The 72089-nt window shown below is 33.8% G+C and overlaps 2 protein-coding genes across 3 annotated transcripts; one reads left to right on the forward strand and one right to left on the reverse strand.

The window, feature by feature from the left end:
* Positions 1–1335: 1335 nt before the first annotated feature.
* LOC123560038 (uncharacterized) lies at positions 1336–3720 on the reverse strand. The gene is made up of 2 exons (XM_045352284.2): positions 3569–3720; positions 1336–2553 (listed from the first exon to the last, which is right to left on the reverse strand). The coding sequence occupies exons 1-2, from the start codon at positions 3578–3580 to the stop codon at positions 2188–2190; spliced, it is 378 nt and encodes a 125-aa protein (XP_045208219.2). The 5' UTR covers positions 3581–3720; the 3' UTR covers positions 1336–2187.
* A 5973-nt stretch (positions 3721–9693) lies between these two features.
* On the forward strand, positions 9694–30316 carry LOC123537793 (uncharacterized). Of its 2 annotated transcripts, XM_053524590.1 has the most exons (15): positions 9694–9876; positions 10201–10366; positions 11663–11834; positions 12198–12306; positions 15306–15494; positions 15897–15953; positions 20669–20783; positions 21233–21380; positions 22194–22328; positions 22888–23109; positions 23955–24025; positions 24675–24798; positions 27379–27507; positions 28975–29160; positions 29639–30316. In XM_053524590.1, the coding sequence occupies exons 2-15, from the start codon at positions 10208–10210 to the stop codon at positions 29833–29835; spliced, it is 2013 nt and encodes a 670-aa protein (XP_053380565.1). In that variant the 5' UTR covers positions 9694–9876; positions 10201–10207; the 3' UTR covers positions 29836–30316. The 2 variants fall into 2 exon arrangements, with proteins under 2 accessions (XP_053380565.1, XP_053380566.1); XM_053524591.1 differs by lacking the exon at positions 9694–9876 and having other exon boundaries at positions 9922–10366.
* The last annotated feature ends 41773 nt before the right edge of the window (positions 30317–72089 follow it).

Genomic DNA, 72089 nt, shown 5'->3' on the forward strand with positions numbered 1-72089 from the left:
TTATCTTGAAAAGTACGTAATTCTGTGCATTTTCTTTATTTCAAACTATTTTCAAATAACCATTATTTGCTGAAATATTTTTATGAGTCTTTTGCTCTGAATAATAATCAATATTTTGCTTCTTTTATGTAGTTTATATTGAAATGTTATGCGGAATGTAAGAAAATGGATGATGTAACCAATGTATATTTGGAATATAGTTGGGTGAGAGGTTACTTGTTACGGCCATTTTCAAATAAAAAATCTAGCTGTTTGATTTGTAATACCTATTTTACAGGTTCCGTTGATAATTTGTTACTTATATACTAAACTAAGATCTAAAATTGTTCAAATTTCAGTAGAAAATTGTGGTTTCTTGAATTGAATTGATGTTACCATGGAAACGAAGCCCGTGACCTATGTATCTAAATGTAAAATTCAAAAGCGTTGACACTAGTCTATTTAAGAAACACAGCTTCGGCTTTTTATTTTCATTTCAACAATATCCATGAGAATAATAGTAGCATGCTGAACGATTTTTCCATGAACAATGCCAGACGAGGGGTACTGCTGTAAGTATTCTAAGCTTAGAAATTTGTTTGAATAAATGCAGATAACACGAAAATATAACTTACGTTAGAAATAATATGTTTTAAAGCTACATCAACTAGAAAGATAATCTTATTCAATATTATTTATAAGAAATTACGACAAAAGCAAGATATAAGCCATTTTAAACATCTCTGTTGCCATGGTTACTTTAAACTTTAAGAAAAATAGGGTACCATGTATAGTGCTTGGTATTTTGCTAATAATATTACCCAAATATTCCATTTGGTCATTAACAAATGGCACTGAAGCCGTCGAAAACCCCTATTTTAATACATAGTTGGTTAAAACTGAGAGAAAATGCTTACCATGAAACACGAGCCCCGCGACATATACATTTTAAGCTTATCTTAGAAAGCTAAACGTGCACACTAGTAAAATTATAGATTATGTTGACTTCTACGGATATCAATGAAACTAAAATACACCGAAAAGTGTTAAATATCCGTATTTTCCTTCTTCTTTCAATATGAAATACCTTTGGATGGTCATGTTCTTCAAACCTGGATAAAAATTGAACTTGAAGGGACAGAGACAAACGAAACTGATATATTAGCAGTTAAAACTTCATATTACACGAAATACAAAAAGATGCTGCGGTTCAACTAATTTGAATTTACCCTTGTAACAAGGTAACCTACCTCCTTTAACCGGTTTCATGCATGTATTTCTCATCAGAGCTATTAATACATTTATATCAGCTTATAAGTTGTCCTGCAAAATCATTTTTGCCTCACTCACGCTGTATGCTGTTTTGCGCATGTCTGTCGGATGGTCGGACAGATACGTTAGTTATTTGTGTATAGTACAATTGCCTGTGATCAGGAAATGACTTCGATGATTTAAAAGGTTCTTACATTACCTGTCAAGGTCACATGACCTTCAGTCCGCCCAATGACCGTAGGCTTGGGTATTCGTAGGATTATTGCCTGTGGACTGTGTGATTTTAAGGTGAAATTTCAAGTCACAATGACCGCCACACTAAAAGCGGTATCCGTTAAATAACTTGATAAGTGTGTGTGTTCGGGTTTAACGTCTTTTTCAACAATTTTTCTAAGTCCCGGCCATATAGTGGCCAAACGTACTAGAATGCTTGCCTATGATCAGTAGTTTACCACAATTGTTTTGAGTTCGTATGGTAAAGGTCAAGGTCACTGACCTGAGACTGAAAACAGTTTCTTATGAATAACTGAAGACTGCTTTGGCTCACAGTTCTCAAACGTAATAGGATGATAGCCTGTGGTCAATAGTGACATTGACGCTGACAAAGGTTTCAAGAACGTTTGCGCTTATGGCTGTTTAAATTTCACTCTTAGTACCACTAACAGACTATTATGGGAACATAATGTGTATAACAAACAACTCTTGTGATGTTTAAATCTTTATTGCAGCTTCCGTGAATATCGATAATTGACATGCGTTTGACATTTTGATATTTTTTGTCACGAGTATTTTCTAACTTTGCTATCATAATTTTGGCATAATTAGCATTAAGCAGAGACTAGTTGATATGATTGACGGGGTTCATGGAACAGTTTACATATTTTGACGAAACATGATGTATTCCATCCATCAAACCCAAAACGAGGCAAGTCAAACTCAGAACGAGGCAAGTTTATCCTGAAGTAATAATCGTCTCCTCGATTCGTGCTTAATCAAACCGAGGCTTCGCCTAATTCTCAGTGTTCCTTGTACATCTTTCTCAAGTGTGACATTTTTATTGGATGGTATCGTTTTACTTTCCATCGGTATTTCTTTATACATCGGGTCCTCGGGGTCAAACACGGAAATAGTTACATTGCCATTTTCCGTTAAAATTATTTTAGTCTCTATGTCCTTGATGGTTAATATTTCGCACTTGCTGTTTGAGTGTCTCACTACCAGATCAAGCTGTTTCCCAAATTTGTTGGTCACGTTTGTGATGTCATACCCCATCTGCTGGTGCGGACCTGCTTCATCAGAATGCTTGAAATATAAAAAAAAACAGTTTGGAACTCTAGTAATACAGACTGCACACTCACATCAATACGTATGAAGAGAAGATAATTTCATGGTCATTCAAAATGCAAAACAAAAGAGATCTAACTGGACGTAGCAAAGATAAACAAGTCATATGCTGGACGACTTGTATCAGGTGTTTGAGACCGTACGGAGTTGACATCATGTGTTTGTTTCAGCAAAAAGTAAGTTTAGCAAGAAGTAGTTTATTGCAATGGGAAGAATGCTTTTTGATGTGTAGGTCGAACTATTTTAATACCCCCTTGTCACACCCTGGCCTTGTCCCATTGTCAAAGCCTCCCCTTGTCACTCGCTCCCGTTGCCCCACCTAACATTGCCACACCCATGTCCGTTTCAGATAATCACCTTCATCTTTGAAAAACGTCCCTACAAAACTGTTTTGAACACTATTCTGCTATATTTTCTACACTATACAGTGCGTTTTGTTTAGAAATGGTAGTGAACAGTTTACCCAGTGACGAACTCTGTTTAACAAAAATATACAAACACTTTAACGATTTTCATTATCTTGAAAAAAATTTCGTCTAACTTAAATTACACACAAAACAAGTTAACCAAAGGAACAGTAAGTTATATTTTTGTCAGATTTATGTTACATTTATATTTGAATATAAACTCTCTTAAAAGTGGCAAAATTGATATGAAGGGAATTGTCATTTTCATTTCAGATCAATAATAAAAAGTACTAGGAAACTAACATATTTTACCAAATCTGTTCCAAAGAATAAAGTCTCAAATATTAAAGTTTCAAACTAACATTACATGTTTCAAAAATGATTTCGCCAACGTTATGTGACGAGATATCGGCATCAATATTGCAGCTTTGTCAGAGGTCAATAGTAAACGCAAACACAGCCAAACTACCTACTGCAGTTTTGAGGCCTGTCTTCAAATAAAGTTTACAACCCTAAACTCTGTTAAAAGTTGTTAGGATTTGTGTGAAATAATAAACGTAGCTTACCTCAAGTCTCATCACTGTTTGCTCTAAAATCCATTGACTATACACTGCAGTAACTTAAAACAATTACGTTAGTATATATTAGGTAAGATACATTGATAATTATTTAACAAGTGTTGATTTATGAAAGATCACTATCCGCTCCATGTAATTGAATGACCTAAATGTAATTGTAATTTGAACAATAAGAATGAATCATGTTTTGTTAACATAAGTGGGCTATTTGGTACATAGAAGTAGCTGTATAGGACGATTAGACAGTTTTAAACATGATGGGTTTATTTCGGATTACATTTTTCCTGTTTGTTGTGATTTATATATTTTAAGGTTGAAACTTTCAATAAAACTTCAACCATTGTTAATAATGTATTTGCCGATTTGCCAATAAACTGAAACTGTTAATACATCTGTTAATATCAATTGTTTTGTTTGTTTTCTGTTTAACGCCGTTTTTCAACAGTATGAACGGTGGAAAGTTAACCTAACCAGTGTTCCTTGAATCTGTACCAGTACAAACCTTTTCTCCGCAAGTAACTGTTAACTTCCCCACATGGATCAGAGGTGGAGGACGAATGATTTCAGACACCATGTCTTTTATGAAATCGTCACGGAGAACACACGTCCCGTCTGGGGATTGAACTCACAACCCCGCTATCCGTAGATCTGTAGGGGGTTAATATCAGTTGTTAAGCCTTTACATGCCATTTTTGTTTTATTTTGCTAAACACATTTTATATTGTTCGCTGGTTCTGTATAGCCGCTGTACTTTTAGTCCGAACCATGTTTAAGATGGCTCGCAGGCCTGGCAAAATAAATTGTTTTTATCCGTGTAAACAGTTCTTATTAAACTGTTTAATGACGATAGTGCAAACAAAAATATGTAAGCGGCAAAAACATGAAATATGTTTCCCTATAAATGCAAAAATGCACACATATCAAAGACTAGTAATAGTTAGTATATCGGGAGGGAGGATTTTTTAGGTGTATGTTGCGGTTCCCTGGTAATGTTTCTCTGATGTCGATGATGCAGCGGGAGTGACTACTCACTTGGAAAATAATCATTAAGTGAAAGGGGCCAGTTTCGTATTGTGGCCCGTATACGTTTTTGAAAAAAAAGACGAAGAGTTTATTTTAATGGCATTCATATTCAACTGATTATTTATGATGTTTATAGAACTAAGTATTCCTGAGTAGGAGTAATTGTGTATTATAAATGAGTGCTTGAATCGAATTCAGAGTCCTAGATCCGTGCAGACGGTCGGGTCTAACTTCGTCTGGTCACATGCTTCAAAACTATACATGTGTATTAGGTCAGTTATGTAATACGAGCCAGGTCGCGAAAAGTGTGTATTTGTGTCCATTTTTGCCTCATAATTTAGTGTTAAATGCAACGGAATCGGCAGGCCTAAAATGTCACATGATGAAGTGCTAAGTATAAATGCATTCGCTAGAACATTTTGTATTTTTTGTAATATTTTTTGCACTGAAGAATTTTCAAAATTTACTATCCCCTGCACCCATTAGCCTGAAGCAGACATTTAGAGTCGGACTCAAAATGACATTTCTGATAACGTATTCCTGTTTTATACTCAGATGTCTCCCCTTAGAGTAAAGAGGCTTCTCCAACCACAAGCATTTGATAACTCATTCTTTTTTTTGTTTTACTATTACATTTTAGTTATTGAATTGTTTTGTTTGTCTAATGTAAGTGATTAAATGAATAAGGTCTAAATAAAATCTAATACCTGAATTTATTTTAAAAAGTCATGTGGTGGTATTTGTGTATTGTGTTAGAGGAGATAATCAGTGCTGAAGTTTGACATACTCATACGCAGTGATCTCCCTTGCCGCTACGCTCTTGCGTAGGAGCAAGACAAAAATAATAGGTAAGGGTGGATTTCAACACTAATTGTATACATGTACTTAATAACATAAATTTGTTGCAAAATATTGAGAAGTTAATTGGTTTTGTTTCACAGATTGGCAGCTGTGTTTTTGCTCATCTGTGGCCGTGTGGTTAAGGTCACTGATAAAGAATCCCTTGCCCCTCATCAATATGGGTTCGAGCCTAACTCAGGGCGTTGAATTCTTCATGCGAGGAAGCCATTCAGCCTGCTTACGGAATGTCGGTGGTTCTACCCATGTCACGCGGCCCGCCGTGATGAAATAATGCACGGCGGGGCACCTGGGGTCTCCCCCCACCATCAAACCTGGAAAGTCGCCATGTGACCTATGATTAAAGATGTCTCATTAAACTTTAGTGTTATAATCAATTAAAGAAATAATGCTTAATTTTTTAAAAACGTTGGCGTGTTCTGATTTTTTGTACATTTGTATCAGAATAAATTTGTATCTTCTCCTATAATAAAATCTCTAGTTATTTTATTTGACCAAAATTCTGTACCAGCAATATGTGAATATTTCAGCATTTTACATGACTGAAAACATGGCATAGATCTGTCTATTTTTCTCGCATTCCATAATTTTGCTACGCTGGTTTACTTTCCAAACGAAACGAACTATCTGTACAGGCACGTAAATTTGATGATTAAAGTTAACATTTCGACTGACATGGGAGAAGCCTTTCTAAATAATTCGCGTAATTTGAAATCACTCCATACTTTTATTCTTTCATATAGATCTAGCTACTTTACTGACAAAAGATAAATCAAATTTCTGATGATCGGTTCCAAAATAAAAACTGTTTTAGTCATTGACACCGTAAAAATTATCTAGATCTACAGTCACATTTAAGGACGAACATGTTGTATTTATGAGTTAGTATCGAGAAATATGCATGAGTTCTGCAGAGGAAATATTGCGCGACTTTTGGAGCGCAATTTTATTCCGCGAAAGAGCGAGTTCATATTTCTTGATGCAAATCTAATAATCTTTTATTACATACGCATCTACTCTTAAAATTATAATATGAATCATAAAAATGTGTCACCAAGCCTGAGTAAAATTGAGGTGAAGAAGGTGTAATGAGCGAGATTTTCAAAAACAAGTTGCACCCTTGATAACATACATAAATAACAGCAAAAGTTGATCTTTATCCGATGTACCATTATTGAAAAGGTCAAATGCACACTTTTTACGCAAATGACGTCGAAATTTCACGTTTTAGCCTAGTCGGAAATAGCTGTAACGTTGCCGTTTTCATGGCGATTAATTTTAGTTTCGGGGCATTCATTTTATTAAAAAAAAGTTTAGTTTTTTTTTTCATTTTATATAATATGACAGTCGAAACCTATACGGTGATGTAATTTTCAAATATATGCTCCCACTATTCGCCAAAGGAATGCTTACTTTATGCAAAAATCATGTCAAAATCTTTCTATGAAATTATTGTTTTCGTGCGGAATGACTAAGTAGTGTGCAAAAACTGGACCATAGAATTTTTTTAAAAACTAATATTATCTTATAAATTTATTTTACTATAAAATGATCAAACAAAAATTGGGGGTCACCGACTTCGTTTTCGCAGTATTGTCATAAATTTTCCCCTACCCCCATTGTCTCGTGCATTTTTCTGACATAAAAAATCATAAGAAAATCATTTGAGAAATCAATGAAACTCACATCTACCAAATAATTGTTAGCCAACAGCGACATTGACTGCACACAAGTTTGTTAAGTGATAAGCTTGAGTCTGACCCTTTCCGAATAATTAAGTTATAGCCATAAATCGTAGCATGTGTTGTTCCAAAAATTGATCTCTACGGAAATGACGTTTCTTGTATAAATTGGGAGCATGCATTTACTGGTCCATAGATTTTTTAAAAAAAAAAATGATACAATTACTTTAAAGGTATTTCTCAACAAAATAACAAAAAAAAGTCCTTGACTACCGACTTCGTTTTCGAGCTACGAAGTCGCAAAAAACCCGAAGAAGTCTCAAATATCGATATGGGCGGCGTTTGACGTTGCGCATTTTCCCACTTTTTTCTGACGTTAGCAAACGTCTTATTACTAAAACTGCGTATGCTGTTTGCAAATAAATATTTAGCCATTCCGTTTTAAAAATTCTAATACTTTCTGAAACATACTTTTATTATTGTATATACAAATGAGCCGTGCCATGAGAAAACCAACACAGGGCGTTTGCGACCAGCCTATTGGAAGTAGAGAAGCTGTTAGCGAACAGCATGGATCCTGACCAGACTGCGCGGATGCAAACGCATTATGTCGCGGCTCAAATCATTATATTTCATAGTTTTCTTTATCACGTGAATTTATGTGGTAATTTTCAAAATACCTACTTAGAAGATTGTACAATTGCGAGACACAGTACAAATAATCAAGTGTGTATGTATGTACATATACAAATATTCAGTCGGAATTGATCTGAATTTTCATTGAATCCCGCGGTAAAAAAGAAAGCCGTATTTTTTCGCATGAAATGTTAGGACATATTTCAAGAAGATGTGTTTTTAAATATAATTTAAGGTTCAACTGGTGGTAAATGATTTCTTTTGCATAGAGAATGTTACAATATGAAATAATTTCTTTTTATATGCTCCCCCCCCCCACCCCCCACGCCTTCATCGTTATGTTTGGGTGGGGCAATTAGTGTACTTTTAAACGCGACGACATATTAAATGAAACTGACGTCACAAATTGCGGCACACATCCTATATGAAGTTTGAACGTCAATATGGAAAAATGTATTGACGTTTCAGGTTCCATGGAAACTTAACGGAGTTATTAAATGAGTATGTAATAAAATGGTTAATTGTCAGGCATTTCAATACAGTTTTGATAAATAACCAAGTCGAGTGCATGCCATTTGTGTCCCAGGAGTTTACAGGCGGGAATTTTATTTCATTTAATTTCATTGTATTTCATTTATTATTTATAAACATTAAACGCTTACTCGATCATGATATTTTTTTTTCAATATTTCTGATCACCGATAGAGACATTCGATATCATGGCAATATCTGTTTTCAAACGACATGGCTTATTTAATTACCAATAATCATGTGGGTACTAAATTATTAACTAGAAACATAATCTGTTAGCGAGCGAGACTGCTAAACAATAATGTTTGATGTGAAATATGCGTGCCGTATCTAGAATTAATAGAATATATACATTTTTATTCCACAAGGGACTGTAAAAGACAGGGCCATATGTCTACCGTACTTATTCTTTTCTAATGTGACATGTGAGACAATGCAACATAGGAGACAAAGTGACATGTGAGACAATGCAAAATGGGAGACATGATACAAAGTAGAATTACCATGTATACATTACAGAGTTATATAGTTAAGAATAGTATAAAATCACATAGGTCCACTGTTCAAGTAAATAAAGTCTGACTATTTTTCTGCACTTTATTTTTTATCACTTCTGGAATGCTATTGACATAAGAGAAGTGTAACGTACGTACCTTGACATATTAAAACAAAATGTAAAGTAAAAAGTTGTTTAATCAGATTTTGCTCATTGAGTTTGAAAATGTTAAACATCGTTTATATCTATTTCTGTTTCGTGTGATGTTTCGAGTACATTTTTAAAATTTGATATTCCTCTTCCGGATACTCTATCAAGACAGTGTTATTCAGCATTGGTGGAAATTTTGATAAGTTCTCACTTTTCCTTAGAAATGTTATGAATATAGGACATAGTAATAGTTTTTTTACTCCGTTTTTCAACAGTATTTCAGGTATGAAACGGCGGACAGTTAACCTAACCAGTGTTTCTGGATTCTGTACCAGTACAAACCTGTTCTCCGCCAGTAACTGTCAATTTTCCCCACTTGTATGAATCAGAGGTGAAGGACGAATGATTTCAGACACAATGTCTCTTATAAAATTGTAACGGAGAACATACGCTGCGTCCGGGGATCAAGATCACGACCCCACGGGCGGGCTACATAGTAATTTCAAAGTTACATATATAGCATGATTTCATAAGACACGAAAGATCGTAAAGTTATTATTATCTCCCTTTGCGATTCTTGATTTATTCAACAGATGGATATTTCATTTATGTTAGATTGTTGGTGTATTAGGCTACTGGAGTTAAGGTTCCTCGCCTATCATTATCCTTTTATGTGTAACATACAATCCTTATAGTAAATACGGTACAACCATTTATTTTCCATTCATTGATGCATATCGGAGAATAATATTTTAATTTATGGTTTTGTTTTAGTTCTTAGTTACATTATATTTATGATTAGCTGGAACTCTGTCATACAAAAGTGACTTCAAAAGTGAAACTTTTGGCTTTTAGTACCTGAGGATTATCATTGTTTTAGTTAGAATTGTTACAGTTTCGTGTACTTGTTTAGATTCGTGGTATGTAATTTTGTTACTTGTATCTAATGTCTCGAACGTGAACGGTCTTACCATTTTTAGATTTACAAGTTTAACATAATTATTACGTGAAGTGATATATGATGTTTTCAACTGTTAATGGTAATGCTTCTTATTGATGTTTGTAATCGCTAAAAATATAAAATATAAATTATTTAATCTGAATAATAAATAGTTATAATATTAAGTCAGTGTATGCCCTATGTTACAAATAAAACTCAAAGAACTAAAAAGAACAAATTGAAATCATGATTATTAATCGAAGTCGTATAAAATAATTAACGAATAGTTACTTTGAAATATAAGGACAGTCATGACATCTAAAGGAAATCCATTGAGCGAGTCCACTATACTACGGAACCATGTGTTCTACCAGAAAAGTTACGTACAAGCGGACACCTTACCAGTGCCAACACGAAGTAACTCCCCAGTCCGCTACAAACCAATTCGAAAAACTAAACCTCAAGCAAAGGTAAGAAGTGTTTTCACTTTATATCAACAGCTTATATTACACTGCTTAAAAGATGTTACACACAGTTTCTACTTACAAGTGAAATTTTATTTCATAACTTTAACATTTTGTAACATTTGTCTTTTTATGTCCATGACCACTATTTGACAAGACTGTATTGCCTTTGCTAATAGTTTTTATCAGTTATTTTCTGTGATAAATATCAAATTTACAATTTTAATTGCTCTACTATATATGTTGTAGGGTAGAGTATATTACGAGTTTGCTATTCAGCTATTCAGCTAGCTTTTAGAGCGACGTGGTAGTGTCCCCCTTAGGTGTAAGGGTTCCCGGGTTCGATTCCCGGCCAGGGCTGAAGTATTTTCAGCCTGTTACGTTTGGCGCCCAACGTTAATAACTCACGAGTAGATATGAATGGACACCTTGGATGTAAGAGGCCCCCTGTTCGATTCCCGGTCAGGCCTGAAGTATTTTCAGTCTATTACACACCCAGAAGGTCTAACAGTAATTCAACGTGTAAGATTGTTCGAAAAGAAAGGGCATTGAGACTAGAAATACCATGTAGCAATTGACCTATGTATTGAAGAATACACTAACATTGTTGTGTGTAAAAAAGCAACGACACAGGTCTTCAAATAATTTGTAATATGCGGAGCTTTGACCATTCCATTGGGTACTTGATCCCGCTACGCTAATTTCAAGTCTGTACCTCCATAAATCTGTTGATAAATCATCTTTCCGACAAGGCCTTGGAAGGATGCTGTTAGTTAAATATGCTGAGCTACAGGTAGTAGATAGTTTTGAAACGCAAACAGAAATTCTATTAACTTAGAAATAATTAATTTGAAAAAAAGAACAAAACTAAATATCCATGAGAGCAGTCATGTTTCATCACAAACCCTATAGCTGTGCATGCATTGATGTTTACCTGTAGAATGAAAACAAACAAAGGAACACTGTGGAATCGTCTTAAAACGGTCATTGGCAATACTGTTCTGGAATTGTTGGATTTTTGAAGCAACCCGTCTTTAACATTTTTCTGTTACAGCTTCTTATTGTTGTGGGCCTACTTCGCAAATGCGTGGCTCTTTGGATGTGTTTGTAATGCTCTGTACTTCCGAGAAATCTACCCTTACTTTTTATTCTCTGGATAGTTACTGGGTCGTTTTAACCGGTTTAGTTAGCACAAACAAAAATTTTGTAAAGATACTCTTACAATGTGAAAATATGTATCTTAACTATTTCATTAACATTGTAATTTTCTATCGAAATAATATTTTCGTTTTACGTCTGAAGTCCAAACCAAAGTTAACAGCTGCAAAGAAACGGTCCTCTTCGGTCTCCCCTGTAAGGAACAAAGCGAGGAACAGCATGGAACAGCTTGAGTACAGGCGACTACAAAGGGTAGATCGTGAAAAACCGTGGCAAGAGAAGCCACCGAAACTTAAAAACAGCACTGGAACATTGAGTAAGTTAGGATTTTAAATGTAAATCTTTGAAAAAAATTAATATCGTATATGGTCATATGTATCATTAAACTCATTTGAAATTACACTACAGTATTGGAAACAATAGAATAAGATTTGTCTTGATATACAGAATAATGTTTTAAATCGACATTTCCTGCAGAAAATTCAGTGGCACCACGCCGCAACAACAGATATGTGGACTACCAAACCATTAGATGCTTGAGTCATTATTATGCAAGGTACTATTAGACAGACATTACCCTTGTAGGTAATCTATGTTAATAAGTTAAAACTAAGTCGTTTTCAGTTCTAGTTATACATCATATCCATGTTCTATATTTTACGCATCACGTGATTTTCAGAATTGTTCTATGACCGCGCACTTCCGGCTTCAATTGATAAATCCAAGGGCATTATGCGAGCCAGGAAATTCGTGTCAAACACAAAATATGGCAATATTTATGAGATAAGGTATATAAGATTTTCTGTCTTATAATTATGTTTTTGGGGGCCTCTGTGGCTGAGTGGTTAAGATCGCTGACTTTTAATCACTCGCCTATCTCAGATGTGGGTCGGAGCCTCATCTTGGGCGTTTTATTCTTCATGGAGGTCGCTATCCAGTCGGATTACGGAATGTCGTTGGCTCTACCCTGGTGAAATGCATGGAGGGGCACTTAGGGTCCTCCTCGACCATCAAAGCTGTAAAGTCGCCATGTGACTAATAACTGCGTAAGTGAGACGTTAAATCCACCTAAATATGATTTTGGGTATTTTTTTTCTGAAACTCCTCATACATAGATATATTTAAGTTTCAGTGTTTTTGTCCGAAGGTTGCCACTAACTTTTCTTGATCGCTTTTTTTCCCCCAGCAATTCTAAAAGTTTATAGGCAGTTTCTACATTTCGTTTGTGTAAACGTAGAAGTAGAATGTTTATGTTTATCAAAAGTGTTATGCATTAGGGTTAAAAGTATACACTTAGAGCATGTGATAAATGTGCACTACCATTTAACTAACATTCAAAGTTCTTTTAATAATCTACTGTAACAGTTACTGAATGACATTTTATTATGAATGAAGCTTTACGTACACAATTAATTCATTTATTACAAGCAAATTTGATGAGGATTTTCTACAATTATAGTAAATATGAAGTTAAAATAGTTAAGCGAAAGAATGGCCTGGGCTTTATCTAATTGTTCTTATCTTTCGACACTTAATATTTTTGTACTTTTGGTGGCTGCTAGCTGCCACCAGTGTCAAAAAGAATACTCCGTTTGAAAAATCTTGTCAGTTCTTAAGACCATCCTAACAACACAACCAAAAATAGTTACAAGCTTTCTAGGTAAACAATTATCTACACAACGTGCATAATTTGAAAAGCTACAATATATGCCTTAATACCATTTTTAATGTAAATTCGGCGACTAAAATCAATACAAACTGAGGTCAACGTTTTAATTAAAACAACAACGTGTATGAATACAAATATGCAAATTTATGGTCACGTGAATAAACGATGACCTCATGTCACCTGAACTGGAGCGATGATATTGATTAGCTATTGCATAGTACTGTCCCAGAGGTCACGTAGCTTATAACGTTGAAAAAGGTAGCTTATGTATATAGAAACCTAGCCTGGGAATCCAGACAGGCAATTCAAAAGTGTTTCCTAACCGCAGTGTCACACGTATAACTTCCGAAATTTAAGGCTTTATTTGATAAAGAACAATGACTTCTGATAGCAATAATCCGCGGCTAAAAATAGAAACGGAATTTCAACGGAAAAGTTTCCAAACATTTCCGGTCCATAGACAATCCCAGTTTGTACTGCAGATAGCTTTTCCAGCAAGTTGTAATACTTGTCAGAACAAACTTAAATTTCGTCATAGCTATCAAATTGTAAGATATTATATTAATGCAACCCTAGTGATCTAAGAATGTTACTGAATATTCGACTGCATTGTCTCGTGTTCGTTTCAAGCACGCAATAATATGACCGCATGTTGATTAGGCTATTTATAGAAAATCGATAATCAGCAGTGATATGGATTTCCTCAGGCGTTGATACTGCCAATTAACACTAATTAGCGCAAATTTAGTGAGATGATTTATGAACAGAACAGTACTTTATTGATATAACTTGAACATGTACAGTTCATCGTTATATCAAGAACAAAATATACTAAAATATGCTTACAATACGAGAGTGAACAAAAATAAAAGAACATTCAGTTAAAATTCATTCGATATTGTTTGCAATGTGACCTGCCGTGAGAATCAAAGACATGTATGTTTTCTAAATAATATTCCCTCACGGATAATCTTCCTTCAGCAAATGTACAATATAAGGTACTATATGTATGCATAGATACACATGTATTCGGTATAATTTCGTCTGACAAAACACGAATTATCAACGTGAAAACCCACAGGTCGCCCAAGCTGAGAAGTGTTTCAAGTTCGCTTGGACTAAGTGGTGCTACTGTATCACGATTTCATCAACTTGTAAGCCCGTGAAATTGGGCGCAGCGATGATACTAATACTCGCCTTTTTGAAAAGGCAATCTGTCAGACTGCAAGTCGTCGGATAACAGATTTGACCAACTTAAAAACTGAATTGTTTCAAGACAGATTCTGCTCACTTCAGCTAAATTCATTTGAGTCGCACCATGAGAAAAACAACATAGTGCATTTGTGACCAGCATCGGCCCAAATCAAACTGCGGATCCATACACCACTCTGGTCAGGATCCTTGCTGTTCGCTAACGCACTATGCTGGTTTTCTCATGGTGCGTCTCAATATATCTGGATGAAATATATGTATAAAATGTAAAACGGTTTCGTATCGCCAGTTACATATTTTCGACATTTTTCTCGGTCTGACTAAGTTGTAGGTTTGTCTGACTTAATGTCCAGCATTTTTGCCAAGGAGTGATAATTAATGCACCTCTAAAATACACTAGCTGCAGAACTGACATTCTGAGGTGCATCTGTGGTGCATGTTTGTGTTGTTTTCTTTCACAAAAGTCTCATGAAAAACCACAGCTATCTGATACGGACTAAATCAGTGTGTATAATAATTCATGACAGACACTGCCCAAAAGCTTTAAAAAGAAATCTTAAAAGCTGAATGATTTGGAGAAAAAGCTTATATTATCTATTCATAGTAAAACATTTTCGATGTAATTTATGTTGTCGTTTTCCTCACAGATAATCAAAACTATTCGTTAAAGACTGAATCAGTGTGTATGTAAACAATGACTGGCAGTGAAAAAGGATTAATTTTGAAACCAAAGCCGAATATTAAAAAAAAATGCAAAAAAAGTTCTTATAGTTTATATTAACAATTCCTCAGTTGTCACTTTCTTTGTAATATTTTAAACATTGATTAGCAGCCACCATCAGCGCTTTGAGCACTTTGATTATGGTTATTGGAATTATCTTTTCATATGTCTTTTTATTCGTTCAGGGAGGAAGCGCCTAAAAACAAGAGGACAAAGTCACCAGAGCCACGAAAATGGATATGGGAAGACGACTTTCTGCTGTGGATGCATGGCACAAGAGACAAATATATGGAAGATATTGGTTCGACAAGAAATAAACAAATATCAGCCGTTCAGAATCAATCAAATGGATCAACAAACACAAACACACCAAGGTGAGTTTACTTTTGTAGTAACTGCGGTTCAATATCATGGTATATTATCTATTGCATAATTGTATGCCACAGTGTAAACCCTGGGGCTTGCTTTCTGTTTTAAAATGTTCGTTTTTTTGATATTTTCGAGTTTAAATCAGAAATACATTGTAATCATAATGCAAGACACAAATCAAGACGTATGACAGGATGTTTTTTTTTAGGGCAACCAACTTTGTCCTTCTAACTATGACTTTATAAAGGATTTAAATAACAAAACTGTAATATAAAAAATAAACATTTATGAAAACGGGTTGGTGTAGATGATTCTTGTTATCAGCTAAAAACCAAGACTGTTTCTGGTGATTTCAGTATACAGCGGCAACCAAAAGTAGATAACATGACAATTTTTTTACATTACAGACCCGGGAGCCTTCCTTCTATTAAAGAACACGGTCGACCAAATGCAGCAATTTATGCGTAAGTCCTTTCAAATGACGCACGTGCCTAATCTACAGACACCGACACAGAAATACACATTTATATGCTCCTAATATTCATACGTTTAAGCATGCTGTATGTCACACAACATTGCAAACTACAATGAAGAGCAAACTACAGAGAGCATGTGCATATTGCATGAACGCTTGTTTTGCACATGTAGTGTTTCGCGTTATTTATTGATCACAAATATTAAATATACATTATAGTTTATGTCAGCATTAGAAACCGTCAACGATTATTGATTAATATTGTGCTCGTTTACATAAAATAAACAAAGTATTAATTTTTGGACGCTCGAGAAGAAGCACCCTTTTCAGTAATTTAGTCTTTCATTTACAGTTTGTATTTCTTGTGGACCTGCTTTGCTATGCATGGCTCTGGCTGCGTTTGCTTACTATAAGCTGTCGGGAAACATACCGTTACTTCTTTTTATTCCACAGTTTCTTGAAAAATGGACTTGAAATAGAAGCATTTTAAAAACATCGAAAAAGCCAGAAGCTATCGAATCCCATGGAGGCTTTTCTATCTTGCTTTCTGTGCGAGCCATAGCAAATGCATTGGCATGCACAGAACCAGCTATTGCTATATATAAACCCAAATAGATTCTCTCTAAATGACAGTTGTGCCCTTCTTGCGTAAGTGCTGGATGGTATGCCAGTATATTTACTTCTCACATCTTTCATTCTCAGTTATGTTAAACATGAGCATAAAAAAACGGACCACTGACAAGATTTTACAAAAGGCTTTACCTTAAGGTAGTTCTGCACGTTTGATAAATCAGAAGTCAAGGTGTAACGTGAATTATCTATATAACATAAGATAAAGCCTGAACCCGGCATACGGAAGTAAAATGATCCTACGTATAAATGTAATCTCGTACTTACATTCATATGACCGATAATATTACGTTCTTTCTTAAAATGAAAAAAAAAACTGTAACAAAAATGTTGGCACGTGAAATAATTCCAAAGATGCCTCCAATTCCGATTGAAACTATTCGCAAAAATGACATATTAAAATCGTAGTTGTCCTATAAACTCCAATTATGACAACTTGCGCAAAGGCCCAATTTTTCAAATAAAAAAAATTCAAACGACTTGCTAAAATTTCTATCTTTAGTAATCAGGACCAGGGTTTAATGAAATTCTACATTGTACAAAATATGGTCCAAACGTGCAGAACTACCTTAATGTTGCTGGTAGGAGAGAGCAAATAATTGTTTATATGATATTCAATTTCATTTGCAGAATGTACGTTTTTATATTCCCAATGCTATTGATTGTTTTTATAATAAATTTTACCGAAGCTCTCACAATGTCAGTTTCATATTTCATGCATAAACTAGTAAATGCATGTATGCTTCGTTCAGCACGGTATCACAAACTGCACAAAGCAAGTGACAGTTTTTTCGTTGAATTATTGAAATGAACATATAATAGTTAGATGTTGAAAATGGTACACCTGCTTTTCTGTTATTAACTTACATTTTAAATGCATTCATTTCAATAAATTATTTATGCAATCCGTTACCTTACAAAAGTTACTTAATTGTCATATTTGAGTTTCAATGGATTGGTTTCTTTATTATGCATATTGTATTGGATACGTGCTCTAGCCAGAAGTCTATCCAAGTTTGAATAACTTGCTGACGTGTCTGATCCGCAGTCATCAATACAGAAATACATTTATAATCTAATACATACATTTTCCCTATCCTTTTCCATTTGAAATTATTACGTCCATTTTCTATGAACAGCAAAACGATTGGTGCCAAAGTTACGATAACGCTGCTTAGTGATATCGGGCCAGGGTTTTGATGATGTCCGCGTACACTCAAGAGAACGTTCCATAGATGACTTAATGCTAAATTAAGCAAAATATGTGCAATTTATAATATAACCTTGTTAACAAATGGAAAAGAAATATAATGTAAATATAAGAAAATATTTACAATCGCCCTATTCTTTTCCATAGGAAATTTTGACATTTTTTGCGTAGGAACTGCAAAATGAAAGGCGCGAAATTTACCTCAACGCTGCTTAGTGCTAACGGACCACTGCTTTGACGAAGTCAGGGAGAACGTTCCTTATATGGCGCCGCAGTTATTCCGTCTGGTGAACAGAATTGCCGGGATGCTGATTTTAATGTTAAATGCAACAAAATGCGTGCAATTTAAAATAAAATCTTGATTACAAGTGGAAAGGAAAATTAATGTAAATATAAGAAATGATTTTTTTTCTGTGTTTATGCGAAATGAACGACAGAAAATGACCGGCAAATTTAACATGAACCGCATTATTTCATTTCCTAAATGAATTAATATTTTCTAAATGAATTAATATTTTTCGGAGTTTATGCGAAATGAACGACAGAACATTATCGGCAAATTAAATATGAATCGCTAACATGGATTTACTGATCTTATTCGGTAGTTCATTTCGCATGAAAATTCTTAAATATATGCAATACGATAAATGCATGCTTGTTATAATTAATACAACTTCACACTGTATAAAACATTAGTTTATAATGCATGAATGTTGTTTCATATTTGTATCGCATGCTTTTTTTTTTCTGAATATTTTTGTAATATATATAATAGTTAAATTCATCGGTAATTTCATGGTGAAACGCAAACTGTGATGAAAAGAATCATTCATGAAGTATCCTTTCAGGTATTCACTTGATTAGACATAATGAAATTTATATTAAAATATAATGAATATCCTTAATTACATATTAGCAGTAGATTCTTTTGTAAACTGTTATTAAATGTTAAAGTTGTCTTTTTCGTAAAGTGTAAAGCATAAGCTGTAAAATTTTATTGACTAGACTTTCATTTGGTCTAGATTTCATATAAACGTCTACTGAACATGGAATGTTCAATGCCACTGTTGGCAATAGACGATTGTTGAGATAATTTACAACTTCTTTTGCAGAGTTCAGTATTCATCTGATTTCTGCTTCATATAAAGCTCTATTGATTGTTTAAATAATTTAAGTTATAAATCCTGACGAAGTGTCTGTTCAATATTATGATAAATGCATACAATACATGTCTTGTCACGGCTGCACATGTATATGTGTTTTATAATTCATTTGTATTTCTCTGCGAAGTATGCAATCCCTTTTATTTCCGATAACAAAACAATTTTATTAATTGCGCAATATCCAAGTCTCCAGACATCGATATCTGTATATGTGCCCGTATTAGACAACAGAAATTTAGCATAGCTTTGTTCTAGAAGTATGTAAGAAAGATTATAAATAAATGATTCAAGCATATTATATGCAAGATATCTGCAGTTCAACTTGAAATGTGCGTTCTTTATCCCAAAGTGTTAGTTAAAGTATGATCAAGCATTCTCAGTTTTTCTCATTACTGCTTGGAAGAAACACGTTTTTAACGTGCCATTTCAAATAATAAATTTATATCCACGAAGAGTTATTATAAGTAGAATTTTATAACTTTTAACCAAGATAACAGAAACATGTTGCTTACTTTGGATAATGTATGATTTTTTTTGTCATAACATCTGCAGAATCCCGAAGAATTGGACCATGATCAACAATTAGGTAAATTTTGCTGTCTTATCGGTAAAATTATCCCCTAGAAAACACCTGGCTGGATAATGTATGTTTTTTTTTGTCATAACATCTGCAGAATCCCGAAAAATTTAATACCGGGTTCTGTAACCAACATATCAGGAGAGATTCTGCAGATGTTATAACATGGAATGGACATGCGCAAACACTTTTTAGCATAACACCTGTAAAAAAGCTAGAAAAAGGGGTCTTTTGTCCATTAACGGAATGCGCAGGAATGTCTGCGCTGTTTGATCACGTTAATTTCCGAATAAATTATCCGTTGTGAGGCCTTAATACATTTACGTTTTGCCACGGAAAGCGCATATGCAATTTCTACATTTGAATTGTGAAAAAAATAACATGTTAATGTGTATCAGCGGTTTTAAACGTATATTATCAAAACATAACATTCAAGTACTATCATTAAAAAATAGAAGTGTGTTTTAACAATCAGCTGAAACTGAATGGCATTTAATTATGAATATAGCTCTGTACACACAATTAATTTATATATTTAGTAAAAGCAACACATAATTGATAAGGATGTAAATTTATAAGGATAAAATTGTTTAGTTATTAATGTTTATTATATAATAAGCACATTAAATATAGTCACTTCCTGAGACTGTTGCTAAAAAGTATTCATTAACAATTATCTCGATATAAGAAACACGGCTTAACCCTTAGCCTGCTGCAGGCGAATTTAACAGCCTTTGCAAACAGCTTGGAACCAGATCAGACGCCGATTAAATCGGCGTCTGATCAGGTTCCAAGCTGTTTGCTACTCTGACAATATTTCTTCCAATTTTGGAGCAAATTGAATGAACTTTACAATTTTAGCAGACGACATTTCCAGCAGACGACAATTTATCTAGCATGCTAAGGGTTAAATAAAACTTCTACTATACTCCGAGGAGACTTAGTGTCAGCTCGTGTAGTTATCATATCCTCGGGCGCACAAGGTACCCACAAGTTTCCATGATATTATTTTTTTAATTCCTTTGGTTATTACAAATGTATTGCACGTATACATATTTGCCGTTCTAAATACTGACTGTTGAGTTGATTTCTTTCACCTTCTCCGATGACATTTGTGGCTTCAGCTCGTACAATTATCATCGTCTAGAGCGTACAAGGCGCCGACATGCTTCTATAGTTCTCCAGAGAATGTTCCGTGGTTGGTACGTACGCAGTTTTATTAAGAGATTGAAACGAAAGGTAAGTTTGTATTACATTTTATTACATTCACAAATTAAAACAAGATAAATAAGTTTATACATATTTTAGGAATACCTCAAAGTTGCAATTATTATTTATGAATACTTAGCAGGTAGTAATGATTATTACACAAATCAATTAGGTTCGGTTTGAGACTTTTAAGGTGAATTCATTTTGAACAAAACGGAGCAGATATTCACTGACATGCCAACAGTAGTCTGCAGAATTAAAATTCAATTAGCAGTCATCATAGTTATTCTCAAGGAATGGATTCAAATTAATAAATGCCTTTTCTATCTCGATGGGCTACTGGCATCATATATTTTTTTTCAGAATGAAAATACTTCAAAACTATTTATGTCTAAGATTCCAAAATCTTAAACATGTTTACATGCGACGGGACAGTTTTTATGTGGTTAATCACAATAAATTAAATAACCTTTTCAAAGGCACTCCTGGAACATGGGCGGCCATGGATGAAATTCATCGAAGAATATAGAGAACTGGTTTCACGTATAAGATCCAGGTATGGGATGATGAAACAATCTTGCCGCATAGATCTGAAACAACTGGACGAATTTCTTAACAGGAAACATGGTAAATATTTGAGCCGCTCCATGAGAAAACCAACATAATGCATTTGCGACCAGCATGGATTCTGACCAGACTGCGCGGATGCTGTTCGCTAACGGTTTCTCTAATTGCAATAGGCTTTGAAAGCGAACAGCATGGATCCTGACCAGAGTCTGGACCAATGCTGGTCGCAAACGCACTATGTTGGATTTCTCATGGTGCGGCTCATTTGTCTGCAGATGAAATTTGATATCACATAGATTTGGATTGATCTAAGGTTAACCTAGGGTTTGGAAAATGAACGTACTAGTATTTGGTGTAGTGCTAGAGGGGTTACCAAAACCAACGAGTAGTTTTGAAGTAGAATTGAACATATAACTACAGCTAAACTTTTGACCCAGCCTGAGGTTTTACGTATCATGTAAAGTCTGCATCTTGATACCTATGAGCCTTGATTTAATATCCACAAAGATCACATATAATATTATTCCAAGTCTCATTATTTTTTATTCCAAGTCTCTTTTTAATTCTAGCTCGTCTTGCAAGAAGTTAGCGATCTCCAATTCTTCCTATATGTAGATATTGCATTTAACTCGACCTCTTCTATCTGCTCTTCTTCATGTGAAAGGCATTCTTCGGCTGTTGTTTAAACAAATAATAAAGCACCACACGTTATAACTGTTAAAGTTACATATAATAATCTCTAAATACAGAAATAAATTACTCAACAGTAGTACTCAACCATTTCCTTGATAACTTTATACATTTGGTCTTATTTGATGGTAGTTCAGTGATTAATGATCATGGTCCTTTGTACCGTTTGCACATCTTTTGCAGTGTATGAGAAAACATTTCGACAATTTGCGCCGAGTGGAAAACTTCATAAAGACGATTTAATGGAATACTTCAACAGATGCGACTTATGGCCGACACAACGAGAAATTAATCGTAGTTTTGACACCATTTTCAGAGGTATAATTAAGCTCCAAGCAGCGATGTTACCTCTCATAGCGTTATATCGCAGATTTCACACAAATGTGACCATGAAAACCACATGACCCTTAAAGAAATTTGTAGTTTCAATTTGACTCCGTTATTTTATTATACCCATTAGCCTTACATATCAAAAGCACTCAAAACAGCTCTAATTAAAAAAAAAAAATGAATAACGACAACTGTTAAAAGTCTTGGAGGGCAAAGCTAGGTCTCTGTACTGTAATGGGAGACAACTGTGTATGAGACTGAGGTATAACATGATTTAATTGGTGAAGTGCCAATGTGTCTTTCTAATACAAAATCTGTTGTTAGTTATTCTGAACATTATATTCCATCATTTATTGGACGCTTGTCGAAATCTTTAAAATTCTGCGGCCAAATTTGTCCGAAGAAAGAAATGTATTTGCATGTATCTTTCATATTTTCATGCATATATGATAAAATGTTCATCTAAGTTATCCATTTAAACTCGATGTTCAATGTTGATTTCATTTCAATTTCCATGCGTTTACACAATTTGTATCGACAAAAACAGGTTCAAGAAACACTGCTGAAGTGGTTTTCCTGTTGGATTGTTCAACCAGCACCGGGATTGTTGGGTTTCATAACCTGATTAAATTTGTCAAAGATCTCGTGCATATAATGGATATTGCACCAGACAGAACTAGAGTGGGCGTTGTTCCATTTAATGAAGATGTCTTCAGCTCCTTTAGTATAACAGCATACAGTAACAAACGGGATGTGTTAGAAGCCATCTGTACGTATTATATGATTATTGAAAAAAAACACATGCATAATCGAGAGCTGTACGCAATATATATATGTATATATACATATATATATATATATATATATATATATATATATATATATATATATATATATATATATATATATATATGTATATATACATATAGTTCATATCTAATGAAAAAGGACTAACGAAAGTATTGCGATTAACCCTCTTAATGTTAAGCACTGCCATAACAATAAGTTTAATAGAAACATGTACGTCAAAATTATTAATATTAAAGTTATATATAATTTTGTTATGTTCTTGTTGATACGGCAAACAATATTTAAGAAATAATAAGTTCACAAACGTGGTTTATCGTAGAATAATCCGAGTTTTGAGTTCTTACGCGTAAGAATATATCACGAAGGCCGTAGGCCAGAGTGATATATTGTTTCGCATGAGAACGAAACACCCGGATTATTTTACGATGAATCACACCTAGTAACTTATTATTTCGATTCTAACACGACATACTAGTATCAAAAGTGTTAGAAAAAATGGTAACTACTTTTTACGACCGTGCTACGCACCTGGATCGGATGTCGTCATTGCACGCGAGTGGTTTATTGCTGAATAACCCGAGAAAACATCAGTTTTTACACCCAGAGTAGATTACCAACAATGTAGCATAGTCAATAAAAAGGCAATTAAAAGGAAACTTGCACATTAGTGGCGACTATCCCAATACAGAAATAGCATATATTTTTTGTTTATACAGTAACTTCATTTAATTTTTTCCCTAATTGTGCCGTGTTGTATACTTTAAAAAGAATGCAATATAATTAATGTCGTGTTTTCAATTTTAGCTCGTATTAATCTGTGGCACGGACTAACACGCACTGATCTTGCATTGCGGCTGATGAAAGAAATGTTTAAGGTATATTTTATTCTTGATATTCATAAATGTTTTGAAAAGGGTTTAATGTTTAAATTCAAGGTAGGATACTAGTATGACAATTTATCATGATACAAACAAACGCAGCTGAAATCTTGTTTTCAGCTAAGTTTTATCTGAGTCTTGCAAAGACTATTCGGTTGTGGGGATCCTGCATATTTAGGTCATTCAGCTACCCGATGAATTCTACTCTTCAGTGTAGAATCATGTATTCGAGCATGGAAATGTTAAAAATATGGGGCGGGGTGGTGTTGATATTGAGGTCACGTGTTGTTTAAACACTGATATATGCATAATCCTTTACAGCCATTTAACAGATGGTAGAAGGAAATTAATGCGTACAGTCTTATCATTCATTTGATTTAATTTTCTACATACTTGACTGTTTACAAATGTTTGTTTCTTGTTATAGAAACTGCCGAAATTCCCAGCTCCTTATGATATATAAAGGACCTGGTCCTGACTAGCTTGTGATCAGCCAATCCTGAGGAATCCTGTAGTTGATAACACGTGAAACAAAATTTTGAGTTACATAAACAACGAAGAAAAAATGTTGGACGTTTAATATTTGATGTCATTCAAAAATATGAAACATTTTAAATGTAGTACAGATTCCTATATTCATTTCTAGGATTCTAGGCCGGGTGTTCAGAAAATTGGCATTGTGTTAACTGATGGTCAGTCAACGTATCATGAGAAGACGGTAAAGGAAGCACAACAGTCACATGAAATGGGAATAGAGATGTTTGCTATAGGTCAGTTCATATACACTAATTGATCGCGGCCGATGAGGCCGCGATCATATTGAATAGGACAAGTATTTGCACGCTGGGGAAAATATTTCATGATGGGCCTGTCAGTTCTTTACTTGTGGGTGAAACAGGTCTCATAAGCGTAAATACGACTAGCTTCTGATTATAAAACATACCGTACGATTTGTTGTGAATTAACTGTTGTTGTACTTTTAGTAGTTTAACCGCCACCCTTGTTTAAGAGCAACATTTAAAAACAAGTTTTTTTCATCCTCAAGTAATAAGTAAGTAGACTCGCCCAGTTTAATCAATCTAGACGCATAATCTAGCTGTTATAGAGCGCTTACTTCACCCGATTTACATTCGGAACATTTTCACGCGTTTCGGGCTTTATCGTATGTTGAACATGGGATTTTTGAACCGTCCAAAGATGCTGGAAATGTTTGTCTCATTGTTTATTTTTTTTTAAATAAAAATGTTACTGCTTTCATTGTCTACCACTTTTTTCCACCCTTGCCTGAAAAAAAAGTAAAGAGTTTGTACACTGTTCAGACAATTTAACCAAACACAAGTTTACCTGCATAAACAGAAAGCATGATATGTCACCATGTGCGGATCAAGTGGTGGGGAGGGGGGGGGGGGGTCCGGACCCCCTCTGGTAAATCTTTAAAAAAAGGAAAGAAGACAAGAAGGAAAGAAAATGTTTTTCGAAAAAGGCAACATTAGGACTGCATGTAAAGTATATGCGGCTGCTGCTACATACGACCCCGACATAATTCATATTATTTATCTTAAAGAAACTAAGAATTTAACCTTCAAGAAAGCTTGATTTTATCATTTTTTCCAAATTTAACAGGTTAGTCCATAAAACTGTTCCAGAATGCAAAAAATGAAGTGCTAAATTTCAAAATTTCCAGGGTGTGGGGGGGGGGAGGAGCAGGGGATCGGACCCCCTCTGAGAAAATTGGCTGTGTCCGTGCATGGTCACTATACCTGTCCAGTACTGGACATTATGGTAAACGCTTCTTTCCTGCACAAATGACAATTTCGCAACTTCTGTCCGGTTTGTACAAATTTCTGGCCGCGATAAACAATTTGACTTGTACAATACTTGTGTAAAACGCAAATTAGGCTAGTCAATATACAAAGCCCGTGTGAAATTGGAATACAAATATAGGATAGAGATTTTAGTATAGGCTAGTTAATATACAGTATTCTTATGAAATGGGAATAGATATGTTGGTATAGGTTAGTTAATATGCAGTATTCTTATGAAATGGGAATAGATGTTTTGGTATAGGTTAGTTAATATGCAGTACTCGAGTGAAATGGGAATAGATATGTTGGTATAGGTTAGTTAATATACATTATTCCTATGAAATGGGAATAGATATGTTGGTATAGGTTAGTTAATATACAGTACTCGAGTGAAATGGGAATAGATATGTTGGTATAGGTTAGTAAATATACAGTACTCGAGTGAAATGGGAATAGATATGTTGGTATAGGTTAGTTAATATACAGTATTCCTATGAAATGGGAATAGATATGTTGGTATAGGTTAGTTAATATACAGTACTCGAGTGAAATGGGAATAGATATGTTGGTATAGGTTAGTTCATATACAGTATTCCTATGAAACGGGAATAGATATGTTAGTAAAGCATAGTTAATATAGAATACTCGTGTGAAATTGGAATAGAGTTATTGGTATAGGCTAGTTTATATACAATATGCGTATGAAATGGGAACAGTGATGTTGGTTTAGTTTAATTAATATATAATAATCGTGTGGAATTGGAACAGAGATGTCGGTTCAGGTTAATTAATGTATAATAATTGTGTGGAATTGGAACAGAGATGTCGGTTCTGGTTAATTAATGTACAATAATCGTGTGAAATGGGAACAGAAATGTTCGTTAAGGTTAGTTAATATTCAATACTAGTGAAATGGGAACGGAGATGTTGGTATAGGTTAGTTAATATACAATACACGTGTGGAGTTATAATACAATATTCCTATTAAATTGGAATAGAGATGTTTACTATAGGTTAGTTAAATTACAGTATTCGTTTGAGAAGGGAATAGAGATCATGCTAGAGGTTAGGTATAAAACAATGCTCGTGTGAAATGGATTAGAAAAGTTTACTGTAGGTTAGTTAAAATACAGTATTAGCATGTAATGGGGATAGAGATATTTGACATAGATCACTTCGAACAATATATAAAATGTTTTATGTAATGAATGTCTAACCGTATTTTTCAGGTATTTGAATATAAATCTTATTACTAGCTCATTAATTGGTTACACAGTTCTTTTTGTTTTCCACCAAAATGTCATATACAGATATCCAAAAAGTTCCCGATTCTGTTGGATTCGCTGTTTAAAACATACTGATCGATGCTATATCTTTTATTATTTGGGACATGTTCTCAAGAAAGGGCGTAAAACGAATTCTTGTCAAATTCACTTAAAGGTTTTGAAGAGTTTCCTTTTAATAGTGTACATCTTTTAGTTGATAAACTTTACTTGATTTTTTGTTTTTGTTTTGTTTTCATGTGATGCTCATATTAATTTTCAGGTATTGGAAGTAAAGCAGATATGTCGGAGTTACAACACATAGCTACAAATCCTGACAACTTATTTCACGTTCTTGACGTAAAATCGCTGGGCACGATACGGCGACAAATTGAAAAACGTTTCTGTCTTGGTAAATATATTTCATTATCTTGGAAGTCTCTCCACCAGGGATTTAGTGTATAACAATCCAATCGTTTAAAGTTTTACAGCTTGTATGGCTGTTATGTATTACTTTCATAGTTACTGCTGGTTAAGATATAATTATTCAGATGTTTACTTTTACAGTAACATATTTATTCTTTCAGTTGTAATTTCAGTTTCATTTCTTCAAGTCTCTAAGTTTGCACGCCAAAGGCTTTTGTATTGTTGTTATTTGACAGATAAACAATAAAATTATTTACGCACAGTATTACGGCGAGTTTGTCTTAAGCAGTAAGTACAGTAAGTAAATAAACGATCAGTAGCATTCTATAGTTTAAAACAAACATCTTTCAAAGTTAAATCAGTAGTTGGCTAATTGGTGCAGAATTTGAAGAACATTTCATTATTTGGCAGTGAATTTTTGTAACGATTAAATCTTGCATAAAAGCTAAACGTTTCTTTCTATTTTTGCACAATATATATATAGTAACCTGGCCTTTGTCTGGTTGTATTAAGTGTAATGTTGTGACAATCGCTATTTTCTTGTAAAATGATGTAGTAAAAAAGGAATGATACTGCAAGTACAAACTGTCATGCAGAGCCTCGAAATTATAAACTGTATTTACTCCCAAGTAACTTGAAAACGTCCACTGATATTACGAGAAAGGTATAATTGGATAACATACAATTTAAATATGCTAAACAGATATTTTAATACAAGAAACACAAATGCATGTGATAAAATATACGATCCTTTAAAAGCAGAGCATACACCCACGCAAATAATAGCAGACTCGGTCTGATCGAGTCTACTCAAGAAAGGTATTTGAAAGTGTGTAACACCCCTCTTGCCCCCTAGCACCGGTTTAAGTGGAAATCTACCACAGAGATAATGAATGAACTCTATGATCCAAAAAGGACTAGAAAACATAACAACCCTTAATCCAAGTACGGGTAAGATTTTTATGGTCGTCAAACGGCACTGAACGATTGCTGTTGTGCTAGTTAATAAAATCTACAGGAGGATTCTTTGGTGGAAGCATAGAATGCAATCAAGCAAAATAATGATGTGATAAAAGATATCTGTTAATTATTTTGCATTATTGTATGTGGTTTCTGTCTGGCACAGCATCATGTGGTTTCTGTCAGCATCTGATACCTAGGATTCATGGACATGGAATTCTTCAGAATGAGGCAATTGATATAATTTGGACAACATTCCCGCCTGCCGCCGCTAACATTGATACGACACGTTCATTGCAACGCTTTCGACTGGGTACAAATAACAAGCACTGATATTACGTATCCAAAATATCTCCTAATAGATAACTTCTGTACTCCATTTAACACGTATTCAATCCGTATATCCAGTCAGATGTCATTATTATTGTACCTTTCACTGTTCCTGTCACTAAATGCACAAATCAAAAAGGTATAACTATTTATATATTCACAGATACACCAACATTTGCACAAATCAGAGCATCCAGTACAAGTCATATTTGCCGGCCTATTGACCAGTCAGAAGCATTGGAAGTACTTTGGACTTGCTATCCGCCAGACGGATGTAGTCTTTCTCATGTTCGTCCTTCTCGGTGGATCAGACCCATTGTGGAGGGGAAAGAAGCCTGGTCGATGCTAGGTTAGAAACCGCTCCATCAGCGTTTCAGTAGTTTGGTACAGTCTATATAGTGTGTAAACTTTCGTTTTAAAATCTCATCGATTTGCATCAAAAATCAATTATAAAACAATTCTAAGCTTGTGTTCTGCTTCAAATTGTACTTTTAATGCAGCATTATAAAACTGTTAAAATAGTCTTTAAATGCTATAACATGTTCTTATAAACATTGTTTCATGGTCATTTTGCATTTTGTACATTTTGTACATTTGTAAATATTACTCTTGTTTGTCAACAAAATAAACTGAATTTCTCTTGTGCTGTAATGTACTCTTTTCTTTCCTGTACGTTTCCTTTTGACATTTTCCTCTTTAAACAATTTACACTGAAAACATTTCCTAAGTTCAGTTGGACTAATAGTTTTGATTTCTCATTTCTAGACACAGCTGAAAAGAAATGATGTAGATTTAATCATTATATAGAGTTTTATGTATGGTTACAGATGATGAAATCATTAGAGCAACAGGAATGAAGGCATGTTTACGACTGGTTATACAATCACGACTCCAGCGTCATGGTTACATCACTGTACCATCTGACGTCAAAGATGACGTAGAACACGTGACGAGTGAAACACAAGCGTTGCAGATCATTGAAAAGTTCATAGAGGATCGACAGAAAGTGAAAAATGGAAACTAGTTACGCCGAATTAGAAAAACCGAATTACGGAAGTGTTACACTTCTAGTAACATACAGTTACATCCAACTTGCAAGATGAGCTTCGAATGTCTAACTCTGTACTGGTGTTCTTCCTAGCTTTATATCGACAAAGTGTAGATCTAGATCTATTCTTGTTTAATGCAGAAATATGCACAGACATAGACAGAAATAAACAGCACTTTGTTTTCAAAACATGGAAAATCAAATGTATATATACTTTAATGCCAATAAGGTTCTTGACTAAAATTGTTGCTGTGTTAAGTTTTCGCAAAAACAATTTGCAATTGGTAGATCTAGATCTGTCTATGAAAAAGAAGACGAAAAAAATGCGAATGCTAATGGCCAATACGAGACGAAACGCAAGTGACAGGAAATAAAGAGTCAATTTGCCTTTTCTCAGAAGAGGTCGTGTATTCATTCTGCATAAGGATCAGTTGCATGTTGTGTTCCTGACTGTGAAAAAGAAGATAGCACCTCTAGGAAAACACTTTAAACAAATGTCCACTTATCTGTTACCATTAAGTTGCGTGGAACGCTACATACTGCTGCACTTTGTGTCAATTCCATTAATCACCAGTCATGCTGATATGAAACTCGGATCAGTTTTCCAAAACTACTACTATTCAGTGAATACACACAATAATATATAACCGTACAATAAAATGACAACACCGCAGAAATGTAAAATGGCATTTGTTTGCTTAAATGGGCATATCCTAGATGGATACAAGAACTTGAGAAATAATAACATAGTGTGAGAAAAAAATCTTCAAACAGTGTTAAGTCAAAAGGTTTTTTAAAAAAAAAACCCGAACGCTTTGGGCATTTAAAAAAAACTTTTTCAAGATAGCATTAAATCAAAACAATTACAGCGTATATTTTGTTAGTAAAGTTCGATATATATATATATATATATATATATATATATATATATATATATATATATATATATATATATATATATATATATATATATATGTTGTAGTCCAAACTGTAATCTAGGCAGATCCCGAATCTGCCTAGACCAAACTAGAATTCTAGTTTGGTCTAGGCGTAACAAGAATTCCAGTTTAGTCTAGACCGATTCCCGATCTGCCTAGACCAAACTTGTAAAATTTCTGTGAGATGTGATATTTCCCAAAATAATTGCAGCTATAGATATAGATTGTATACTGTTTGAAAGTCATATTACAAAATTTCGTGTATTTTATGTTTATGCAACAAAGGTTCTAAGTCCATGGAGTTATGCAACAAAGGTTCTAAGTCCATGGAGGTAGGACACTTGTTGCATTTAAACCATGATTTGCGAATCATTTTTGCATAAATATATTGATTTCACATACCTGATAACTTTAAAAATTATTAATATAATGTATTTGCATTATACTTGTTTTCTTTTTATTATCCGAAACAACCATCAAAGCCCTGAACTCGTTAATGTCAACTCATTGTGGAGTTAGACCCAATGGTGCATACGTGAAGTACCATTTTTTTTCAGTCTTAAACAGAAGAATACGCTGCTCTGGGAGTTAACCATTTGTGGAATGTTTTCTTTTAGCCAAAAATGCCATTTTGGCCACCTTTTTGCACGGACCCCTTCAATTATAATACGAAATTTATTTTGAAACTATTTCTGAAATGCCTAGTTCCAAGTATGGAAATATCTTATATCCGATGCATATACGGACACTTTCAGACAACATCAAAAAGGAGCTTTGGAACGATTGACAAAGTTCTAAAATTCTCCATATACATTTGCTCCGTTACGGACCCCTGATGGATCTGTGATGATTCATAGTTCAAATATTTTTTGATAGATGAAAAGCTGATATGTTGTGCTAAAGCCCAGGTATTTTCAAAGCACCAAACAGTGATGAAAACTGACGCCACATTAGCACCCCCGCTTCCCCCCCCCCCCTCACCCCTCCCCACTTAGCGTGACCCCTGACTATCGCCAGTGCAAATGCGACATTCGTTTTCATGTTTAACCTGTCTTCTTTCATTTTCTTTACTTTCGGATATAACTGAAGATCGAGTGACGTGTCATTTTCTTTGCTGTCGAAAACATACCTATTCCTGGCAAGATTGTATGACAATGTGCCTAGTGTCCTAAGGATATTAGGGAAATCTTATTATTTTATTGTTAAAAATGAGTGGATTCTTTGGATATATTTTAACACTTCTGTACGAAAACAGACGTTTGACAAAAAATAGGAAATCATTTTATTGTCCTTTCCGCACCTGTAACGTAATAAAACGTATAAGCGTTTGATGACCATTTCACTCTTCCGTAGAATCAACATTTTATTACACGAATCTATTTTGAAATTATTTCTGAACTTTCTATGTCTGCAGCTCTCAAATACGGAAATATCTTAAATCCCAAACTTATACATACACTTACAGACAGCATCAAAAAGAACCTTTTGAACGAATTAACGAAGTTCCAAAAATCTCCATATACGCTTGCTCTGTTATGGACCTCTGTGGGATTTGTGATTTTTTTCAACAAGGACCTTTTGAACGAATTAACGAAGTTCTAAAAATCTCCCTATACGCTTGCTCCGTTACGAACCCCTGTGGGATTTGTGATTATTTCGAGTTCAAATCTTTTCTCATAGACGAAAAGCTGACATATCGTGCTTAAGCCCAGGTGTTTTCAAAGCATTCGAAAATGCTGACAATTGACTCTCTATAAGCAAAAAATTAAAGAAGTCCACGCGCATACATTTTGAAGTGGTGACGCCTGGTTGTGGCGCCTTACTATCGACCAATGCAAACGCGACATTCGTTTTCAAGTTTAGCCTGTCTACCATTTCAAGCTTCCGTAGAATCAACATAGGATATATGACACCAAATTCATTTTGAAATTATTTCTTATATGTCTAGGTCTGCAGCTCTAAAATACTGAAATTTCTAACATCCGAGACATATACAGACAACATCAAGGACCTTTTGAACGATTTGACGAAGTTCCGGAAATCGACATATACAATTACTCCGTTACGGACCCCTGTGGGATTTATGATTATTTGGAGTTCAAATATTTTTTTCATAGATGAAAAGCTGACATGTCGTGCTAAAGCCCAGGTATTTTCAAAGCATCAGAAAGTGCTGAAAATTGACTTTGCAGTGGTGACACCTGAGCGTTATCCCTGACTATCGACCAATGCGTATGCGACATTAGTTTTCAAGTTTAGCCTGTCTACCTTCATTGTTTTTACTTCCGGAAATAGCTGAAGGTTAAGTGACGTTATTTTCTGTGATATCAGAAGCATACCTATGCCTTGCGAGATTGTATGAAAATGTACCTGGTGTCCTAAGGATATTAAGAAAATTATATGTTTTACTCAAAATGAGTGTTTTTATCACATTTTTAATAAGTTTGTTCGTAGAACAGACTTTTAAGATAAAAACGGCTATGGAAATGCATGTCAGGAAATCAGTTTATTGTCCTTTCGGCACGTGTAAAGTAATAAAACATATTAGCGTCTGATAGCTTTTTCACGCTTCCGAAGAATCGAAATTTATACCACAAAATTCATTTTGAAATTATTTTTTAATGTCTACATCTGCAAGTCTTAAATACGGAAATATCTTATATCCGAGGTATATACTGACGCATTTAGACAACACCAGAAATATCTTTTGAAATATCTCCATATACCCTTGCTCCGTTATGGACCCCTGTGGAATTTGTGATTATTCCGACTTCAAATATTTTATCACAGATGAAAAGCTGACATACCGGGCTAAGGTGCAGGTATTTTCAAAGTGCGGAAATTAACAGTCCATTAGCAATAAATAAATGAAGTCCATGTGCATACATTTTGAAGGGGTGAACCCTGCGCGTGACTCCTGACTTTTGACCATTGCAAATACAACATTCGTTTTCTAGTTTAGCCTATGTCCTAAGGATATAAGGAAAATCGTATTTTTTTTTAAATGAGTACTTTTTCGACATTTTTGACACGTTTCTTCGAAAACAGACGTTTAAGATCAGATTAGCTATCAAAATGAATTTCAGGAAATATGTTTATTGTCCTTTCAGCACCTGTAACGTAATAAAACGTATTAGCGTCTAATGGCCCTCTTACGCTTCCGAAGAATCAACATTCGTGACACAAAATTCATTTTGAAATTATTTCTGAAATGTCAAGGTCTAACTTTTAAATACGGAAATATCTTACTTCCGAGGCATATACCGACACTGTCAGACAACATAAAAGGACCTTCTGAACGCCTTGACGAAGTTCCAAAAATCTCCAGATCCTTAGGACATCGGGCACATATTCATGCAATCTGGCCCGGCACATGTATGTATTTGACAACACAGAAAAAGATCTCAATCGACCCTCAGTTATTCCCGGAAGTAAAGAGAATGAAAGTAGAAGGGCTAATTGAAAACCAAGGTCGAATTTGCATTGGTCAATAGTCAGGGGTCACGCGCAGGGGTCATCCCTTCACAATGTATGCGTGTAGACTTCTGTTTTGTTTTGTTTTTTGTTAAAAGTGAGCTTCTCTTCACCCATTTCTGACAATTTGAAATACCTGGGCTAAGCCAAACATGTCAGCTTTTTATATACGAACAAATATTTGACCTCGCACTAAACACAAATTCCACAGGAATCCGTAATGGAGCAAGTGTATTTGGAGATTTTTGGAACTTCGTTAAATCGTTCGAAATGACGTTTTGATGTTGTCTGAAATTTCAGTGAATGTCTCTGATGTAAGATATTTCAACATTTGAGAGCTGCAGTCTCAGATATTTCAGAAATTATTTCAAAATGAATTTCCTATGATAAATGTTGATTCTACGGAAAGGGCAATCTACGGAAGCTTGAATGGGTCCTCAGACGCTAATAATTTTTACTACGTTTATGTAGGTGTTCGACAACATAGAAATGATCTCAATCGATCCAAAATGTTTTGTTACGTTACAGGGGCGTAAATGATATACACATTTCCTAAAATGCATTTTCTATAGCTTTATTTACCTGAAACGTCTGTTTTAGTAGAAACGAGTCAACAAATGTCGAAATGTATGATTATGATTATGTATGTTTTTCACAACATAGAAATGATCTCAATCGATCCAGAGTGATTAAAAAAGGAAAGAAAATGAAAATAGAAAGGCTACATTTGACAATGAAGGCCGAATTTGCGTTGGTCGATACTCAGGCTTCACGCACAGGGCTCACCCCTTCAAAATGTATGCGCGTGGACTTCTTTTCTTTTTCTTTCTCTCTTTTTTTGTGCTGAATAAGGAGTAAATTTTCACCCATTTCTGACCATTTGAAATACATGTGCTTTAGCTTGATATGTCAACTTTTCACCTAAAAACAAATATTTGACCTCAGAATAAATAGAAATCCCACAGGTGTTCGTAACGGATCAAGTGCTTTTGGAGATTTTTGGAACTTGGTCAAATCGCTCAAAGCGGGAAATTTGATGGTGTCCGAAATTTTCAGTATATGTCTCTGAGGTAAGATCTTTCCATATTGGAGAGCTGCTGACTTAGACATTTAATGAATAATTTCAAAATAAATTTCGTGTCATAAATGTTGATTCTACGGAACCCTAAAAGGGCCCTCATACGCTAATATGTTTTATTACGTTACAGGTGCGGAAATGATATACACATTTTTTAAAAATGCATTTTCTGTAGCTATTTTCAACTGAAACGTCTGTTTAAGTACAAACGTGTCAACAAATGTTGAAAAAAACCCATCATTTTTAATACAAAAATGATATTCCTAATATCCTTAGCACACCGGGTTCATTTTCATGCAATCTCGCCCGGCTTATGTATGTTTTTGACAACATAGAAATAATCCCAATCGATCCAACGTTATTAAAAGAGGTAAAGAAGATGAAAGTAGAAAAGCTAAACTTGACAATCCAGTTTGAATTTGCATTGGTCGATACTCAAATGTTTTTTCTACGGAAGTGAGGAAGGGCCCGCAGACGCTAATACGTTTTATTACGTTACAGGTGCGGAAATGATACAGATATTTCCATAAATGCATTTTCTATAGCTATTTTTATCTCAAACGTCTGTTTAAGTAAAACGAGTCAAAAAAATGTCGAAAAAAATATTTTTAGTTCAAAAATGATATTCCTAATATGGCTAGGACACCGGGCATATTTTCATGAAATATCGCCCGGCTTATGTATGTTTTTGACAGCATAGAAATGATCTCAATAGACCCCAAAGTTATTCAAAAAAATAAAGAATATGAAAGAAGAAAGGCTAATTTGACAATCAAGGTCGAATTAGCTTTGGTCGATACTTAAATGTTGATTATAAGGAAGCGTGAATGGGCCTTCAGACGCTAATACGATTTATTACGTTTATGTATGTGTTTGACAACAAAGAAATGATCTCAATCGATTCCAACGTATTCAAAGAAGTAACGAAAATAAAAGAAGACAGATTGAATTTGAAAATCAAGGTCGAATTTGCGTTGGTAGAAACTCAAATGTTGATTCTAAGAAAGCGTGAAAGGGCCCTCAGACGCTAATACGTTCTATTACGTTACAGGTGCGGAAATGATATATACAAAACAAAAATGCATTTTCTATACCTATTTTTATCTGAAACTTCTGTTTTAGTAGGAACGAGTAAACAAGTGTCGAAAAAACAATATATTTTAATACAAAAATGATATTCCTAATATATATCCTTAGGACACCGGCGCATTTTTATGCAATCTCGCCCGGCTTATGTATGTTTTTGACAACATATAAATTAATGATCTTAATCGATCCAAAGTTATTCATACAAGTAAAGAAAATTAAAGTAGAAAGGCGAAACTTGACAATACAGTTCGACTTCGCGTTGGTCGATACTCAAATGTTGATTCCACGGAAGCGTGAATGGGCCGTCAGACGCTAATTCGATTTATTACGTTTATGTATGTGTTTGACAACACAGAAATTATCTCAATCGATTCAAACTTATTCGAAGAGGTAACAAAAATGAAAGCAGATAATCTAAACTTGACAAGATTTCTAAAATCTAAAAGTTAGTCATCTAAAGACTCCAGTTTGTATGAAAAGCTTATAATTTGACAGTCACTTATGTAAATTTGGTAAGAATTACCTACAGTAATGCTACTGGATCATATTACTATTTTGACTGAAAGATATGACAGAGAAATTAATACTTGGTTTTTAAACTGTGTACAATTATAAAATGGTTATTTAAAACATGTAGATCTATGTATATGTTTGAACAATTATATGTATGTTTACACAATAATAGGTACATGTTTTATGCAATATAAATGTTTATAATTTTGATATGTTTTTGGTATGCATAGTTCAATTAGTCAGCTTTAGTAACCATACACCCCTAATAATTAAACGACTAATTATGCTTTTTTTTCTTTTCTCATATTCATGAACAATTTGTGAATATGGTATATATGTACTCCATAGAATTTATCTCAAAAAGGTACCTTACCAAAATGAAAAATTTATTTGTCTATTTAAAAATACTTGTTACAATAATAACATGTTAATTTAACGTTACACATTTATTTTTAAGTTAACATGAATAGTTTGTTAACACAACAGTGTCTACTCCTATGTCATATATGTATACTGTACTTGTTTTAAACAGAACAACAGTTATTTAGAAATCTGAAGGAAGTACAGTAGATTCCAACTCTAAATTTTACTATTTAGATAAAAGTTATTTCCCAAAAAGACCTCTTCCCCTACTTATCTATTGACTATTGCTACTGATTGTTAGTTTACAACTATAAATATTTATTTGAATTCTTCTTAGAACAGAAGAATTTTCATAACATCTGGTAATTCTACCGACAAATCAAGTCAGATTTGCCCTTGTGGTTTCGTTTTCGGTCAAGGGTAGATCATCTGTACTTGACATCAGAATAGATAGATTTTCTATATTTTTTTACTAGCATGCAACTGCCAACTTAGGTAAAGTACGTCACTTACCCCTTCTTGATAGTTAAATCGCAAGCTGACGGCAAAATTCCAACTGCGAAATTGAGATTGCTGTCCTTTTCAAGATTTTAAATTTAAACTCCACAAAATGACACAATTGCTGAGAATTCTATTTATTAATATCTCTATCCACATTAACACCATTTTGTGACACTGAATTTGGCCCCTCTTAATCATGGAACACTGTTTTACTGGTAGACCACGTGTGTGGGACATTAAAAGTGAATTAAGCATGCTTTTTCTCAAAAATCACACGGTCAATGATTATGACACATTAACTTATATGTCTGACCTAGCAACATATTTACGGTCATTATAATTCTACACAGAAGCGCGTGCAAATATCCTAACCAATCAGAAACTTAGATACTGAGTGAGGTAATAAAAATTTCTTATTATAGACTAGGTTACGATGAATAGATTCTGAACAAGATGAAACTTAAACGCCGATTCCTTCACCTTTTTAAATAAAAGTTGTCCTCTACTGATCACGTGTTTTTATTATTATTGAAATGTGAATCTCATGTTTATGTTACATTATGTACATACTGAGAATTTAATAATAAACTTGCATTACTATCAATACCAATACAATCAAGGTCGAATTTATGTTGGTCGATACTCAAATGTTGATTCTACGGAAGCGTGAAAGGACCCTCAGACGCTAATACGTTTTATCACGTTATAGGTGCGGAAATGACATTTATAGACATTTCCAAAAATGCATTTCCTATATCTATTTTTATCTGAAACGTCTCTTTTAGTACAAACGTGTCAAATTATTTCGAAAAAAATACCATTAAAATACAATGATATTCCTAATATCTATAGGACACCGGGCACATTTCCATGCATTTCGCCCGGCTTATGTATGTTCTTGACAACATAGAAATGATCTCAGTCTATCCAAAGTTATTCATACAAGTAAAGAAAATCAAAGTAGACAGGCGAAACCTTACAATACGGTTAAAATTTGCTTTGGTCGATACTCAAATGTTGATTATACGGAAGCGTGAAGGGGCCTTCAGGCGCTGATATGATTTATCACGTTTATGTATGTGTTTGACAACATAGGAATGATCTCAATCAATCCAAAGTTATTTAAAGAAGTAAACAAAATGAAAGTAGAAAGGCTAAACTGGACAATCCAGTTCGAATTTGCGTTGGTCGATACTCAAATGTTGATTCCAAGGAAGCGTGATTGGGCCGTCAGACGCTGATACGATTTATTACGTTTATGTATGTGTTTGACAAAACAGAATTAATATCATTCGATTCAAACTTATTCAAAGAAGTAACGGAAATGAAAGGAGTCAAGCTGAACTTGACAATCAAGGTAGAATTTTCGTTGGTCGATACACAAATGTTGATTCTACGGAAGCGTGAAAGGACCCTCAGACGCTAATCCGTTTTATTACTTTACAGGTGCGGAAATGATATAGACATTTCCAAAAATGCATTTCCTATATCAAATTTTATCTGAAACGTCTCCCTTTAGTACACACGTTTCAACAAACCTCCAAATAACAATAATTTTCAATACAAAAATGATACTAATAATATCTATAGGACACCGGACACATTTTCATGCAATCTCGCCCGGCGAATATATGTTTTTGACAACATAGAAATGATCTCAATCGATCCGAAGTTATTCAAAGAAGTAAAGAAAATGAAAGTACAAAGGCTAAAGTTGACAATTCAGTTCGTATTTGCGTTGACCGATACTCAAATGTTGATTCTAAGCAAGCGTGAATGGACCCTCAGACGGTAATACGTTTTATTACCTTACAGGTGAGGAACTGATATAGACAAAAAGCATTTTCTATATCTATTTTTATCTGAAACGTCTGTTCTAGTACAAACGAGTCAACAAATGTCGAAAAAACAATCATTTTAGTACAAAAATAATATCCCTAACACATGTATATATCCTTACGACACGGGGCACATTTTCATGAAATCTCTCCCGGCTTATGTATGTTTTATAACAACATAGAAATGGTCTCAATCGATCCAAAGTTATTCAGAGAAGTAAAGAGTATGAAAATAGAAAGGCTAGATTTGTCAATCAAGTTCTAATTTGCGTAGGTCGATACTCAAATGTTGATTCTACGGAAGCTTGAATGAGCCCTCACACGCTAATACGTATTATTACGTTTATGTGTGTTTGACAACAACATAGGAATGATCTTAATCGATCCAAAGTTATTCAAAGAAGTAAAGAGTATGACAGTAAAAAAGGTTACATTTGACAATCAATGTCGAATTTGCGTTGGTCGATACACAAATGTTGATTCTACGGAAGCTTGAATAGGCCCTCTGACGCTTATACGTTTTATTACGTTTATGTATGTGTTTGACATCGTAGAAATGATCTCAACCGATCCAAAGTTATTCAAAGAAGTTAAGAAAATGAAAGTTGACAGGCTAAACTTGGAAATCAAGGTCTAATTTGCGTTGGTCGAAACTCATGGTTCACGCGCAGGAGTCACCCCTTCAAAATGAATGCGCGTGGACTTTTCTTTTTCTTTGCTAAATAAGGAGTAAATTTTCACCCATTTTTGACAATTTGAAATACCGATACTTAAGCATGATATGTCAACTTTTCATCTACGAACCCATATTTGACCTCGGAATAAATAGAAATCCCATATGTGTCCATAACGCAGCAAGTGTTTATGGAGATTTTTTGAACTTCGTCAAATCACTCAAAACGGCGAATTTGATGGTGTGTGAAATTGTCAGTGTATGCCTTTGACGTAAGATCTTTCCATATTTGAGAGCTGCCGACTTAGATATTTCAGAAATGATTTCAAAATGAATTTCGCATCATAAATGTTGATTCTACAGAAGCGTGAAAGGGCCCTCAGAACGTAATACGTTTTATTACGTTACAGGTGCAGAAAATGATGTACGCAATTCTAAAAATGCATTTTCTATAGCTATTTTTATCAAAACCGTCTGTTTTAGTATAAACGTGTCAACAAATGTCGAAAAAACAATCACTCTTAATACAAAAATGATATTCCTAATATCTTTAGGACACCGGGCACATTTTCATGCAACCTCTCCAGGCTTATGTATGTTTGTGGAAACATAGAAATGATCTCAATTGATCGAACGTTATTCAAAGAAGTAAAGAAAATGAAAGTAGAAGGGCTAAAGTTGACAATCCAGTCCGATTTTGCGTTGGTCGATACTCAAATGTTGATTCTACGAAAGCGTGAATGGGCCCTCAGACGCTAATACGATTTATTACGTTTATGTATATGTTTGACAACGTAGAAATGATCTCAGTCGATTCAAACTTCTTCAAATAAGTAACGAAAATGAAAGTAGACAAGCGGAACTTGAAAATCAAGGTCGATTTTGCGTTGATGAATGGGCCTTCAGACGCTAAAACGATTTATTACGTTTATGTATGTGAATGACAACATAGGAATGATCTCAATCGATTAAAACTTATTCAAAGAAGAAACGAAGATGAAAGTAGAAAGGCTAAATTTGACAAACAAGGTCGAATTTGCTTTGGTCGATACACAAATGTTGATTCTAAGGAAGCTGGAATGGGCCCTCAGACGCTAATACGTTTTATTACGTTACAGGTGCGGAATTGATATATATATATAGAGAGAGAGAGAGACAAAATGCATTTTTAATAGCTATTTTTATCTGAAACGTCTGTTTTAGTACAAACGAGTCAACAAATGTCGGAAAAAAAAATTTTTTTTTGTAGAAAAATGATATTCCTAATATCCTTAGGACACCGGCCACATTTTCATGCGATCTCGCCCGGCTTATGTATGTTTCTTGACAACAAAGAAATGGTCTCAATCGATCAAAATTTATTCAAAGAACTAAGGAATATGAAAGTAGAAAGGCTAAATTTGAAAATCAAGTTCGAATTTGCTTTGGTCGACACTCAAATATTCATTCTATGGAAGCTTGAATGGGCCCTAAGATGTTAATACGTTTTATTACGTTTATGTATGTGTTTGACAACATAGAAATGATCTCAATCGATCCAAAGTTATTCAAAGAAGTAAAGAATATGAAAATAGAAAGGCTCAATTTGACAATCTAGATCAAATTTGCGTTGGTCGATACTCAGGGTTCACGCGCAGGGCTCACCCCTTCAAAATGCATACGCTTAGACTTCTTTTTTATTCTTTTCTAAATAAGGAGTAAACTTTAACCCATTTCTGACAATTTTAAATACCTGTGCTTTAGCATGATTTGTCAACTTTTCATCTACGTAGAAATATTTGACCTCGGAATAAATAGAAATCCCACAGGTATACGTAACGGAACAAGTGTTTATGAAGATTTTTGGAACTTCGTCTAATCGCTCAAAACTGCGAATTTGATGGAGTCTGAAATTGTCAGTGTATGTCTCTGAGGTAACATCTTTCCATATTTAGAGCTTCCGACTTAAACATTTCAGATATAAATGTTGATTCTACAGAAGCGAGAAAGGGCCCTCAGACCCTAATACGTTTTATTACGTTACAGGTGCGGAAATGATATATATACACAATTCCAAAAATGCATTTTCTATAACTATTTATATCTGAAACGTCTGTTTTAGTACAAACGTGTCAACAAATGTCGAAAAAACAATCGTTTTTAATACAAGAATGATATTCCTAATATCCTTATGACACCGTGTACATTTTCATGCAATCTCGTCCAGCTTATGTATGTTTTTGACAACATAGAAATGATCTCATCGATCCAAAGTTATTTAAAGAAGTAAAGAAAATAAAAGTAAAAAGGCTAAGCTTGACAATCTAGTTCGAATTTGCGTTGGTCGATAATCAAATGTTGATTATAAGGAAGCGTGAATGGGCCCTCAGACGCTAATACGATTTATAACGTTTATTTATGAGTTTGACAACAAAGACATGATCTCAATCGATTCCAACTTATTCAAAGAAGTAACGAAAATGAAAGTAGGCAAGCTGAACTTGAAAATCAATGTCGAATTTGCGTTGGTCGATACTCAAATGTTGATTCTACGGAAGCGTGATAGGGCTTCAGACTCAAATTCCTTTTATTACGTTACAGGTGCGGAAATGATATAAACAATTCCAAAAATGCATTTTCTATAGCTATTTTTATCTGAAACGTCTGTTTTAGTACAAACGTGTCAACAAATGTCGAAAAACAATCGTTTTTAATACAAGAATTATATTCCTAATATCATTAGTACACCGGGCACATATTCATGCAATCTCGCCTGACGTATGTATGATTTTGACAACATAGAAATGATCTCAATCGATCCAAAGTTATTCAAAGAAGTAAGGAAAATGAAAGCAGAATGGCTAAACTTGACAATCCTGTTCGAATTTGCGTTGGTCGGCACTCAAATGTTGATTTTACGTAAGCTTGAATGGGCCCTCAGACGCTAATACGATTTCTAACGTTTATGTATGTGTTTGACAACATAGAAATGATCTCAATCGATTCTGACTTATTCAAAGAAGAAACGAAGCTGAAAGTAGAAAGGCTAAATTTGACAATTAATGTCGAATTTGTGTTGGTCGATACTCAAATGTTGATTCTACGGAAGGTGGAATGGGCCCTCAGACTCTAATACGTTCTATTATGTTACAGGAGCAGAAATGATATACACAATTCCAAAAAAAAAAACATTTTCTATAACTATTTTTATCTTAAACGTTTGTTTTAGTACAAACGAGTCAACAAATATCGAGAAAAAAAAAACAATCATTTTAGTACAAGAATGATATAACTCATATCCTTAGGACACCGAGCACATTTTCATTAAATCTCTCCCGGTTTATGTATGTTTTTTGACAACATAGAAATGGTCTCAATCGATCCAAAGTTAATCAAAGAAGTAAAGAATATGAAAGTAGACAGGCTAAATTTGACAATCTAGGTCGAATACGATTGATGACATTTATGTATGTGTTTGACTCAATCTTATTCAAAGAAGATACGAAAATGAAAGTAGACAGGCTAAACTTGTAAATCTAAATCAAATTTGCTTTGATCGATACTCAGGGCTCACGCACAGGGCTCACCCCTTCAAAATGTATGCGCTTGGACTTCTTTTTTTCTTTGCTAAATAAGGAGTAAATTTTAACCCATTTCTGACAATTTTAAATACATGTGCTTTCGCCTTTTATGTCAACTTTTCATCTACGAAAAATATTTAACCTCGGAATAAATAGAAATCCCACAGGTGTCCGTAAAGGAGCAAGTGTTTATGGAGACATTTAGAACTTCGTCAAATCGCTCAAAAGTGCGAATTTGATGGTGTCTGAAATTGTCAGAGTATGTCCCTGAGATAAGATCTGTCCATACTTGAGAGCTGCCGACTTAGACATTTCAGAAATAATTTTAAAATGAACTTCCTTCAATAAATGTTGATTCTACGGAAGCGTGAAAGGGCCTTCAGATGTTAATACGTTCTGTTACGTTACAGGTACAGAAATGATATATACACATTTCCAAAATGCATTTTCTATAACTATTTTATCTGAAACGTCATTTTTAGTATAAACGTTTCAACAAATGTCGAGAAAAAAAACGATCATTTTAAATACAAAAATGATAATCCTAATATCCTTAGGACACCGGGCACATTTTTTTTTTTGCAATATCGCCCGGCTTATGAAAGTTTTTGACAACTTAGAAATGATCTCAATCGATCCAAAGTTATTCAAAGAAGTATTGAAAATGAAAGTAGAAAGGCTTAATTTGGCAGTCAAGGTCGAATTTGCGTTGGTCGATATTCAAATGTTGATTCTACGGAAGCGTGAATGGGCTCTCAGACGGTAATACGTTTTATTACGTTTATTTATGTGTTTGACAACATAGATATGATCTAAATCGATCCAAAGTTGCTCAAAGAAGTACAGAAAATGAAAGAAAACGGCTAAACTTGAAAATCAAGGTCAAACTTGCGTTGGTCGATACTCAAATATTGATTCTACGGAAGCGTGAAAGGGCCCTCAGACGCTAATACGTTTTATTACGTTACAGGTGCGGAAATGATATATATATACACATTCCCAATAATGCATTATTTTTATCTGAAACGTCTGTTTTAGTATGAACGTGTCAACAAATGTCGAAAAAAAACACATCTTTAGTACAAAAATTATATTCTTAGTATCCTTAGGACACCGGGCACATTTTCATGCAATCTCGCCCGGCTTATGTATGTTTTTGACAACATAGAAATGATCTCAATCGATCCAAAGTTATTCAAAGAAGTAAAGAAAATGAAAGTAGACAGGCTAAACTTGAAAATCAAGGTCGAATTTGCATTGGTCGATACTCAAATATTGATTCTACAGTGAAGTACAGTGAAGAAATAGAATATAAAAAAGCAATGGCATATGAACAAGACTATGCAGTTCAGTATTAAATTGTTGGCACACAGTTATTCAGCCTAACATTTTAATTATATTTTATTTCCTCTCATGTTCTGTTTCGAAAAAGGGCTAGTCAATAAGAAGATCCTTTGGAACCATAGAATGTAACAAAGCGAACTATTAGTGAATGATTCAGAATTTATCGTTAAAATAAATCATTAAAAGTGGATCTTATTAGATTTAAAAATACTTTTAAAAGATAAATACTGAAGTCTCTAATATCATGTATGTTATTTTTCATTTTATTTGTATTTTGCTTTTCTAGAAACAAAATCTCAGCGGCAAATACATGATTATTTCAATTTTAGGGTAACTTCATAACTGAAATACTGTTGCAAAACGGTACTTAATCCAAAACAAACAAACTAATCCTTTTTATACGACCGCAGGAACGTATTATGTTATGACGCTGGTATCCGCCTGTCCGTCCGTCAGTCCGTCCATCCGTTAGCAATTTCGTGCCCGCCGTTTCAATGAAACTTGACACAAATGTATTGGATGGCTCGTTTCAAGGTCAAGGTCACACTTAGGGTTCAAAGGTCATATGACTTTGTTTTGTGTCCGCTTTGTAACTCTTGATCTGCCAGAAGGATTTTAGAGAAACTTGGCACAAATGTTTATCACACAGAGATGGCGTGCAGAGCGCATGTTTTGCATGGCTCGCTTCAAGGTAAGGGTCACACTTAGGGGTCAAAAGTCATACCTTGGGGCGTATATCGCTCTGCCTTTCAGTGTTCTTTTTTATATTGCTCATTACAGAATGATCTTGAACTGTATAGAATTGATTGCAATGGACAATTCAGCATTGACTGAATATCAGTAGATGTTCCAGACAGGGCAGTACTTCTCGAAATGATCACTCAACAGCTAGTGACTATTTTACACTGGTGGACTTGATGTGTTTGAAAAAGCTCTCAGATATGTTGAGAAACACAACACAGCTAACATTATATTGATCTTATGCCTTGTACATTATAGAAACATTGCATGAGAGGGCGATATGAAAAATGTTTATCCCAAGAACATTAATATCAACCAGAGCGTTAGCTGATTATGATTATTATTTGCATCATCATTTCTAAAGGCGTTTACAGTACCTGATAAAATACAGTTATTATTCTTTTCAGCATATAATTTCAAGAAATATTTAAAAAAAATCAACCTGCTTTTCTATATATAGTGGGTATCTTTCCTATTCCCCATATAAAAACGCAGAATTTTGTATATTTAGGATCCATTTCATAAATTTTCTATGTATTCATTCAATGTTTTCAGCTCTAAAATTCCAAACCGTACAGAATAATTATATAGATGCTACGTATGAATCAAATTCAACATAATGTTTACAGGACTTATTTTTGTACGAAATAATGATCCATACTTTTAGAGCTTATCTGACGTTTTAGTGCGTCATAAGATCCACACTGTATACATACTAGTATTGAACTGAACAATCAATTCTGCCATCATATTATTAGCATTACTTAATTCATTATTCAATAATCGTTCAAATGTTCAGAAATTAGACCTGACAGTCTCTGAGAAAATAACTGCGTATCACAAAGGACAATAATCGAAAGGAATCGTTTGTAAAAAGCACCTAATCATTACATGAAAAGACCTCGAAACTCCCCTTGCAAACACACATTGAAAAAAATCTGAATCTATGGTAAAACAAGAAATGTTTTGAATATGACGGGGGAGGTATTGGAATTGTAAGTAACTTTAATTATATGAATGCCATTAAAACATTGTCCGGGAAAGCATTAAAAAGCGATGAGCCCACTATTTTCAGTCACAAAATCATTAGAAATACCTACCAAAATCATGTACCTTTCTAACATCCATTCTTATGTTTTCGCATAAGGTATGGGGTTTACCAAATCTGACCAGTTAGAAAGGGTAAACAGAATGTTTTGAATGGTTACAAAATGTGAACATGCAACGCCGCAATGTATCGTGAAACCGGTAGATTTCCAGTGTTTGTGATTAGACAAATAAGTATCAAGTTCACTTAAATGTGAAACTGATAGAGATACGGATGTAGTCAAATGGGCCTCTAAAGTAAAACATTTATTACAAGAATCTGGTTTTAATGATGTTGGTTATTATCCTGATTCAGCTGATATCAAAATGTTAATTCCAATATTACAAAGACGATTATTTGAGTCTTACATCAGCAACTGTAGACAGTACATGCGTAACAAGTCTTCTCTTTGTTTGCTTAGAGACCTCAAGTTGACATTTGAAATCTGAATATCTAGATAAAATAAAGTGCGTTAAACTGCGAAAAAGTATTGCAAAATTAATAATATCGTCTCATCATTTAAACATTGAAACTGGTAAACATAAAAATATATTGAGATCTGAAAAAAATTGTACTTATGTGAACACAACGATTTGGAAGATGCATATCACTTTGGTATATACCACGTTACGATTACAACCATTCAATAATGTTTAAATTTATAGAACTTTTTTTTAATTTGAAAATTTTATATAGGTTGGCTATATTTTGTAATAAATCATTTAAGATAAGAAATGATAATTTAAATTATTTGTATGGTTGATAATAGTTTGTTTTAAACATACTAAACTGTACTGTTTGTCTATGATATATTCAGTATCTTTGCAGGAATTCGATCGCATAGTCCTTGTATGTTTTTGAATACTTTTATCATTGATGTATGTTCATATACTCAATGACTTTTCTAACTACACGCCTGGTTTTCTGTTTTTATCTGTGCCAACGTTTTACAGATTTGAATGAAAACTGGACACATTGTTTAATGATCAGTTAAGTTAAATAAAACATAATAGTGATATCACTTGTACGTATATTCGTTGAGGTATGACAGTCGTAATAATGCAACTCAAACATAAAAAGTCACAAAATGAATGCATCTTGGTGGTGGTCTCTATTCGGCAATTTAGTGCAATCTGTGGGATTAAATATTTTTTCGGCCAATATTTCAATCCTCAAGGGATAGAATATGATCTTATCCTGAAAGGATACTATTTTGCAATTGTGCAGTAATAGATAATCAGATTTGTATTGAAAAATATGCACGAGTTCTGCAGTTGAGAATTTGCGCTACATTAGCGATGCAAATTTAATCCCAGGGCGGGTGATCACGTGACTTTTGTTTATGATCACATTTTGTCCACCGTAATTGCTGCCCCCATGTACTTAAAAGTTTTTTGTATTTTTCTTCAATTTTATATCATATTTGATTTTATTTTACCCATCATGTTCCAGTCAACAACTTTCCGGTTCCAACGATGTCTTATTTTGCTAAGTGAGTGTTGCCGTTTTTCCATTTACCCTGCAGAGATTTTCGAAGCGGTGATAGTGTGGTCACATTGAGTCCCAAATACCATAAAACACATTTTATGCATCTTAACAGGTTCTTTTTGGTGGAAATCGACTGAAAATGAACCTCTGTCATGTATTTTGCTTCCCATGCGACTTCTGAATGTTTATGCGTGTTTTCTACAAACATACGTTCCAGGGATTCATGTCTGAATGGTTACATTACGTAATGGTCACATTGTGTCCAATAAATTTAGTAAATTGTGTATATAGCAATTAATTCCAATCTTCTATATGATAATGAGTCTTTTTAAGTGCTTTAGTGTTGCAATTCAATAAAGGTATTATAAAAGTACTAAATAGGTAGTCCATCAGGCAGTATATATACTTTTGGGCTTGTCACATGATGGCTAAAAAAAAAAATAATCAGTTTTTCCGAGATAAAGTGTCATCTTCATTTTATCTGTAAGCTAGTTCCTGCTTTCACATCATTTTGGACCTTTAATTGACATTTTGTACCATTTTTGAGAATACTTTTTGTATTTATAGAAAAGTAAATGAACCTTTTTGCACTTCTCGTAAGAGTTAAAATTGCCTAATTTTGTGTCGCTCAACAATCTTGACTAAACTTATTCTGCATTGTATTTAGAATCTTTTGGCATCATTTTCAAACTGTTTTCATGCAAGTCTGCCAAAATTCATCATAATTGGCACACAATTTTAATTGTCTGTGCATTCAAATATATATTGTCGCCAAAGCATTAATCAGATACGTTACCTTCATCTGATCCATTACTATGAAGTGAGACAAATTTGAAAATCTTATTTTTATTAATAATGTGTGCCCATTACATACAAAATTTATAATACTATTTTAATTTTTGATAAACAGTATGTTACATAACAAAATCTACATACATTGTTGAATGATTTATGCATGATTTCACAATCAGCAATCGACTTTTTTATTTTTCCTTACAGAACAGAAGAATTGCTGATGAGCATTTCGCTAACATGAAATATTTTATCTTTATTTATATGGAATTGAAAAGGAAGAACAATTTAAGTGGTGAAACCAGATACTAACTAGTACGTGATGAACAGATACGTTATTCAGAATGTCACATAATTCTGCGTTTTAGAAATACATAAGTGATGGAATTAATATTATATAATCACTGAAGGGATGTAATGAATGTTTAAGAAACAATTGTACAACTCAAACAAATTGTCACTATCTGAGTCTGACCTTTGTGAGACCTCTGTAAAACATAGTGTAATCATAGTTACCGATCGGCCTATACCAACTGAGAGATCTTTGACATCATGTATGGCTGTAAATACACAAACTGACACCGTTTATAATGTTCTTAAAAAAATCAGATACGTTAACTTTGGATTTTATATTGAAATCTGTAACAAAAAATTTGTATAAAATCACTGAGGCAATTAATTTTTATATCAAGCAGTCATGGATGGTTTCATTTTTAATTATTAACATTTTTATGCTGTAAGTATATCTGTTTTAAATAGTGTCAGCTACGTTACTAAATACCTTTTGTATCAATGCGTGCATGCATTCGTAGTGCATAAATATCCCATCTTGAACTGTGATATTGATAATACTATATAACGATGTTTAAGCTGCTACTTGTGATTAAGATCTAGAATTTTCGTTACTTTATGCCAGGCTGTCAAACTTATTTGCCTACTTACTGTAGGCTTCAATTTTATTTCTTCTTTTAACCTGAGAGCTTAGTTAACATAAGCTTAGCTTGTAGAAATGAAAATGTAAGACATGCATACACGGATTTGTCAAAGAGATCTGAATATGTCAAATAAAATGTTGTATTCCATTTATAGATGATACTCAAAACAATGTCCTATATTAAAAAGAGCTTGATAGTAACGTATCCGGTTTTGGAATTCTTAGTATCATTAAATAAATACTCTTTAAAATGTATTTTCAACTAGCATAGTGCGCCCATGTAGATTTTTACCTCATACAGGCTTTCTTTTTTCAATACTACACGTATAAAATTTGATTTTTCACCAAAGCGAAGGATTATAACAGTGATGTGTGTTGTGAGATTTTGACCAATAATACATTTATATGCATCAAATTCTAAAATTGCATGTACAACTAAGAGTTGTCGTTTTCATGTACACTCTGCATTTCTGGCATTTATTGCGTCTATTCAGTGAGTATCTGATATTAATTCCATCATTTTTGCATCCCTAAAGCACAGAACACATTCCGAATTTAAAATATCGTTAAAGTATCAGGTGGACGGATAGCTCAGTGGTTTGCACACTGGCCTTCCAATCCTGAGGTCGGGGATTCGATCCCCGGTAGCTACTCGGGAGTTTCAGAAACGCTTTTCAGTGTTTCCCATCCAACTAGAGGTGTACTGGTCAGGAACCCAGGCAATCCTTGCGTGTATCAGTGCTATACACTGGGCACGTTAAAGAACCAGGCTGTCTATTCGCAACTAGCTAGGCTAAGTTAGCCGGACAAGCCTGTATCTGATTTCTGATCTCTCTGTCGTGGGGTGTTTGTCTCTTTCTGTCCCTCTGGTCAGATCGCTCTGTGTCTGTACTAGTAGAGGATGAATTATGCGCCCTGTGTGGCTGCATTTGAACTATGTAAAGCGCTTTTGAACGTGAAATTGATCATGAAAAGGGCGCTATATAAATCAGGTATAATAATAATAATAATAATAGTTCCTCACGTATCTCGTTTCAACATTTAAATTCTACTTCCTTTTATATTTCTTCATGTAGGTGAAATGTTTATCAGCCATTCTTATGTTCTGTAAGGGAAAATAACAAAGTCGATTGCTGATTGTGAAATCATGCATCAGTCATTCAATAATGTATGTGGATTTTGTTACTGATTTCTAGTAACATACTATTTATCAAAATTTCATATTATAAATGTTGTATGTAATGGGCGCACATTATTAATAAAGATAAGGTTTTTTCACATTTTTTTCACTTCATAGTAATTTAACAGACGAAGGTAACGTATCTGATCAATGCTTTGGCGACAATATATATTTGAAAGCACAGACAATTAAAAATCTGTGCCAATGATGATGAAATTTGGTAGACTTGCATGAAAACAGTTTGAAATTGATGCAAAAAGATTCTAAATACAATGCGGAATAAATTTAGTCAAGACTTGAGCGACACAAAATTGGGCAATGTTAACTCTTAGAGGAATAAGTGTAAAAAAGGTTCATTTACTTTTCCATAAATACAAAAAGTCTTCTCTTGTACTAAATATTAATTAATGGTCCAAAATGATGTAAAAAAAGGAACTAGCTTACAGAAAGAAAACAAATTGACACTTTATCTAAAAAAAATGATTATTTTTTCTTTGAGCCAATATGTGACACCTGTTTAGTACTTTTATGTAAACCTTTATTGAATTGCAACACTAAAGCACTTAAAAAAACTCATTATCATATAGAAGATTGGAATTAATTGCTATGTACACCATTTACTAAATTTACTGGACGCAATGTGATCATGACGTAATGTAACCATTCAGACATAAATCCCTGGAACATTGTAGAAAACACTCATAAACAGTAAAAGGTCGCATGTGAAGCAAAATGCATGATTGAGGTGCATTTTCAGTTGATTTCTACAAACAACGAACCTGTAAAGATGCATAAAATGTGTTTTATGGAATTTGGGACTCAATGTGACCACAGTTTTTCAAGAGAAAAATCACCACTTCGAAAATCTCTGCAGGGTAAATGGAAAAGCTGCAACACTCACATAGCAAAATAATACATCGTTGGAACTGGAAAGTTGTTGGCTGGAACATGATCGGTAAAATATGTTCAAATATGATGACAAATTGCAGAAAAATACAAAAAAAAACACTTCTCGTACATGGGGGCAGCCATTAAAGTGGACACAATGTGACAATAAACAAAAGTCAGAGTTGACCATTCAGTGTATCATCACTATCATATGTTAAAAGTTGGAATTTACTAATCATGTGAATTTTTATTTAGGGTAACCTTTGAGTTTACTTCAGACTATTATCGTTATTATCATTGTTATGTTTTATTGAAATAAAATAATCATTAAATATTGTGTACAAATTTCATTCAAATCTGTCAAAATTTGGCAGAGATAAAAACAAGGCTATGATGACGAGGAACTTGCATTCTAGTCATATTATTATGGATAGAGTTCTGTTCTGTTCTGTTCTATAAATATTGATGTCACCAATTTATATATGTCTAAAATTGTGATATGTGTACACATACTTATGTCTTTGAACTTTTACGATATAAGTTAGTGCCGGAGGCCTTGATCAGTTAGTAAATAAATAGAGAATATTAGGTTACTGTCTGATAAATTTGAATTTATTAGGCGAGTTGAAGAAAATATATTAGGCGAGGCTGTACCGAGCCTTATATTTTTTCGTAGACGAGCCTAATAAATTTAAATTTTTCAGACAGTAATCTAATATTCTATTTATCCTACCTGTTCAGAAAATAGGGAAAAAAGTCGTTGGAAAGAGGGTATAGCGGATAGCTAACTAATTTTTCCTGCATTCCAATTCAAAGAAATGTAAATAGTAGGGGTTTTTTTTTTCAGTATATCAGGCAGAAAACATCTGTTCCTCTTAAAACATTCAGCATTTCATAGGAATTCAAGTGTTTATTCTCTCCAAGCCATTTATTACATATGAGCTGATTTAGGGTGTACAGGATAGTTTTGGACATTTTTTCTATTATTAGTTTAAAAGATCCACATCTTAACAAACTTTCCAAGATTTCTTTAGTATAAATCAGAATAATAATGTATTCTCCTTTCAAAAACATTCAGCTTTTAAATTTCTATCAAATACTTTTCATTCACTGACGTTTTTTACATATACACTGATTTAGTATATAGGGGATAGCTTTATTTTACATTTGATGACATATGAAAAATAGCACAACAAGCAATTATCTAAAATGTATGTCAGAATGTCTGTTTGCATGCCAGTAAAAGAATGGTATGAAAATGTATACAATAATTGAAGTCTAAATAGAAAATTTATCAGTCTATCCTCTATACCCTAAAATCCGCTATACCCTAAAGCACTGTACTTGACGTCATATATGACGTTTGCAAGTGCAATTCTATTTGTGGATAAAATTGAAAAATTGCAATAACTTCTTTGTTTCTGGATAAAAACTTTTGATATTACCATTTATTTTCTTAGTTAGAACATTTCCAATACAATGATAATGGTTTCTGTGAAAAATTCGGAAAAAAGGTGTTTTCAAAATTTCAGGCTGAAGTGCTGTAAAAGTGAAAAATAGTAATAACATTTTTGTTTCCGGATAAAAACCTTTAACTTGACCACTCATTTTCTAAGTTCAAGCATTTCCAATAGAATGGGGATGGTTTCAGTGCAAAATTTTGATAAAATATGTGATTTCAAAAGTTCCCGCAAAAGTGATGACAATGACTAGATCTAGATAAAGCAAAGTTTATTAGGCAGGTCGATTTTGTGCTCTATCTTGTATGAGGGTAGGATAAAGAAAAGTAAACAGTAGTTAAGATTACTGTATAAAGCAAATTTCGATTTATTTTATTACATGATCAGAATTTGAACAGGTCTTAGTTCAGGTGATTTCTTTAATAATATGCTTTAACTTCGTAAATGAATCCGAACAATATTATACATACTAAAACCAAAAATACGTAATGGAATTCCGTTGGGAAATGAAAGGTTTGAACGAACCACAATTTCATATTTTTAAAACATTTTAATTTTGCGTCCTGCCCGATGATCCAGTTATTGTGTACAACCACAGCTAAATTACGTTCTTCCTCTGTAAATTTTTCAAAATATTGAGCTCCACTAGGAAATTTACTGCTGTCTAAAACTGACAATCGTATAGTTGCTTTTTTCACAACTTTATTGAATGCTATCTGGTCGACCTCTAAAGTCTCTTGCAAAGAATTTTCCCAATCTTCCATTAATTTTACACAATTTTTGTTGCTTCTGATGGCCATTAATCCTGTGCAATAATTATCTACGCTATCAAGTTCGATCCACATATCGAAATCCCCTGTGAAAAATGGAAAAGGATTTTGTATCCAAACCATGTCAATATCCGAATAAAGAACATTTATTCCCATTTTAAGATAGTTCAGTATATGTGACGGTCTAGCAGAAACTAACGTACTAAACGCTGCACTTCCGTAACTCGCAGATTCTTGAACTGACTGGTGCCCACTTCTTGTAAGTATCACCGTTTTTGACGTAAATTCTCGCAACTTTCTATAAACGATTTTATCTTCTGCAACGATAACTATCGAATACGTAATGTTAAGGTACCGATAAGCCCAGTACCAATTTTTAAAGAAGTCAAAATATGCGTTGTTTACTGTGAGAAGGATGGTCCAGTTTCCACGGTTGATACTGTTTGTATACGAACTTTGTAGTAACTTATCGGTGTTGTCACTACTCGGCACATAACTTGATCTCAAAGTAAGAAAACAATAAATTAGACTTACAAAAAGCACTGACCAAAAAACACAATAATTGTTTTCCTCAAACCATTTCTTTCCATATTGACAAAATGGCAATTTCAACTGGAATTATAAATCAATTTAAGTTACGGTGAAACCTAACGACGATCAAGAGTGTATTTAACTAAATCCATGTAGTTGCAAACGATCAATCATTCTATGGTGGTTTGTTTGCGCTCTTCTTACACTGCAATCTCATCTATCAGAACATCAAGCGAGAATGATTATTTTGATGCGGCTCTGTCGACTTGTTGCAATTTCAACCCGGAATTAATAATTCTGTCAAGCATAATAACGATTTTTATTTAGTACAGATAACACACAGAAACGTTTTGATTGATTTTTCTTTAGAATGAGGTATTGCTTTAGGAAAATGAATAACAAATCTGCAAAATTGTCCACATAAATTTCATTTCCATGAGAGTGCAGAAATGTACGACTATATTTACACATGTCATTAGCACCATTTACAATATGTTTATATATCACTCGTTAATGTTATAGCAAATATCAAACGCAACACTTACATAATTCAAAATAATTCCTATTTTAGGCTTAGGTTTTGATTCAAATTGTCTCTGTACGTTTTATTTTACGTAACTCATACTTTACTTAAAGTTCATTGTAAAGAATGTCTATTCTCATAAATAACTCACGGTTCAAACAAAATGAGGATCACAAAATGACACTGAAATCGTTATTAAAGTAGGGGCTTCCGTTTGATAAACTTTTCTTATCAGCGAATATTTTGCATTTAAACGGCTTAAGTGTATTCTTCTTAAATACAAAACTGCTTATGCTCATGCTAAACACTGTGTTTCGGATGTAAACGAAAGAGCTCTCCTTAAGGCCGTTTCGTGCACAAAAATTCCGAATACTTTAAAATATTTACCCAGAAAAGTTAAATGTATTTAAATCAACCCTTTAGAACGCGGTTATTTGGAATTTCCGTGTATATGTCTAATAAAGAGAAAAAAATTAGGATCGATAGTTAAAACATGGGAATTCCATCATATTGAAATGAGTGCTAGCAGAAAATCGTTATTTAAACCCAAAATTATTTACTCGGTTTCACATATGAGTGATTTCAAAATCAAACATCAGAAATCATACGTAACAGGTTAATGTTATTTTTTTTAAACAATGCTTCAAATATTCATAATAACCTTTTGTTGAACGTCAGGAAGTCTCATGTTTCAAAGCGGTTCAGTGTATAACGGTGTTTTCTATCCTTTGAGATATTAGAGTCCATACGAAAGTGGTATGAAGAGTGTGTATGAGCGTCGAGTCTGCTTTTATTTTGCGTGGCTGCGTTCTTAGCTTCCAAAGGATATTCTTACAGATTGTGTTACTGAGTCATGCAATAACATGAATAACATAAAACAGAAGCGCCGTTTTGAAAACGTGTTGGCGAAAAGAATTCTTTGAATTTATGACTTTGGAATGTATCTACTTTACACGGTGCAAAGATATTTTCTGAAGCTCTTCCTGTACGTCCTTTTGTAAAAGAGGTTGAAAAATTGCATAATTTCGAGGGAATAGCGGCAAGTACAGGCCACCCGGTGAAATAGTAAATTAGTCCCACATTGTCATCCATTACTTTAATTATTCTACACACGGATAACTTGTATTCTAACAACTTTGTTCCCGCTGACAGAAGTCATTATGAACTTCGAAGCAGCTAGAGAATGATCTTAAATTGCCCTGTTATCGTCCAAACCTACATTCAGTATACTTCCATTTCTGCCAAGAAAATGCATCACTCTGAGACTGACTCTCCGGATCTGCTGATATCGGTATAGTTTTCTACAAAGACATTATAGTATAACAAGGGATCTGTTTGTCTGATACAGTGATTCAGGATGCAAGGCGTTTTTCGGCGAATGCCGATCTAAGAACAAATTCGTGACCTTGACCGACCCATGCCACGTGACTTCAGTTTGCAAATCAGACTACTTGATAACGCATTATAGATAATTTATCAAAATGAAGATTTATGCAACACTCTGCCTGATTGGACGAGAGTGTCTATTTGTTTCACTCTGCTGACTGTGCTACGCTGAATGAAATGTAGACAAAGCGTTTATCCTAAACAACGCTGTTTACAGTTTTAAAGCTAAGTCTCGCTCAGTATATATAGTAAGAATATTGATATATCTAAAAATGATAAGTAAGTTTAAAAAATATGATAAAAATCTGTTCAAATACCAACATATATCAAATTACAGAAAGAGCTGAATACAGTCTGCGTATCACAATGAATAAGGGTGCGATTAGAGTCTTCTATGTAGAGAAGTGCCTTCCAGACCACTGCTGTGATTATTCATCGTAGAATAACGAAACAAAATTGCACACCTATGAAACCTTTGTGGACAATTAAAAGAGAACCATCTAAATTGTTAAGTGTGGTGTTTAATTTTGCTATTTGCAAAATGTTAGATAGATGATAGAATAACACGATATGTAAACCTCATAAACTTCTTGTCTTACTACAATTCGCCGACAATCTTTTTTTAAGATTTTTCTTGTTACGGCAGTACGCAATCGAAATGCACTGAAAAGAATGTAGACTCTTCCCACGTATGCAGTGAGCAGCAAGTAAATCTTGTTATCATTATGATTAAACTTAATCCCATTTCAAACGACATTAGAACTGTTAAAACACAAAGAAGAATTTACCAACTAGAATTGGCACTTAAAAAGCGTTTTACAGAAAAATCTCTGTCGGCAAGAAGATAAAGTAGTGAATATGAAAGTAAAACGTGTTCAAAGTGTTAAGACGAATGTGTATCTATAACTACATGAACTGTGAGTTAGATACTATACAGTGTAAGATAAATTCCATCACAATTATTGCACAAGCATTTAAATTTCAGAGTAACACTTCTTATAATATTGTATAACGAAATTTACCATGATCTACAAACGAACATGTGTTGAAGAATATGCAAACTCTGATTCATGATAATTTGAAATAACCTGATGTCCAAGTTGTGTTTGTAAAAAGCCTGACATATGGCATTCGATCAATCCAGGGTAAGTTATTGCTTCTTTGCAGAGCACTGATGTTTTTTTGTGTATCAGAGACACATTTAACCCATGATAATGTACTAAATATTACATTATGTTTGGTAACAATAGAACATGGGGTTCGCCCTTTCGCTTTAGCATGCATTTCAATGATTTAGAACAACTAAATCAAAACATTTACTGATAACGGTACAGAAGTATGATAAAAATGTGTTTGTTGTAACACATGATATTAATGAATTACAGGATTCGTCAAATATCTTAGCAGAATATTGTCAAACATGGAAATCAATAGTTAACACAATGATGATTATGACAACGAAAGTTATGTTGTTTAGAAAATCAGACAGATTACGAAACAAATAGTTTTATGTATAATGATAAAAAATTAGAGATCGTATCAAGCTTTAAATATCAGGGTGTGCAATTTACCCAAGGTGGCTCATGCTATGAATATTACAAATCGTTGGCTTGACAACCTTTAAAGGCGACATTCAAAATGAATAAATATTTATACAGGTTTTGTCACCTAACCTAGTGTTTAATAAATAAATTATGTCAATTTAAACGTTCTCTTCAGAACTGCTGGGTTTCTGTAAGCTCCAGAGGTAGAACAAACTTATTAAATGTAAAAGACTCTTAAGTGTTAAAACAACAACACAAAATGACTTTGTATCTGTCGAACTTGATAGACAAAGCATAAGTCCATATAGAATTTTCAACATTATAAAATACTCGTAAAAACATGCACATGTACAGAATCTATATATATTATGCAATTTCTTTTCATTCTAAGACTTATGCCTGTTTGTTTTTAATAACAGATTGAAAGAATCGAAAAGAGCTGTATTCTTTAGAACAGTAGTTAGCTTCTGTTTTAGTAAATACCTTGTTCTTGTATCACAAAGAATTCAAAGAAGATTCTAGAAAAATACCCATTATAATCCAGATCCAAAATAATGTTAATACCCGATTTATCAGTATTTGTGATAGAACCGTCTGGAAAACCATAGAATATGAATAACTGACTGACATACATGATGCCTCAAAAGTAGGTCAGGCAGTAAACAATGAGTCATCAATATAGAAAAAACCTTAGAAGGAGTAGCTTTTTAAAAGTAAGGGCATAAAGCCCAGCGAGTCAAAATCTTATTTAATGTACCATCAACAAGAGCGTGTGTGTCCTACCGAAACGAAAATTTAGAACCAAACTTGGTGATAAGTACTTAATCAATAATATTAAACAAACAGGTAAAAATAAAATACTAACTAACATGTAAGTTACAAAACAAAATATCACCCGTTCGGACATTTAAAATTTGAGTAAGATTTTAACAGAGCATTCCAATAAATAAAGCGCTCGTATTGGATAACTTTACATGAAGACCTGGCTTTAAACGTTTTACTCGCATTCTCTTTTTAGAATACTGATTTTTTTTCGAATGTCCGTGCACAATAGATCATCAATATGCTTTAAAGTACCGTAAAATATCCTATTTACTTTGAGATAAGATATTGTTATTGCCATCTGTGTTGTTTTGTATTGATATTATACTAACTGATACAAAGTGTGTCGTATACAGCGATGTCGCGGCAATCCTAGCGGTATAGGATGCATAATGGAAATCAATGATAAATATCAGCGAAACAGTTTATCCTTGATCTATTATGTCAAATTCACATGTGATATATGCAATTCCTTTTGAAATATCATAATGAAAAAAGAATCCTCTTTGGTTTTGATTTTTTACTCTAAGCTCACCAGAGGACGATGACCTCAAGGTAAGCTATTGTCATCAATCACCATCTGTCGTCCGTCCGTCCGCAGGTGTCCACATTTTCTATATCTCCTCTAAATCTAAAACTATTAGATGGAAATTGTTGAAACTTGGCATGGATTTTTTGTCTTGGATAAATCTTTTCAAAAACCATTACAATGATTCATTCGAATTGAATGCAGAACTCTGATTGAAATGGCAACCGAAAGGAAAAACTTATAACATTTTCTTGTCAGAAACAATTGGCCAGTTTTCAAATCATTTTCATAGAAATGATCCATCCAAAGAAGAGTGTTAGTGTTTTGCAATTTTCAAGGCGTGCTCACGTTTTCCGATGTGTTTATAGTATACGGAGATGCTTAAAAATCTTCACGCAAATCAGCCAGTCTAACTCTGGAATAATTTGAGAGAAATGTTTTATGACTTCTCCGCGAAAAGAGTAAAAATTATTCTGTATGTATGTATTTGGTGGAACTTTCGATATCTTTTCTTCGAATCTATTTCCCACGGAAACCTTTGAAGATAGTCTCGTCCGAATCTGTCGGCCAGGTTTTAAAGTTATTTGGAAGAACTATTTTTCTATGACGCCTTTCCGAATTTTAGACTACTTGAAGTGTCAAGTTGTACAGAGCGACCTTGTGTCATAATGACCCTTTGTTTTTCCACGTATATAGTGATTAGGCTGGACACACACCACTGTATATCATAATTTGACCTGTACAGACTATAGAGCTATTTTTGGGTTAATGTTCCTCCCAGAAAATCGGTGATTTCAGTGTCTAACTTGATCCTCGTTTCATCCGTGCCTAACGCGATCTTCGTTTCCACGACGTTATGCCGATGTTTAATTAGGTTTTCGTTTACTCGATGTCTAACTAGGTCATCGTTTCGTCAGTGTCTAAGTAGATCTTCGCTTTCTCGGAGTCAAACTAGATCTTGTTTCCTCGTTGTTTAAATTGTTTCTCCTTTCCTTGTTGTCTGACTAGATATTCGTTTTATTGGTGTCCATGAAGGTTCTTGCTAACTAGATCATCGGTGTCTTATCAGATTTTGGTTTCCTATGTGTCTAACTAGGTTCTCAATTGATTGGTGACTATTATAACTGAACAACAGTATATAATGTTTGCAAGAAAAGAAAACCCAAATGCACTCTTGTTCAAACTTTACAATGAAATACAAGCATATAAATTGTACGTAACTATTACAAAAATAAAACCGTTTCAAAAACAACACTACAGAGATCGAAGAAGTAACTTATTGTATAACTCAAATTTTCAAATTCACATCTCTGGTCTCAAGTTCATATCTCTGGCCTCAAGTTCATATCTCGGGTCTCTAGTTCATATCTATGATCTCAGGTTCACATCTCGGGTCTCAAGCTTATCTTACACGGCTACTAAACCCTAGCGCCACCACAAAAAGTGGTGATGAGGAAAAGAGCTCTCGACATTTCCGTTATGCAGCTATCACCAGTTTCAAACAGTAAATGTTTACATTCTGTCCTATATTTTAATTGATGAAATTTACTTTTAAAATCGGAGAATGTGGTTCTATGTAAGAACACTTTTACTACAGGATGACTGTAATTTCACTAAATTATTATAAAAATTGTGGTGTCAAGAAATTTTCTTCTGATTCGCGAAATTACTTTTTATATCTGTTTATTCGAGCTGTTATTTGATGCACTATAAGAACATTATCGTGCATGCAGTTGGTCTAAATATGTACGATACTTACACTGGTAACATTAGCAGTAATGACATCTCTCTTAAAAGAAATATACCAGTACTTTTTAAAAAAGGTGGCGCTATACAGTAGTGGTGGCGCTGTGACTATGGTACGCGTTTATAGTTCAATTGCGGCTACCAACGTACACATCTACATTGTTTAAGATCTGAACAAATTGAACAATTTTATTTCTCATATAACCAAACATCTCCAATCGATAAACTAAAACATACATCAGCATGTGGAAATTTTCTGGCCGCGACTCCGAAATGTCAGAAACACAATTTTTACATTTTTTCAAATATTTCCGGAACATCTATTAATACTTCTGAAATGGGTTCCTCTTTGTTAAAAGGAAAGGAATCAATCGACTTATCTGCCTAATTAATGACAGTCTTTACATGCGCTAAATTAATACAATTAAGTGTCGCATTCCTCCATTTCGCTAATGTATTCAAGTACTTGTCCACATTCATTGTCATGGTTGGAACCGTCTCATTTCTTGAGGGGTTTCTTGATTTGAAAGTGACTGACTTATCAAAAGTTTTATCTTATTTGGAATGTGGTTTCAGTTTATGACCTATTTTTTGATCGGTGAACAAATTAAGCCCTTTTGAGTGACTTTTTTTGAAGGAGAATGTGTTCTTATAGTAGAACTTGCCTTCATTGTTCATTTGAATTAATCCCTTCAGAGAAAAAGGTTTGGCAAAATATTATTCTTCTTTTAACTTGTTAGGAGAGGTCTACTTTTCCGCTTGAGACATTCCATCTGCAAAGGATAAACAGTGTCTGCATGATACTTGAATATATAAAAGTTTTATAATGTGATTAAAAAATTAGTAGTTCAATCGTTATTCACACACATGCTTCTCTTAATTCTAAAATAACAAAATTTAAGACATTAGATCCAAAAAGGTAAATGACAATCCCTGTAATCATACCTTATTTCTCATGAATAAAACTACTTATTTGTAGTCAGACGTTCAAACGCTAACTGTCCGCAATAGTGCCACCACAACCGTTTAGCGCCATCATTAGTGCAAAAGCGCCACCACTTTTAAAAATGCTGATGTATTTCTTTTACGGGAGATTTTATTAATACTAATGTATATCTGTCCGAGTATCATACACATTTAGACAATTTGCATGCGCGATGATCTTCATTTAGTGTGTCTATGCATCGAAATTTAGTTGGAATGCAAACTGATGTCAAAATTTAAAAACGTCGGAATCAGGAAAAAAGCTCTTGACACCACAATTTACATAATGTCTTAACGAAATTACAGTCAACCTATAGTAAAAATGTTCTTACATGGCACTGCATTCTCCGACTTTTTTAAAATAAGTTATATCAACGAAAATGTTACGTAAAATATAAACTGTTCTCACCTGTTTATATTTTGAAACCGGTGATAGCAGCACCACGGAAATATCGATAGCTCTATTCCTTATCACCACTTTTTGGTGGTGGCGCTTGGGTTTAACAGCCGTTCCTTATCTACAGTTTCTTTTCAAACTAGAATGGAGGTGCTAAAGGATATTAATAATATATTTTTCTGTTTAATACCATTCTCGTCCATCAGAGCTAGTAGACCTCTTGTATGCGAGAATGTTTAATAGATTAGTTGTGAATAGAATAAGTGCATTTCATGGAAAGCAAAGCAACAACCACCCGTAATCAAGACAAGTGTTACGTAAAATTTCTGTGGGGAATATTTTAGCTCAAATTCTGTTTTTCGAATATTTATTATTTATTTGTTTCGAGTCCGCTTAATTGAGGAATAAGCAAAATACAGATTCTGTTTCTTCTTTTATTCAGTTTTCAACAACAATATATGGATGTCCACATAATAACAATAATTTCTATGCACACAATTAAATTAATCAAAACTTTGTAATTATCTAGTCGGATATCTCGAAATGAAACACAGAAGTATATGTCCTTCTTATTTCGTAGGTAAAAATCTTCTAATTTCTATTATCACTGACTTTTTATGAGGTTAATGACAACAATAAAATTAACCAATGCTATTGCAGGAAGCCTACATGTCCCCTAGCAACAAATCTCGCATACCGCAATACCTAGTGAGATTTCACGCGATTTCACGTGACCAGGGACCACTGTCTTTGCGTGTCAAAAGATTATTATCTCATAAACAGATATTAAGATTATATAATAAAATGCAATAAGACCATTAACAGACGTATAATAGCAATTAGTTTGACACTGCAAGATCTTATCAATGTTTAGTACGAAATAAAACATTTTTATAATGACAGCATGTAAATTCTTTTTGTTCTTTTAAGATTATTGACAAAGTTCGAGTTTTTACATATACAACCATTTTTAAACATTTTTTTGAAAGTTTTAAACACTAATGTCACCGCATGACATCACCCCCGCGTCTAATTTTTTTCACTCCCGTGAAATGAAATACAAATAATGTACGTATGTATAATATTTTTAGAAATTATCAGTTTTTTTAATCTTAACACCGCCATCAAAAAGGAAGATTTTTTTATACATTTGAACTATAAATTCCAGTCTTTGTAATTTTTAGTCGACGCACCAATTATCACTATTTGTTATCTCCTGAAATAACCACGTCCTCTTTTATTGTAATTCCATTGTTTGCCAGTACTTCTGCCACTGTTTGGATCACAGTTTCGGTCATTTACACCGTTCATATTCTTTGCTAACTCGGACACAGTTTCTGTTAATTTCTTCAACTGTTCTTCGTGATTCCGTCTTGCGGATACGTATACGATGGTAGAAGTACTGCATAAGTTGCTCACTGGCCGATCCTATGAAGCGATTCCCTGTATCTTCATGTAACCAAAGAAGGAGTGTTTCTAGATTTTCATCTTGTTTCATATATACTTATTTGACCGCCTCGGTGTCTTCTTTCTGAGACTCATTTTGTTGAGACGCCAGTTCCAATTTCAGTTCTGCTACACTGGACTCCATCTCAGCTGTAGCATTCCTCAGCTTTTCATTTTCCGCGATGAGTACCTCCTTTTCTCGGTTGATCTGGTCAAGCGAATTTCTTACTTTGTCCAGTTCCTCCTGCGTTTGTTTAGCAAGTATGCTTGCACTCAGAACATTACATTGTCGTTTTCTCGACCCATTACGTTGAAGCAAGGATGTATTCGTTATACAACCTATGAAGAACATGTTGTCTTCCTCATGGAATGGAAATACCAATTCCATTAGTTTCCGGTTTACAAATTCAGTCATTCGTAGCTTGTCCCGTACTTGTTGCTTTGCTGATTTTGTGATGGTGTTTCGTACTCTTTTTGCCGAGCAGGTTCTAGCGAAATGTCCTTGTTTCAAACATTTATTACACATAGCTGACAGCGCGCGGCACTTCTCATATTTGTGTGTAAGTCCACATCGCGTACAAGTTACACAGTTTTTGGCATTGTTGTTCCGGTATGTCCATTTGTTTTGTTCTCGGAAGTCCGGTTTACGTCCACAAATATTCATCTTTTCAAATAAAATTATATCCACCTATTTTGTGAATTCACAAGTTCCAATATTTTACGTGTAGATGCACTCGCTTTTGTGATGGTACCAAGAAAGTAAAGTGAACATAGAAGCTCCTTGTACCCGGATTCTCCACCAAGTGTAACGCAGCGCGTGTTACGTAAAATTTCTGTGGGGAATATTTTAGCTCAAATTCTGTTTTTCGAATATTTATTATTTATTTGTTTCGAGTCCGCTTAATTGAGGAATTAGCAAAAGCCAGATTCTGTTTCTTCTTTTATTCAGTTTTCAACAACAATATATGGATGTCCACATAATAACAATAATTTCTATGAACACAATTAAATTAATCAAAACTTTGTAATTATCTAGTCGGATATCTCGAAATGAAACACAGAAGTATATGTCCTTCTTATTTCGTAGGTAAAAATCTTCTAATTTCTGTTATCACTGACTTTTTATGAGGTTAATGACAACAATAAAATTAACCAATAATATTGCAGGAAGCCTACATGTCCCCTAGCAACAAATCTCGCATACCGCGATACCTAGTGAGATTTCACGCGATTTCACGTGACCAGGGACCACTGTCCTTGCGTGTCAAAAGATTATTATCTCATAAACAGATATTAAGATTATTTATTACATGAGTACCTATAAATAGTAACACATTTGTGCTGAAAATTCTCCCATTATCGCATTGTGTCATGCATTATCACATTATCATAATAAGCCCCGGGGCCATTATCGATAATGGCCCTTGCGTTAGCGCGGGAAATTAACGTCCGTAAACAGAAATGACGTCATGGCGTTTCATGGAGGTAAAACAGCGAATATTTCCGTTTCATTTTATCATCTTGAGCGTAACATCGTGTATTCTTCGTGAAATAACGTATTTTTATCCCTAAATTATGCAATAAGCAAGAAAGTACAACTATCCAGGTATTTGATTTTATACAGTAAATAGACTCTTCATTATACAAATAATATAGAAAGTGAAAAGCTGAAATTTATTGTGCCAGAAGATGCAAGTGCCCATAAAAATGACACAAAAAACATTTCTTACTATATTATAGGTAAACATGTAATAAACAGGTAAATACATGGGAGAGCGGTGCCTTTGAGTGATAATGGCCCTCGGGCTATTATCACCTTGCCAGGGCCATTATCACTCAAATGCACCGCTCTCCCATATATTAACCTATACATAAATAGAAACGAGGCTAAATCAAGATGGCTGACAATTTTGAATTTCCAAATAATATAAATAAATTTTAGTAATTTTTGTGGTTTAAACTGGATTAATTTGATGGATTTTAATTACAAAGTTTGGGATATAGATACGTTTTGATGTTAAAAGTGTGTTTAAGCTGATACACTTTATAAAATGAGTGCAAACGAAAAGGATAACCAAAACAAAGGAAATAATGGCGGTGCTAGGAGAAAAGAACAACAAAGTGACTCTAATCAGGTAACAACCATTCCGCCCTATACGGGCCCGACTGGCTTCTTTCCACCTTTTGGAATACCTGTATTACCTGGACAGCAATCGCCTGAGTTATACCGTCCTCCTTTACCGTTTTCCGGTTACCCAACCCAGGGCCAAGACAATAACATGATGGGACTTTTCCAGGAAATGAACTCTAGACTTAAATCAATTGAATCGAATGTTTCTAAAATCGGTCCAATGGAACGTGATATGGCTTACCTTAAATCGCAGATGGTAAACATTCAAGACTCTAACTCCATGTTGACTCACAAAGTGCATGAAATTGAAAAATCCTGTCAGTTCATTAGTGCTCAATATGACCAAATTATCCGTACAAAGGAACAAACCGATCAGGATATTAACATTTTAAAAGCACAAAATTCTAGCCTGAATACACAAATCCAAACACTGTTTACACTCAATTCTGAACTGAAACAACGTTGCTTAGACCTACAATCACGGGCCATGGAGAATGACCTCATTATATTTGGAGTAAACGAGGAGGCCCGTACTGATGAAAAAGGTAAGCCCCTTAAAGAGGATGTTGCAGAAACTCTCACAGAAACTCTAACTGAAAAACTCATTGATTGCATGGCTATTCAGGATGAAACTCCGTTGTCTCAGGAAAATCTCAAATTTGAAAGAGTTTATCGTGTTGGAAATCCGCTAAGAGCGAGAGAAACAAACAGACCACGCCCTATTATAGCTCGTTTTGAGAGACCTAGTGATAGAAGTACAGTGCGTAAAGCAGGTATTACACTTAACACGTTAAAAAAGGGTGTTAAAATATATGAGCATTTCCCACGAGAAATCGAAGAGCGCAGGAAAAAACTATATCCTATCGTCCGTCAATTGTCTAGACAAGGGGAGAAAGTGTCGCTTGTCAGAGACAGACTGTTTGTTAACAATAAACAATACAATATCAATACGGGAGAATACTCCGATAAAAACGGCCGTAAATGTTACGTCCGTCCCAATGCCCCAGCATATCCAGGCCCCTCAGTGTATAACGATAATCCACCGCAGCTGCGTGCACAAAACGGATCACACCCCATCGGACGTTCATACTCCCAGAGAGACCACTTACCTTACAATGGTAGAACCCTAAACTTTGAAACGCCAAACAGGTTCGACGTACTTGCGCCCACAGACGTTGACAGAACGTCACATAAACGTAAAGAACGTTCCCCGCTTGAAAATGACACTGAATTAAAGAGACAAAATACTGACGATAACCAGTCGATCGTTCATTGGGCAGAAAACCATGATGTCTTAAATGACCGCGGACACGCAATTCAACCAGATGAAAGTGATATCTGTTGGGCTGATAGTCAGCACTCTATTCCAAGTGAAATTTCAGTGACCCAAGTGGGGGCCTCAAATGTGACCAGTGACACAAATAACTAGTGTTGATCCATCGTGTATTCAAAACAGTCGGAATAGTGGGCACCCACCTGTGACTTTATCGTATGACTGTACTAGTGTATCTATATTGAATGGATATTACTTTTACTATCACTATAATCTGTACAACTGCTTACTACATAATTCATTCATAAATTATTTCAATGCATTGTACATTGTATATAACGGGATTAACTATAATTAGACTTTACTAAATTGTCTAAATGCTGTGGCGTATTATCACAATTGTATACTTGGACTGTATAGAAATAGTATGGATTGTTCTTCGTTTAATAGCCTAAATACTGATGTTTTTTCACAATGCGTGCTTTCTAGCTATTATGGGTTTTTTGTTGTTGCACTTTTATTGCAGTAATTTACAATACTGGAACTTTTGTTTGGCCAGACAGTGTGAATGTCCTACTTATTACCCTACGGCATATTATACTTTTTTGAACAGTGACTTACAAGTAGTAAATACGGGAAATAACTCAAATGAGCAAAACTCTTTTTCAATGCTGGTACGTAGCGGTCATGACGTTTCAAATGAATCAGAATTCGATTTATTCAATATTCTATCATTAAATGTATGCGGGTTAAAATCTAAATTAAAATGTCCCGAGTTTATTGAACTTATAAACAAATATTGTATTATAGGTTTGCAGGAAACGAAATGTGATGATCTAGATTTTATTGAAATACCAGGTTACGAGATTTTTATGAAAAATAGGAAATCTACAACGAGCCGCCGCAAAAGTGGGGGACTCGCTCTACTTGTTCGAAATGATATTTCTTAGCTCATAGCTATCAAGGAAACCGATAGTAAATTGACTTTGTGGTTTATAATATCAAAATCCCTTTGTAATACAGACAACGATATAGTCTGTGGAATTGTGTATATTCACCCAGAGTACTCTGATTTTTCTATGGAAGATCCTTTTTGTGAAATTCAAAATGAACTGAACATGTTTTCAAGAAAATATGATACCATTTGCTTATTTGGAGATTTTAATTCGAGATCCAAAAGTTTACAGGATTACATAATACTTGATACTGAATTTTTTGAAAGTCAAAACTTAGATGAACTCTGCTCTGAATATAATCTAGAGATGAGTATGTTCGATAGGTGTTTAAACGTAAATAAAACACGTATAAATAACGATAACATTTCTAACAATTATGGAAATCAACTTGTTGATTTCCTAAAACTAAATTACATGTATATTTTAAATGGAAGAACCACTAGGGATATCTCTGGAAAGGTCACGTGTAAAGGAACGACTGTTGTTGATTACTATGTTTGTACATCAAGTCTCTAAAAATGTGTTGTCTCTTCAAATATTGGAATTTTGTCCTTTACTCTCTGATGTTCATACCCAGCCGAACTTAATCGACGATTCAATTTAATTGATACCACTCCTGGTCAATCTGATGAACAGCCGTCAGTTAAATTATGGGATAGAAACAAGGCAAATGAATTTATTAATAAGATTGATAGATGTAAAATACAAAATTTACAGCATACACTTGAAATTTTTGTACACGATACTAATATTAACCAACAGAGCGTAGATACAGTAGTTAACGATATATCGTCCCTATTTATAAATACCGCAAGTGAAGCCTTTGGCTATACTAAAATTAACAATGAAAAGGAAACTAACAAAAGTAAAACAGCCCCCTGGTTCGGGCCTAAGTGTAAAAAAGCAAGGAAAAATTTTCATTCTACAAAATATCTTTATAAATTAAGAAAAAGTAACGAAACAAAAGAAAATCTTAAACGAAACACATCTATTTATAAAATCACAATGAAACAGTTTTACAATAAACATAAGCACTCAAACATTAAGAAATTAAGAGATGTTAAAGGTAAAGACCCGAGAAAGTATTGGAAAATCCTAAACGGAAAAAACACGAATAAAACTGAAGCTGAATTAACGGATCTTTACAATTATTACAAAGAAATAAATTACAGTGAGGATAATAATTATAACACTAATAATAATAATAATAATATTAATAATAATAATAATGGTAATAATAATAACAATAATAATAATAATAATAATGATAATAATAATGATAATAATAATAATAATAATAACAACAACAATAATAATAATAATAATAATAATAATAACAATAATAATAATAATAATTACATTAACGCGGATATAAACAATCCTATTAGTGAAAATGAGATAGAATGGGCAGTGAAATCGTTAAAAAATAACAAAGCCGGTGGGTACGATAAAATAGAAAATGACAAATAAAAGCATCTTTGCCTTTGATGAAAACTATATACGTTAAGTTGTTTAACTTGATTTTCGATACTGGAATCATTCCTGAACAGTGGACAATAGGAATCATTAACCCAATATATAAAAATAAGGGCGACATTACAAAGCCAGAAAACTATCGCCCTATTACATTGTTAAGTTGTTTAGGGAAAGTATTTACGAGTATTTTGAACAAAAGAATAACCGATTATGTTGAATCAAATGATATTTTAAATAATACACAGGCAGGATTCAGAAAAGGTTTTTCAACAACAGATAATCTTTTAATTTTGCAACATATTATTCAATATCTAAATAATAACAGAAAAAAATTGTTTTGTGCATTTATAGATTTAAAACAAGCGTTCGATTATATTTGGAGAAATGGCCTCTGGATTAAATTAATAAATGCTAATATAAATGGAAAATGTCTAAAAGTAATAAGAAATATGTATAATGGAATAAAGTCTTGTATAAAAGTAAATTCAAATTTTACAAAGTTTTTCTCGTGCAACATTGGAGTACGTCAAGGTGAAAATTTGTCACCTTTGCTATTTTCATTATATTTAAACGACCTAAGAGACTTTTTTCAGAATAACAGTAATGTACAAGGAATATTATTGCAAAATGAACAAAACACAAATGAGCTTTATAATTTGCTAAAACTTTTTATTTTGCTTTACGCAGACGATACAGTAATAATGGCAGAAACTGCAAAAAATTTACAAGAAACATTAAATACCTATGAACAATATTGCGATACATGGAAACTTAAGGTAAATACCACAAAAACTAAAATTCTAGTTTTCTCAAAAGGTAGACAACCGAATTATAACTTAACTTCTAAAAATGAAATAATAGATGTAGTAAACGAGTATAAATATCTTGGTATCTATTTCAGCAGAAGTGGGTCTTTCTTTAATTGTAAAAAACACATTGCAAATCAAGCAACTAGGGCAATGTACAGCCTAATAAGAAACTCTTACCGTCTAAACTTCCCAATAGATTTACAAATAGATCTCTTTAACAAAACGATCAAACCGATTCTTCTGTATGGATCCGAAATTTGTGGATTTGGAAATATAGAGATAATAGAAAGGGTCCAAATAAATTTTTAAAATATGTACTGAAATTAAAACGGTCTACTGCAAGTTATTTTATTTATGGTGAAACAGGATGTAAGCCATTATCATTAGATATTAAAGAAAGAATGATGTCATTTTGGTCAAAAATATGTACCATTGAAGAAGGTGATACACCGAAGAAATTGTCGTATTTTATATATAAAAATATTTTTCAATATTCCCAAAATATACCTGATTGGCTTCTCATGGTAAAATTCCCATGGCTTTATAATGTTAAATCAATTTTGATAAAATGTGGTTTCATAAATATATGGAATGAACATACTTTTCCAAATTCAAAATGGTTAAAGTTAGCAGTAAAACAAAAACTAAATGATTATTTTTGAATAACTGGTATTCTCAAGTAGATAACTCTAGTAACAGTACGTTTTACCGTGTATTCAAAAGATCATTTGGAATCGAACTGTACTTATCAAATTTACAAAACTCTTCACTATATAACATGATTAAATTTAGAACAAGAAATCATAGGTTATCAATAGAAATGGGAAACTGGACAAGAATACCATTAAATGAACGTTTATGTAATTCATGTAGAAACAAAATCGGGGACGAATTTCACTACCTTTTCGAATGTGATCAATTTACAAATGAAAGAAGACAATATATTAAACCTATTTATTATAGACG

Source organism: Mercenaria mercenaria, chromosome 15 (assembly GCF_021730395.1).
Source record: "Mercenaria mercenaria strain notata chromosome 15, MADL_Memer_1, whole genome shotgun sequence".
Lineage (NCBI taxonomy): Eukaryota > Metazoa > Mollusca > Bivalvia > Venerida > Veneridae > Mercenaria > Mercenaria mercenaria.

Excerpts from the sequence above, each read along its gene's own strand:
- LOC123537793 (XM_053524590.1), top strand. The coding sequence starts at position 10,208 with ATGACATCTAAAGGAAATCCATTGAGCGAGTCCACTATACTACGGAAC. Across the intron at positions 15,954-20,668 it reads CCAAATGCAGCAATTTATGC|CTCGTACAATTATCATCGTC; the intron begins GTAAGTCCTTTC and ends TTGTGGCTTCAG. Across the intron at positions 24,026-24,674 it reads TGATGAAAGAAATGTTTAAG|GATTCTAGGCCGGGTGTTCA; the intron begins GTATATTTTATT and ends ATTCATTTCTAG.